The 72,089-nt window shown below is 35.5% G+C and overlaps 3 protein-coding genes and 3 long non-coding RNA genes across 10 annotated transcripts in view; 5 read left to right on the forward strand and 1 right to left on the reverse strand.

Moving 5' to 3' along the window:
• LOC114270685 (uncharacterized) overlaps nucleotides 1-6,044 on the forward strand; it is an 11,033-nt gene extending 4,989 nt beyond the window's left edge. Inside the window, exons 1-5 of one of the 2 annotated variants that reach the window (XR_014361787.1) lie at nucleotides 1-2,352; nucleotides 2,597-2,669; nucleotides 3,346-3,679; nucleotides 3,786-3,890; nucleotides 5,815-6,044. The exon at nucleotides 1-2,352 is cut by the window's left edge and continues 4,982 nt beyond it. This is a non-coding gene — a long non-coding RNA (uncharacterized LOC114270685). Of the gene's footprint in view, nucleotides 2,353-2,596; nucleotides 3,680-3,785; nucleotides 3,891-5,814 lie in introns of both variants that reach the window. The other variant, XR_014361786.1, reaches the window with a different exon arrangement.
• Nucleotides 6,045-10,821: 4,777 nt separating this feature from the next.
• LOC114292497 (putative disease resistance RPP13-like protein 1) lies at nucleotides 10,822-26,644 on the forward strand. Of its 2 annotated transcripts, none has more exons than XM_082915784.1 (3): nucleotides 10,822-11,356; nucleotides 19,589-23,770; nucleotides 26,124-26,644. In XM_082915784.1, the coding sequence occupies exon 2, from the start codon at nucleotides 19,596-19,598 to the stop codon at nucleotides 23,751-23,753; it is 4,158 nt and encodes a 1,385-aa protein (XP_082771910.1). In that variant the 5' UTR covers nucleotides 10,822-11,356; nucleotides 19,589-19,595; the 3' UTR covers nucleotides 23,754-23,770; nucleotides 26,124-26,644. The 2 variants fall into 2 exon arrangements, with proteins under 2 accessions (XP_082771910.1, XP_082771911.1); XM_082915785.1 differs by having other exon boundaries at nucleotides 11,173-11,356; nucleotides 19,635-23,770.
• Nucleotides 21,074-26,349, reverse strand: LOC145820379 (uncharacterized). Its single transcript, XR_014361789.1, has 2 exons — nucleotides 24,068-26,349; nucleotides 21,074-23,797 (listed from the first exon to the last, which is right to left on the reverse strand). It is a non-coding gene; the product is annotated as an uncharacterized LOC145820379 (long non-coding RNA).
• Nucleotides 26,645-27,709: 1,065 nt separating the features above from the next.
• Nucleotides 27,710-28,842, forward strand: LOC145820378 (uncharacterized). Its single transcript, XR_014361788.1, has 2 exons — nucleotides 27,710-28,258; nucleotides 28,351-28,842. It is a non-coding gene; the product is annotated as an uncharacterized LOC145820378 (long non-coding RNA).
• Nucleotides 28,843-62,927: 34,085 nt separating this feature from the next.
• On the forward strand, nucleotides 62,928-65,528 carry LOC114286815 (large ribosomal subunit protein uL1c-like). The gene is made up of 4 exons (XM_082915788.1): nucleotides 62,928-63,138; nucleotides 64,057-64,140; nucleotides 65,003-65,128; nucleotides 65,233-65,528. Exons 1-4 carry the CDS (start codon nucleotides 63,094-63,096, stop codon nucleotides 65,371-65,373), a joined length of 396 nt encoding a protein of 131 aa, XP_082771914.1. The 5' UTR covers nucleotides 62,928-63,093; the 3' UTR covers nucleotides 65,374-65,528.
• Nucleotides 65,529-65,675: 147 nt separating this feature from the next.
• The window catches only part of LOC145820380 (large ribosomal subunit protein uL1c-like), a 15,469-nt gene continuing 9,055 nt past the window's right edge, over nucleotides 65,676-72,089 (forward strand). For all 3 annotated transcript variants that reach the window (XR_014361790.1, XR_014361791.1, XM_082915789.1), the window contains exons 1-3: nucleotides 65,676-66,426; nucleotides 67,408-67,587; nucleotides 67,688-67,742. Coding sequence is in view for 1 of the 3 variants with exons in the window: in XM_082915789.1 (XP_082771915.1) it covers nucleotides 67,498-67,587; nucleotides 67,688-67,742 (145 nt within the window). In the remaining 2 variants the exon portion in view is untranslated. The remainder of the gene's footprint in view (nucleotides 66,427-67,407; nucleotides 67,588-67,687; nucleotides 67,743-72,089) is intronic.

Genomic DNA, 72,089 nt, shown 5'->3' on the forward strand with positions numbered 1-72,089 from the left:
TTTTCTGGATTCAACCCAGAGAAAATTCAAATTTCTCTGGTCCAGAATTTCTCTGGAACGATAAAACTCTGATTTGATCAATTTGTCATTGGTTTTGCTGCTGCTGATTCAATCACAATTTCCTGCACAAACAAATTAATAGTTCTCCTATGAGTTTGTGATAGATTTTCTTTAAACTTAATGGTATGAATTTCTCTGGGTTGAATCCAGAGAAAATTCAAATTTCTCTGGATCACTTTAAGCCTTCCTCTACTGCTACCTCTTCCTCAAGCTTCTTTTTCCAATATTCTTCAAGTAGGGGTCCAAATATTGTTTTTCCAGAAACAACTCCAATTCTACTAAACCCAAAAAATCAAAAGACGTTATATTCAACACTCAGAGAAATTTTGAACCTGAAGATGTTATATTCAACACTGGATATATATATATATATATATGTGCTGACATTGTATATATATATATATATGTGTATGTATCATATATATATATATATATATATATGTTTGCAACCATAGATAAGATAACTAAGAGTGACTGTTTGATTATGGTTGCAAATGGTCTTAATTGATTAATTATCATATATATACTAGTCAAGACAGTAAGCAACAGATTGTATATATATATATATATGTATGTATCATATATATATATATATATACATCTATCAACTCCACTCTACTCTGTTTGTTTACCCAGAAAATCAAATTTGCCAAACTTAATGCTTTTGTTTTACTGAATTTGTTTTCGTACTCGCCGGAAAATACCCAACACCAGTACCAGCATCACAAAGGAGAATATCCAGTAGACAGGTCAAAAAAATCAACTCATCTGAAGATGAACAGACGTAGGGTATTTTGGTCCAAGAAATTGATAAAATGCGCGGGTATTTTGGTTAGGGACCTGAGGCAGTATTACATTTTTTAATGTCTTTTATGCAGAAAATTGTTATTATTAGGGAGCTTAAAAAAAAAACCTCTAATTTAATCTGATTCAAATTACTTTGCGATTTTTTTATAAAAAAAAAAAATCAACCATAATTCTCTGCATCACTTTTTTTTTTAAATAGTGTATATTTACACTAAAAAAAAAAATACAAATTAGTGGTTTCTATACCAATTTTAATAATGAAAATTAGAGAAATACTCTGAAGTGCATTGCACATCGTATGCAACTTTAACACAATTATGTAAGTTTTTATGAGAATTTATGTTCAATTTACATATTTTTGTAATATTATTTATGTAATTTTATAAAAATTTATGTAATTTTGTGTTACAATTACATATGGTGTGCACGGGAGAGATTTTTTTTTTTTTTTTATCCAATTGGCAAGAGAAAATCGTGTGACACACAGTTACTGCCACTACTAGAAAATTGGCTTTTTGCGACTATTTTTTTGCGACTGCTTGTTTGACCGTCGCAAAAGAAAAAAAAGCTCCAATTTATATTTAACCTTTATTTTTCCTATTTTCTTTATTTATTTGCTTTTGCCCTAGCTTGGCTCGCTCAACCTCTCTCTCTCTCGCTCTCGCTCACCGGTATGAATCTCTCTATCTCTCTTGATCTCAATCGATTGATCTCTCAATCTCTCAATCTCGATCTCTCAATCTCTCACCCTCTCTCGATCTCTCAATCTCTCTTTGTATCTGCGTACACGTTGTCTACTCTCTCTCTGCAATTTGCGCGATTCATTGCAGAGAAACCCTATCTCTGCCATGGAAAAGTTCTCTCGAAGCACTCGAATGCAGCAGAGTAAGCTCACCTCTCATGCGTTTCATCTACCTCAAAATTTACCTACATTACGCGCGTGCACGCGCGCGCGCACACACACAAAGACTATCTTTGAGCTTCATTGTGTACATAGTGTCCTATCAATGCATAATTACATGAATGCTTATATACATATATATATGTATTCAGCATTGCAATGCAAATCTGTCCTCGGTTCTGTTTTTGCTTCTTTGTTTTTTACCTCTGTTTTGGTTCTTTGATCCATAAATTGCTCGATTTGTTCTAATTTTTTGTTCTTTTTTCAATGTTTTTCGTGTTTATTGGTTGATTAGTTGGTTTGAGAAAATCATCGTAAAACTTTGTGGCTATTGCTAGTGGTGATGCCTCTGAGGCCTTTATACAAGCATTACAAGAGAAGGTTTTTTTGTTGATATTCTCATCTCATTAGAAGCAATATTCAAAATGTAGCTCTTTAATTTTTATAAGTAATGGGCCTTACAGCTAATCTTTGTCACACTTTGTTGTTTAAAATTGTCCATGGACCAGAAAATACACAATTGGAATAGGTTGTCTGCCATGGCTGTTGAACAGATTGTAATGACAGAGTGATCCATTCTACAGGTTAGAATTTTTTTTGCTAGACTTTGTTAATATGTTTAGTAATTTTCATGTTTTTTTTTTTGGTTCTCTACTGACAGTTATACTTGTTAATGAGCTAAGAAATTTCAAAAATTATAAGGTAGCTCACATTTATATCCATAGACATAGGAATATTAATTTTTATTGAAACTTTCATCTTTGATGAATTTTATTTTATTTATTCTGTTTACGTAAACAACTTACATCTGTTGTCATTCTTTTGAAGGTATCATATGAGTGGGGCCGAAACTCATGGTGGAAGCCTTCCATGAACCAAAGAATAAAAAAAAGAGTTCAAGGTTTGTACATTTAGTCCCAGATTTCATCTTACCCTTCTGTATACGAAGGTGGCTTGGTTGGATTTTGAACATCTGAAGAACTAATAAGAGCCAAGATGAGAGTAATGAATATGGTGCTTAATACTTAGATGGTATGGAACCAAACAAGTCTCTATCAGTCTCAGTCTTATAAATTTTCATGATTATAAATTTTGTCTCCATTTCGAAAATTAGCATTAACATGTGTTTCTCTCTTTATATATATACGTCTATGTGTTTCCCTATGACTTATGCTCATTGATTAACATTGAAATGGTAACTGATAAAATTAATGGTAACTGATAATATTTATTCTACTTATAACATTGAAATGTTTTATTCCCATCATTTTCCTTTATTATCTTTTTAGTGTTCAGTTAATAATCTCTCTCCAATTGCTTCGATATTACGAAGCAAATCATGTGTTTAATTTATTCCTTGTAGCACTTTAAAATGTTACTAATTAATTTTATAAAGTATAGCAATCAAAAGTGGAAGCCACAATATTTGAAAATGATATACAAATTTTATTCCATAGAGAAATCTTTTCTGTTTGTGCTTTTCTTCCTTGAAATAATCCAAACTCTGTAACTCAAGTTCTGGTTCATATATTTGAATATTAGTCTTTGCGGTTTAACTCTTACTTTGACTCCTTCAGGCTCCACTACTTCCACCGAGTAAATGGAATTAGGACTCCCTACATTTGTCAATTGCCTTTTAATCACCTTCTCAACTTCCCGGGCTTGAACATTACTAAAATCGAAGGATAATTGAGGCTAAAACTCTTGTTCTCCAACAAAGTCTCATGCTGGTCATCTGTCACTTGAGAAGTGCCATCATGCTGGTCATCTGTCTCTAATTTCAATTGATGTATGTGCTAACATCTTTTTTGTGCTTTGGCCACATGTGATAGATTGTTGTTGTCAATCTTTTTTGAAACTGCTTATGTTATCAGACTGCACCGTGTTGCAAGGCTTACACCCTCCCAACCTGTGAGTTTTTCCTTTGATAACAATTTCATAGGGATTTTCAGATTTGTGGTTTGTGAACTTAAAATATTGGTTCCTGAAAATTACATCTTGTTTTGTACTGGTATAGGTCTTTACGTTTACTCATCCAGAGTCTTAATTACAAGAAGCAATCAGGGATATATGAAGCTTCAGTTTGAGATGCCCAATGACACTAGATCAGCCTTGGTTCATGGTATGTGGTTGCCTAAGACTTATCACTGTTTTAAACTAATCTGCATGTGAATAGTTTATTAAATCAAAATATCCATGTCACCTAGAGAATTGTGGGAAACTTGAATTAGTTTCATTCCTACATGTGTAGTGCTTGATTGAAATGTTAGAATACTTGAAATGTTGGAATACTGGAATTAGGAACATGGGATGACATTGGTGTTGTCAAAATTACCAGCAATGGCGAATTATAAGGCGAATGGTGAGTTTTTTTTCCAAGAATTTTGATTATTTTTCAGTTTGTTGGATTATATCACCCAAAAGGCATGCTCACTTTTGTTGTGATTTTCTTTCTTTTCTATTATATGGTTGCATTTGGATGAGTAGATTTGAAATGAAGGGATTTGAGATTGAATTTAATAAAATGAAGGAAGATTAACTATTAAAGGTAGATTGATAATTGCAAAGTGGGGAATTGTGTAGAGATTTGAGAGATGCCTTTTGTTAAGATTATTGTATAAGTAGAATTATTGATGAAAGGATTTCAAATAACTATGTTTAACCAGTTATTTCAAATTCATTTTTGAAATCTAGATCTAAAAGTATTACATTAGTTAAAGATTTTTTTTTCTTATGTCAAATCCATTTGTTTCAGAGAATTCATCATACCCCAAAATTTACAGTTATAAGTCATACAGAATGTGTTATTTGCTTTTATTTAGATCGGTGATCTAAATTTATGTATTATCACTACGCTAAGATTGACTGAGGGTTAAGTGAATTGTGGAAGATGGTTCACACCTTTAGTGCAAATGTGGAGTTGTTTTCTTCTTCTGGTTGAGTTGTTCACTTGTATGATTTTTCTTTCTTTCTTTCTTTTCTGTTTTTAATTTCCTATGTAGATTATCACTTAACCCTACAAAAAATTAATTACAGACGTTGAACTTTGTGATTGGATTTGGATTTATTCAGTCTCTGGTTAAAGCTAATCACATTTTTTGGTTTCACTGGATTGCTTAATACATGCTCACAGCCTCACATCCAAGACCATAATGGTTTTGATCGATTATCTTCATTTGATTGTGAAATGAAAAATGAGATCAACAATTAAATATTCAGATATTTATCTTCAATTACTTTTTACATATTCACCACATAAGATTGTTATAAATATATGATACATATTTATATGGTATTGATTTGAGCCAAAAGGCCAAGAAAAGTATATATATAGAACAGATTTCTTATTTAACCCAAAACATGTATAAAAGATGCGAGCTGAACCGTCTGCAAATGAAGTGAAGGCATGATTTTCTTCTTCTTCCTTTTTTTGTTTGATGATTGTTGTTGGACTAGCACAGTTGAATGCCAATGTTTGGTTACAAACTTATAAGATGGTGACCTTATGACTTGTTAATGGCCTAATTGATTCTTTCAGGTTCGGGATCTTGATTTTTCATTCCTACATGTGTAGTGCTTGATTGAAATGTTAGAATACTTGAAATGTTGGAATACTGGAATTAGGAACATGGGATGACATTGGTGTTGTAAAAAATAATGAATCAGATCTCACTGAGATGAATTTCTTGAGGAGTGGTGTGTGAGGATCAATTTAGCAGTTTAAGATGTTCATTATAATATGCTTAGCGTTTGGTGATTAAAAAATATACCGATGTTAATATTATTGCTGTAGAATAACATACACAAGAATCTTGCATTCAAGATAAAAATTGGTAGTCATTTTATAGGTATATATATAGTGTTTGAAATTGTAAAGTTGTGTTCTGGCTGTCTATTTTGATTTTCATAATTTCTTTGCAATGTTTTCATCATTTCTTTGCAATTGCTGCCTTTTCTTTGCTCTGCTAGGCTTTATCTAAAGAAATTTCTAGAAATTTGATACTCTGTGTTTTGATCTATTCCCCTTCATAATGTGTATTGATCAGGTGCAAGCTTGGATTTGAGGAACATATATCTCCATTGCAACAAATTGGAACTCGACCGATACCTTGTACAGTGGTGAACACCAACATTGTAGATTTTGTTTTACTAGCTTTCTATCTGGATTGTATTTTTTTCATAAAAGAACTTTTCCCAAGTTTTTAGTTGTAATAACTTTCATATATGGCTCCAATTTTAAGGCTCAAATGGAATGCCTGATTAAATTACAATATTATACTGTCTGAATTATTGTCATTGCTATTCCTAGAGTGCTTAAAGTTACACTTTTATGCTTATTTCTTTTCTTTTCTTTTTTTGCGACGGTAACAAGATGGTCGCCAAAAATCATGTTAGTGTTTTTCTTTGTTTTTTGCGACGGTAAAATAGCAGTCGCTATAAGTAGTTTAGGCAGTCGCGAATAATTTGCGACCGTTGCTTTGCCGTCGCAAAAAGTATTTGCCACCCCCACATTCGCGACCCCCATTTGCCGTCGCAAAAGGTTTTTTGCGACTGTTTTTTTATTATTTGCGACGGTTTATAGCGGTCGCAAAAAGTGTTTTTTTTAGTAGTGTGCACATAGCGTTTTGAACCTAATTATTTTTATTTTATTTTCTTAAGAAAAAATTACAATTCAATGTAAATTTAGGGAAATATATATATTAGTGATAGATTTTATAAAATATTAATAATTAAAATGTTAAATTTTTTACCTATATATAAATATTTTTTTAAAAGACCACTAAATCGTAATTCTCCCCTTTTTCAATTTCTCAGGCCACACATTTTTATTTTTTTATTTTTTTAGCCTAATCAATTTAGTTTTTTTTTTTTTTGAAAAATATCAGTTCAATGTGGATTTGTTAAAATATTTTTAAATTAATTATAAATTTTATATATACATTTAGAGTGTGTTTGTTTAGAGGGATTATTTCATGGGATTGGACTATTAGTCCATCCGAACTAATAGTCTATTATTTGGTTCAATTTTTTTGCTCCAGATTAATAGTTGCTTCGGACTATTAGTCCCTCATATAAGAGTTTATTGTATCCTAGGGGAAGGGGTGAGATTATTTCCATGGGATTGGTGTCCCATGAGACTAATGTGTGAAATGTCTATTTTACAATCATGCTATTACTTAATAAACAATTGAAAAATGGTAAAATAATCTTTTGAATATTGTTTAATTTTTTTTTTTAGTTTTGTTAACTTAAAATTATATATTAAATAAAAAATATAAATTATAAATTTAATTTAATTAAGAATAATAAATTAAAAATTATGGCCTTATAATTTTTTTAGTGTTGTTAAAAAATTAAATTTATATATTAAATAATTTTTTTAGTGTTGTTAATTTAAAATTATATATTAAATAAAAAATATAAATTATAAATTATAAATTAAATTTAATTAAAAATTATAAATTAAAAATTCTGACCTTATAAATTAAATTTTTTTAGTGTTGTTAAATTAAAATTATATATTAAATAAAAAATATAAATTATAAATTTAATTTAATTGAAAATAATAAATTAAAAATTATGGCCTTATAAATTAAAATTTTTTAGTATTGTTAAATTATAAATTATAGATTACAAATTTAAAATTATATATTAAATAAAAATTATAAATTATAAGGATAAAATAGTCTTTTGAATATTTATTCTTATCCAGTCCGTCTAACCAAACATTGAATACATTAAAAATAGTCCAATCTAGACATATAATCTCTTAACTAAACAAACATAGGATACAAATCTAGTTCAACAAAATAGTCTGGGAACAATGTATCTTAAAACTAACAGTCCGATGAATTACAATTCTTCATTATCCAGTCCGTCCAAACAAAAACACCCTAAATATAAAATCATAAAATTTTCTATTGATGGGTAATTATTTTTTGAATAATGTTTTAGAGCACTAAAGCTCTAGAGCATCACTAATGATGTGGCACAATAACTCCCGTCAAAGTGATGTTATGTTTTGGTTTAAATTTGTTTTTTTTTTTCTTTAAAACTCATTAAAATTATTAATGATTCAAAAATTAATGGGATGAATCACCGCTCTTATTTTTTAAAAGTATCAGTGATGTAATTGTCTTTTGTTTTTTCGTTCAGCCTAATCAATTGGAGTGGCCCACCCACGTGGGTAGATCGCCTGACCCAACACCACATATATATCTTCCCAAGGTCGACATTTCTGATCTTTGATACTCCTTCCGTCTTAAAATAATAGTTTCTTTTGAGAAATTCAATTTTTTTTGGTAGTATAATTATTATACTTTTAAAAAGTTAGTTTTTCAAAATTACCCTTTGATAGTACACTTTTTTGAGAATATCAATGTCATAATTGTACTTTTTATATTATTTATGAATTTAAAAGAAGGGCAAAATGAGAAATTTATACTCCATCCGTCCCAAAATATTGGTCCCTTTTGGGAAATTCAACTTTTTTTGGTAGTACACTTATTGCATTTGAAAAAAGTTGATTTTCCAAAATTACCCTTTTGATAGTACATTTTTTGGGAATATCAATGTCATAATTGTACTTTTTAAATTGTTTATTAATTTAAAAGAAGGACAAAATAGAAAATTTACATTATTTTTGTACTTGATTTATAAAGAGGGACTAATATTTTGGGACAATGAAAAATGGAATAAGGGACTAATATTTTGGGACGGAGGGAGTATTATTTTTGTACTTGATTTTTGAAGAGAGACTAATATTTTGGGACAATGAAAAATGGAATAAGGGACTAATATTATGGGACGGAGGGAGTAAAAAAAAGACATTTCTGATCTATGTCCATATATTTTGCGCGGAAAATGTTTGAGGGCCCGAAATGCCTGGCTCGAATGTGGCTCGAATTTTTTTTTTCTTTTTTTCTGCCATTTTCGACGCAGAGGAAGGTCGAAGTGGAGGAAGAGAGAGAGAAAGTGGGAGAGGGAGAGGGAGAGGGAGAGGGAGAGGGGTCGCCGCCGTCTCCGATCCGTCGCCGATCGCCGCACCTCTGCCTCCGTCGCCTCCGCCATGCCTCTGCTCACCATGCCTCTGCTCGTCGCCTCTGCTCGTCGCCTCTGCCGTCGCCGATCGCCGCGCCCCCGCCTCCGCCTCCAGCCCATTTTTTAGGTCCCCTCCAGTCCCCCTCCTCCCCCTCCCCCTCCCCCTCCCCCTCCTCCTTCTCCGTCTTCGTCTTCCTTCCCCCTCCCCCTCCTCCGTCTTCGTCTCTCTTCTTCTGCTGAAAAGAAAAAAAAAAAAAATTAAAACCACGAAACGACGTCGTTTCGTGGTTTAGGGGCATTCGGGGCGGAAGAATTCGGGCTCTCAATCACTACTGATTTTGCGCTCATTTGGTAATTGATTTTTTGAAGTAGTTTTAAATTTTTTTCTCTTTTTATAAGGTAAAAAAAAAATTAATGTACTTATCAATAATTCTTTTAATTGTATTGAAATCACTATGGTGTCTGACATTTATTTTTTCTTAATTATTATTATTTTTTTTACTCTTTTGAGTAATTTTTAATTTTTCTTGATTTTCTAATTTGTTAATCAAAATACTAAATTCCCAATACAGTCCAATGTCTGTAGCAAATTTAAATTAATGTTGGGGATGGTTTTTAGATTTTTTTTCATTTATAAAAAAGCATAATGTGATATCTATCCTATATATTAAGTAAAAGGGGGTTTCTAACCCCCAAGATTTGTGGGAGTTCTAATATGTCAATCCTAATTTTTTAATTTTTTATTTTTTTTAAAAAAAGTTAACCTCAGCATTTATTAACTTCTCTTAACCCACAAGACTTTTTGACTTCACTTATAATTGCTGTAGTACTTTTTCCAAAACAAATAATTTCTATATTAAAAAAAATTTAAAACAAATATAAATATAAATATCTATATCTATTTATTTATTTATATCTATCTCTAACCCACAAGTTTTGTGGGAGTTCTAATATTCCAATCTAAATTTCTTGATTTTTTTATTTGAAAAAAAAACTTAGCATTTATTAATTTCTCACAACCCCTCAAGCCTTACCCTTATAATAACACTTTAATACATTAAGAACAAGTATAAAAAAAAAATTCCTTAAACCTTAGATTGTTAAATTATTTTTATAAAAAATCTTAAAAAATATAATTTATATATTAAAAAAAATTTAAAACAAATATAAATATTTATAATTACCCCGTGCATAGCACGGGTGATAGACTAGTTATGTATTTTTTTTTTTTTTTTTTGTTACAGGGAAATCCTCCCACCCTCTCGCAGGTCCAAGGCAGCGCCCCATGAGGAGATCATCAGGGTGTCCTGTTGTCCGTTCCGAGTAAGAGACTATAACCTGAAAGCTTGTCCCGACCTCCCAAGGCAAGCTCCGATTAAGTCAGGACTCGCACAGCGGGGGAGTATTAAACCCACACCAAGTAGCTGATTAGGCATCCTTGAGATCCAACCTCCTAACTAACAGTGCTTCGCCCAGGAGATTGGCCCAAGGGGGAGAATTGAACTTGTGACCTTAGGACTTAAACCCCAAGACTTTACCATAATACCACAACTCCTTGGGTTAAAAAAGAAGGGGCAAAAGGGGTTCAACACGAGGACTAGTTATGTATTATTATGAATTGTGTTAAATTTTTGTTTTCCTTGGACTTCCGTTGTCCACGTCTGCATTTGACAACCACACAAAGAACACGCAACTTTTCAATATTTTTTTTTTATTTTTTGTTTTTTGTTTTTGTTTTAGTTTCCCATTGGCACAGGACACGGAACGTATTACAAGGAGCCTTGTTTTTTCGAACCAAAAAAACAAAAAAGAAAAGTCTTGTTTTTGTCTTTTTCTGTATCTGTAAAGAACATGAAAATACATAGAGTGAGGGCATTTTTGTCTTTTCATCATCGATAAATTCCAAAACCCGATTGGTCGAAATGGAAAATACTTGAAATCTTTATAAATCTTTTACAATTTCACTCACAAAGATATAATCTGATAAGTGTCATTGGCTAAAGACTCAATGATATGAGATTCACAATCGTTGCCACATTATCGTGGATACATTTATGAGTATAAAATGTGAATCTCTAATATTATTGAGCTGAAATTGTTATTTTTTATTTTTTAATTTTTTGACTTGTAAACCTAAAATGTGGTGTTGCTAAATGAGTGGTCCCAAGACTCTTAAATTTTAGAACCGGTTTTAGAAATGGCTTTTTTAGTGATTTCTTATTAAAATATAAGATAAAAAATTAATAAATTTGAATTTTTTTTAATTTTTTTACAAAAAAGAATATACAAAATGTTAAGTGAATAAAAAAGAATTTTTAACTTTTTTATATGAATTAATTTTTTTAATATTTTAACTAAAATCCTTAATTGCCAAACAACCCCTTAATTTGAGTCTCCCCTTATTGTCACTCTTTTCTCTGTGGTTGGAAGCGCACTTGGTTACTCTCCTCTATTATTTGTCAAGCAGGCTTCCTCCCTTTCCTTCTTTACAAGTCCCTCTCTCTCTCTCTCTCTCTCTCTCTCTGTTTCAAGTTAATTTGCTTCCAGGTACTTCTCGTTTTCCTTAATTTATCTCTTGTAATTTTTTCAACCTTTGTGTTTGAATTATAAATTTAGATAGGGATTTGAAAATAAAAAGAGAAATAAAGAAAATTTAACTTATATTTCATTCATATTTTTTTTAAATTTTTTTTCTTCTAAATTCTTACTTAAAATTATAATCCAAACACAATTTAAATATATATTTATCTAATGTTTGATTCATTTTAGAAAATTAATATACATGCATATAAATGCATAAGTTTTCGTGCCTTGAATTAGCTTATCTCTTCTATTTTATTATTATTATTATTATTATTATTATTATAATATATCGCAATATAAAGTGAGGTGTATATATTATACATATGCAGGTGTATAGTTTTATAGAGTGTCGTTGCAATTCTTTATGGGTTATCAATTTTCCGTACTTCATAATTTGTTGTTGTTGTTGAATGTTGTGTTTGTAATTTTTAGTTGGTTAGATATGTGTGTTCACTCTGTAGACACTAATTTGTAGTAGCACAGATATGAAAAAATAATTTTCCTAAAAATAATCATATATTTTTGTTTTGGAGATAGAAACCGGTAAGTTGGTACTGACAATTTGAGCAAGAATTTTTTAAAAAAAAATATGAAAAAAATGTGAACAAAATATAAATATAAATATAAATTGTTATTTTTTATTTTCTATTTTTTAATTTTTTTTAATCTTTTAATCATTTTTTTTTTTAATTTTTAGACCCATTTAAATTCATTGAATACAATATATATAATATTTTCATTTTTTTTTGTATTCAATAATTTTTTACAAATTTTTGTGCATTTTAAATGTATTTAGATTAAGTGGATCTAAAAATTTATAAAAAAATTTAAATGTTAAAAAAATTACTAAAAATAAAAAATACGAATTAAAATTTTCAAAAACTATTTTTAAAAATTTTAAACCAAACAGATGTTTTTCACAGTGAAAGGTTGATTATATTCCAAACACAGTGTTTAAAAATAAAACAAGTGTAAAAACTTGCACCTCTGTGTCACTCAACAAATGAAACCTTACACCGGGCGACTTCACATGGGAGGTGATAGGTTCCATCATCCATGGCCGATCAAGCTATCAAAATTCTTCATAAAATATGTGTTTATATTATCAATATTTTAGTTAATGTAGTTTAATCTCATTAAAAAACTATGAATCCCATCAAATAGAAACTCACGCCTATAAAGATCCACTGTAACTTCATTCTGTCTTTTTTTTTTTTTTTTTTTTGATCAGGTAAATTCATTCTTTTTTTTAAAGTTTTTTATTTTTCATATTTTTTTTTGTATTTAGTAAACTTTTTAAAATTTTAAAGTAATTTTTTTTTTTTAGTTTTTAGATTCACTTAATCTAAATACATTTAAATGTAAAATATTTGTAAAAAATTCACTAAATACAAAAAATTACAAAAATTTAATACTTTTCCATCTGTTTTTTGGTATTTATTGATTTTTTTAAAAAAAATTCACGAATATTTTACTTTATTTTTTAAGTGCAACTAAAAAAATTAACTAAAATATAAAAAAATTTAAAGGCAACAAAACATAAAAAAACAAAAAACTTGTGTAGTTTTTAAAATCTCAAAATCAAAAAGAGTGAATATTGTTTAGTTTATTTTTTTATTTTTTTTATAAAATTTGTGAAAATTAAGCTTATAGAGTGGCGCTATCTATGAAAATTTATGTTGTCACTACTGCCTTACACTATTTTTGTACACTTTGCTTTAGTTGTGTTTTCTCCTAAGCAAGAAAGAAATAGAAAAATGGCAAAAATTTGTTGCATTAGTTTCTGTGCGTTCTTAATTAATAGGAAACCAATCTACACGGACAAAATTAAAAGGGACAATTATTAAAAAAAAAAAAAAATTCAAAATTTAAGTTTGGTAATAAAAGAAATCATAAATTTTTGATTTTTTCAATTTAGACCTTAAACTTTTAATTTATTTTCAATCTAAACTATTTGTCTATTTTTATTAATTAAAATTGATAAAAAAAAAAAATATTTTAGTCATTAAACTGAATGGAAAATATACATTGAATAAAATGTTATGTTTCCGTCATTTTATGTGTGTATATATATATTGAGGTACCGTTATGACTAAAATGTTAGTATTTTTCCCCATAATAGAAAACTAAATTATATAAAATAAAATAGTGAAGATAAAATAATTTTATTTTTAATTCTTAAAGAAAACACAGGACTGAAAAATAAATTACAACATTAGAACATATTATAAGATGGATTCACATGGACATACAAAAATAATATACAAGAAATAGATTAAATCCAAAAATTTAAAGAACAAAAGGAAAGAGATGCTGTGATATATATAGTTTCCTTAAAATAGATTCGTTACCTCACCAATGAGTACTAAAGGAACGCCGGCATCTGTTTCTTAAAATACAATGATCGAAACTAGCTAATGTAGAAACATCTTCTGGATAGTTTCGGCGAATTTGACAATAACAATATTCTTTCATTAATAAGAACCAAAGAAGAGTCTAACAAAAAAGAGATAGAAAAATTTCTTTGAATTTTTCTTTGATGTTAGAAACATCTCCAATTTCATCTAAAAAATCACCATTCTCCATCAAAAATAAATAAATAAATAAAAACCATCTCTAAAAACATCTTACTAAGTTAGAGGGGAAATACATCTATTTATACAAGTAGGGGAGTCCTTAGCCATGAATGCTATCATCATGAGGGCCATCAAAATGTCATTAATCAAGGCCATCAACTCTAGCTATTAGAGTTGGAGTTACAAATGTTAAAAACTCATAGCGACTAATGTGGTTGTTAATTTCGTCATCAAAAGATGAGAGTTATAATAATCTAAATCTCTCATGCGCTTAATATATACAAATAAATATTTATATAATGATATTTGAATAAATCAACCAGAGGGGTTGCAAAACGGATATGGATGTTGGGTTACAATCCGATTCAAGCCCAATCTCAAACACATGCACAAGCTAAGTCCAACACAGCACAGCTCAACCCAAGCTCAAAACTAAGTCCAAGTCCAAGTCCAAGTCCAAGTCTAAAACCAAACCCAACACATGCCCAATCCTAGGTCCAGTCCAAACAAAGACTAAGTTTAAATCTGAACCCAACTTTTATTGATTCACACTTTATGAGATAATTCTCATTTATAATCCAATGGTTTCGGCTTATTATTTCCATATTGTAATCTTCTCATTTAAGATAATACAAACCCACTCGGACCCATCTCAACTGCCGGTTGAATCCCACTTTAATCTTGAATTAAAGTTGCCAAAAAATATTATTTTCCAACATAAAATACCATTTTTTTCCATCCATTTTATTTAATGAAAATATGTATGGTTTAAATCGACAAAAATAAAAAATATTCAGTGTTTAAATTGAGAAAATAAAAAATTTAGAGTTATTTTGTTGCAAAAGCCCAAACCTAAGTTTTTTTTTTTTTTTTTCCTGTAATTTAACCAAATTAAAAATTACATTGAATCTCACTTTGGTTTCTTATTTTTTTAAGAATAAAGATATACGCACCAATTGGCATACCAATTAGTGAATTAATGGATGATATAGCATAATTTTAGAGACCTTAGATCTTTGTAGTTTTTTAAGAATAAAGCTATATGTAGCAATTGGTATACCAATTAGTGAACTAATGGATGATGTAGTATAATTTTAGAGACCTTAGTTTGTATAATTGGTGGGGTCTATAGTTTTGAAGTAGTAATATCATAATATATGTTGGTACATTAATTAATATGCTAATTGGTATATGTAGCACCACTATTTTTTTTTTAAATTGCAACAAGCACTCTATTTATACTTTGGATAAAGCTTGGGAGCTCGAATGAGCTCAGCCCCGAATCCCCCGAAAATGGAAACAGAGAGAGAGAGAGAGGGAGAGAAGCCGTCGCAGCAGCTCGGCCGATCGTCGATCGTCGCAGCTGCTCAACCTCCGCCTCGCCTCCGCCCCTGGTTTATGCCCCCTCCTGTCCAGTTCTCCCTTCTCCCTTCCCTTCTTCTTCTTCTCCCTTCTCTTCTTCTTCTTCTTCTTCTTCTTCTTCTTCTTCGTTTCTGATTCAAAAAAAAAAAAAAAAGAAAGACAAAAACGATGTCGTTTTTGCCTTTAAGGGGATTCGGGGGGGCCATTTTCGAGCGACGTAGCATTACTCTTATACTTTCGGTCAAGTTTGAGTGTCATCTTATTTGAAGAGATAGAACAAAGGTGGAGAGTAGTAGGGAGGGGTGGTTAGTGGTGATGAGTTCTAAAAATATAGCAGAAAAAAGAAAATAATGTGAAAAATAGAGGAGTAGAAAAAGAAGGGGGGGGGGGGGAGAGGGAGGGAATTAAATTTTTATAATATGACAAAACATGTAAAGGGTTGATTGTTACAATTAAAAAAATAAAAATAAAGGTTAAAGTGAGATTTCTTGTAAATTGTAAGGATGCAAAGAATAATTTAGCCTAATTTATGTTATTGAATTTAATACCAAACAGAAGTACCGCATTGGAAGTTGAACGAAGGTATAAAAGGTTGGTGTAACAAAAAATGTCCTAACTAAACCACAAACTTTTGTCACATGAATCATAAAGTTTTATATATTTTATTGCATTAATTTGTGATGAGATTACGTATTTTATAGTTATTATTAAAAAAATTTAAAATAAAATTACATTAATTTATAATAATACATGTGATACACACCCTTAGAAGAGCGTCCGTAGGATTTTCCCTTTAAAACTCACTATTAAACTTAATAAACATAGTAGAATACACTCGAAGTCTTAGAATTTATGTTCTAAAGTGAACACAAGGATTTAAAGCTCACAAGGATGGACTTTTGGAAGCAAAAATCAAAGGGAAAGGATAGGGAATACCCACAGTAGCAACTGCAAAAATGTGTTTCGCAGTAATCCAACACCATGTATAAATAGATCCCTCAGTCATCCTAGTTTAATCCTTAAGTTGAACCTTCAATCAATGTTCCACATTCAACTTTAAATAAAACAGCAATCTCAACACACAAAAATTCATTTTGTTTAATATCAAATTATATAATTGTAAAAATAATTAGCACAATGTGCAGAGTAACTAACGTGGTTCACATGGCCAAAACATGTAATGCCCCCCTTCATTTTTGTATAAATTTCTACAGTTTTAGGAGTCCAAATATTATTTTAATCTCCAAAATAATTAAGTGATTGCACGACCCCACATCTATAACTATGGGGTTCAAAATATAAAATTTAACAATTTAGACAAAATATAACAAAATAATTTGTTTCTCACAATTAGTGTCAATAGATTGTCTCTAAATTGCTATATGTTTGTAACTTAACATGAATATAAGAAAATATATTTATTTATATATATATTTCATATTATTTTCCACCTTTCATGTCTATAGAAATTAATATTATAGTTCATATCTTCTTTTTAAAATTTTTGTTAATATGTGTATATATATACCTCTCTTATATTAGAATATTATCCTAGGTCTATCTTTGATTGGGCTTAACTTGATTCAATATCTTCACCATGAAACGAAACCACAGCTTCCAAACTCCCAAACTAGATCTCATTTAAATGTATCACTGTCAAAAACCATTATATTACATATAAACACAATATTCACAAGAAGATATATACACCTCAACGTACAAATAGGATAATAAAATTCAGATTCTCTTCCTCACATTAATAAAATGGAAATGTCTATTTCATTATTAATGGTTGTGAAAGAGTCATGTTAACATATTTTTTTCTTAAATTTAAGAATAGTTAAATTCAAATTAATTTAATGGTTACAGTTGGATTATTTTGAATTTTAACAGTATGTTACAAGTTTATGCATTAAAATGAAGATCTCAATTCCAAACATGTAATGTATAGGATCTAAATCCATATGTACATTGTACAAAAACATATATATATTCACACATATCATGTATAAATTCGTTCATTCATTATTATAGTGAAAAATAAATAAGAGGAGAGAGGTATTGCTTGCATTTTAGGATTAAATGTTAGACATAAGTAAACTTGGTTAATCGACTTATCATTAGCTAACATAGAGTGATTTATGTAATATAACTAAAAAAATTTAGAAGTGTAATTTACCCTTCAAAAAATCATATAATAATCTCCGCAATTTTACCAAACAAGTTTTTGATGAAGAAAGAGTTTCATTTTTTTTTTTCTTTTTTTAGCTTCAGATTCTATAACCAGTATAGCGGTCTCATTGAATTTTCCGCTCTTATAAGCAATAGTCTTAACTTATTATACTAGGCACATCATCTAAAAGTTCATTTATCACCTCTTGATAAAATTAGGATGATTAGCAAGTCTCGACACTGCATTTAATTTTTGATAATTACAAATGGTTATTTCAAATTTTCATCCAATGACATTAAACTAAATAAATAGGAATAAAGTAATGTTATGGCATGGGAGTATTGTCATTTTAGTTTCTCTATTGGATTTATTTATTTTTTTATAACTGTTGTCCGAGTTAAGTTGTTCGTATCTCAACTAATTCCACGGTCATGAAATTAATGACCAAGCAAACCTCCAGTGACCCCTTGGGTAACTCGAACTCAATGGTATTTTAAAGGACAATTTATCTGTTTTATTGAACTATTAATCTATCAAATACAGACTTCATTGCTTATAGTTAGTGAACATCTTGCAATTGATTGACCATGCATTATCTTTCAATAATTATTTTTGTTGGATTATAACATAATGACCTCATTAACTGCACATTACTTTTGTTTGGGAAGGAAGTTTCAATGGCAACGTATTTATGCTATTTGCATTGTCTTAGAGTATTTTCAATGGGTCCTTTAAAAGACACTTCTTTATTATTATAGTTAGGTCAAGTTTGGCATCTTCAAAAAAATTCAAAAGTCAAAAAGTCACTATCTTATTTAAATCACATCATCTTATTTAAGTCACATCACCTCTTTATTACATCACTTCAAACCCAACCCATACCCAACCCATATTTCCTAAAAAGTCAAAAAGTACACTTATTTAGGACACCCCAAAGTCTCATCCTATTTTACTTTCTCCAATGAGCTAGTTACTACACTATCCATTTTAACAATTTTTTTTTTACTTAGTTATATTTAGAGAGTCTTGAGTTGCTCTATAAATAGTTTGAATAAATAGATAAAATAAGAGTAGTGTTAGAGCATTCCTGTTATGTAACTAGTGAAAAATAAAGAATAGCATTTAATTTTCACTACAAAAAATTAAGATTTTTGAGACTAAAATTTAGAAACAATTATTTTTTAGGGACCAAATATTTTTATTGTGAAAAATATCGTTATTATATTTTTAGCAATGAAAATTAGACATTAATGATGAATTATTATCCTTTTGGGACTAAATTTTTTTCTCAAAAAATAAACCATTTTGAGACCAAATTATTTTGTCCCTAAAAGTCTATTTATTAGTGACATTTTCAAAATTTTATCACTAAAAGCTTTATTTTTGACTTTTCGAGATGATCTTTTAGCGACTATCCTCATGACGATAGAAATTGATCCCTAAATGTTTGGAGACCAAAACATTTGTTCTCTAAAACTCTTATATGTTGTACTGTTCATTATGTATTTTTCAAAGAGACACATTGTTTCCTATTATTTTAAAAAATAATTTTTTTTCCTATATTACATAAATTAATCTCCACTACACAATCACTCACTCAGAATTTTCTAGGTGAATAAGGGTGGATCTCTAGACTTTTCCTTAATATATATGTATGTGTATTAAGTAGTCTCAGAGTACCCTATGATATTATCAATACGGTGCCCCCGACAAATGTGAAACTACAAAATACACTTTGCGGATCACAACGTGAACAGTACTGAACTACTAAATAATTATCCATTCTTATATGGAATTTTATATGAAACTTTTGTTTGTGACTTTTTTTTTTCCAATAATTTTTCTCTTGGGTGTGTGGAATAGTCGCCAAAAAAACTTGAGCCATTGGTTTTGATCAGATAGAAAATATGCCTGATGTAGACACATAATAGCAGCTGCAATAATCATAACTATCCATTTTGTTACTCTCCATGAAGAATTCATTCTAAAACCAATCAAACTTTCAGTCTCATGCTTTTCTTGGTTTGTTTGTGTCTCTCTCTAAATCTGATATAATATTGTTTCTTACTTCTTTATTTTCACTAGGGAAACAATGCCTATAGGTGAAATCTTTCTCGCTGCTTTCATTCAGGTGTTGTTTGAGAAGTTGGCCTCAACTGAACTACTAAAGTTTGCTCGTCGGGAGCAAGTTCATTCTCACATCGAGAGATGCAGTGGAGAATTAGCTAAAATTCAAGCATTCTTGGCTGATGCGGAGGGGAAACAAATAGAAAATAGAGCTGTGAAAATGTGGCTGGAGGAACTCACAGACTTGGCTTATGATCTGGATGACATACTGGATGAATTTGCCACTGAAGCTTTGCAGCGTAAGTTAACATTAGAGTCTCAAGCAGCTAGCACCAGCAAGAGCAAGCTATGGGCCATGATACCTAGATGTTGTAAAGGACTCAATCCAACAACTCTTTTATCTGATTTTACGAGGAGTTCTATTTCCAAGATAGAGGAAATCACTTCCAGATTGCAAAAAATTCTTGAAAGCGGAAGTGGGTATGGTTTACAACAAATTGTTGCAGGAGAATCTGCTAAAGGTTGGCACAGACCACCCTCCACATCCTTGATACATGAACCTCGCATATGTGGCAGGGATAAGGAAAAAACGGAGATAATTGATTTTCTCCTAAGCAATGAGTCAAGTGATAGCAAAGTCAGCGTAATTCCCATTGTAGGTATGGGTGGGCTTGGCAAGACCACCCTTGCACAGATGGTATACAACGATGAAGTGGTGAACAAGAATTTTGATTTGAAAGCATGGGTCTGTGTTTCTGATGAGTTCGATATTTTGAAAATCTCAAAAGTAATTCTTGAGTCTATTACTTCCAAGTCTTGTGAATTTAAAGAATTGAATCAAGTTCAAGTTCAGCTAAAGCAAAATTTGGTTGGAAAAAAGATTTTAATTGTTTTAGATGACGTATGGGACAAGAAATACAATGATTGGAACGTTTTGAAGAGCCCCTTTAATGATGGAGCCCTAGGAAGTAAGATAATTGTAACAACCCGTGACAGAGATGTTGCATCGATTATGGGAACCGTTCAAAACCATTTGCTACAGCATCTATCAGATGATGATTGTTGGTCAGTGTTTGAACAACATGCCTTTGGGAATAGAAGCTTGGACGCTAATCCAAATTTGGTGTTTATTGGTAGGAAAATTGTGAGAAAATGTAAAGGTTTGCCTTTGGCTGCTAGGACACTCGGTGGCCTTTTACGGTGCAAAGAAAGAGGCGATGAGTGGGAAATTGTATTGAATAGTAAAATATGGGATTTAACAGAACAAGGCAATGAAATCCCCCCAGCTTTGAGATTAAGTTACCATCATCTCCCTTCACATTTGAAGCAGTGCTTTGCATATTGCTCTATACTGCCAAAGGACTATGAATTTGAGGAGATGGAGTTAGTGTTCTTGTGGATGGCAGAAGGCCTTCTTCAGCAACAAAATGGAGAGAAGCGAATGGAAGATTTAGGAGTTGAATACTTTCGTGAGTTACAGTCAAGGTCTTTTTTCCAACCATCAAGTAGTGGTGAAAGCTCGAAATTTGTGATGCATGACCTCATCAATGATTTAGCTCAGTCAGTTGCAGGATATACTTGTTTTAGATTGGAGGATAAATTGAAGGATCAGGAGCAACGTAGAAAATTGAAGAGTGCTCGACATTCATCTTACATGCAAAGCTACTTTGACGCAATCAAAAAGTTTGAAACTTTTTATGAAGCCGAGAATGTAAGGACCTTTTTACCATTGTCCTTACATAAAAATATAGATTGTTATTTGACAAGCAAGGTTCCCCTTGATGTGTTGCCAAAGATGAAACGCTTAAGGGTGTTGAGTTTGAATAGATATCACATTGGCGACGAACTTATTCCAAAATCAATTGGAGATTTGAAACATTTGCGATATCTTAACTTTTCCTACACTAGAATCAGAACAGTACCTGAATCATTAGGTACCCTATACAATCTACAAACTTTGATGCTAAGAGGTTGTCCAGAACTGAGGAAATTGCCTGTGGACATGGGAAGCCTTATCAACCTACGTCATCTCGATATGATTGATTCAAATTCCTTAGAAGAAATGCCACAAGGAATTGGTAAGTTGACAAGTCTCCAAACACTATCCAATTTTATTGTTATGAAAGACCATGGGTTTCGGATAAGGGAGTTGGGGAACTTGATTCATCTTGGAGGGAAACTTTGCATATCGGGAATAGAAAATGTGGTTGATCCTCTGGATGCAAGAGGGGTGTGTTTAAACGACAAGCAAGGTATAGATGTGCTAACAATGGTATGGAGTAGTGAGAGCTTGGATGGTTTACAAAATGAAATGGTTATAGAAGTGCTTGGCATATTAAAACCTCACAAGAAGCTGAAAGAGCTACACATTAGAGGCTACCATGGTATGAGTTTTCCAACTTGGATAGGAAATCCTTTGTTCTCCAATATGGTGTGCATGAAGTTACAAAATTGTAAAAATTGCACTTCCTTGCCGCCACTTGGACAACTACCCTCTTTGAAAGACCTTCACATTGAAGGAATGAGTGATGTAAAGCATGTGGATCGTGAGTTCTATGGGCAGCATTGCGCCAAACCTTTTCCATTACTCGAGACACTATGTTTTGAGAATATGTCAGAATGGGAGGATTGGTACATTTTTGGAATTGATAGGGAAGTTCAAACCTTCACTTGTGTTAGTAAGCTCTCCATCAAAGAATGTCCCAAACTTGTGGGAATGTTGCCGAGTAATCTTCCTTGCCTCAAAACTCTTGAGATTATAAATTGCCCGCAGCTGCTGGTTGAAGCTTCTAGCCTTGTTCTCCCGTCACTCACCTCCCTGTCCATGAGTGATGTTCGGCTTCCAAGCCTTCCAGTGCTCCTTGAGACATGTAACGTGCTTGAACCCAGTTCCCTTACTTGCTTAGATATTAGCAATGTTTCAATCCCTGAGTCCCTGTGCAATCCAAGCATAGATGATGAAGTGATGTTGGCAAATGCATTGTCTAAGCATCTGAGTTCAGTAACTTCCTTGAGCATTGGGAAGATTCAGAAACTTGCATTATTGCCAAAATGGCTTACCCAGGGGCTTGAAGGACTCAAAGAATTGAAGATTGATTGGTGTAAAGAACTCACAACACTGTGGCAGAATGAGGCGGGACTACAACACAGTCTCCTTGCCTTGCAACGTTTGGAAATTCGTTTTTGTCCGCAACTTGTTTCTTTGTTTGAAGAAGACGAGGATGTAGAAAATGAAGGGCAACATCAACTTGAGTATCTATCTATACGTGAATGTGAAAAGCTGGAGAAACTGCCACGGGGGCTACATACCTTCACTTCTCTTCGAGAGATGCATATCGGTGGGTGTCCAAGTCTGGTATCTTTTTCAGAGACAGGCTTTCCGCCTAGCCTAAGAGAACTTCGGATTTGGTCATGTAAGGCTCTGCGGTCCTTACCTGGGTGGACAGCGCACGATTCTAATCTGGAGGAGTTGGTGATAAATGGGTGTGATAATCTGGAGTCCCTTCGGGAAGAATGGGTCCACCACCCCCCAACAAAACTGTCATTATTGATTATCAACAATTGCAAAAAACTAGAATCGGTCAGTTTATGCAACAACAGCCTCCTTGCTTCCCTTAAACTTCTGTGGATAGATAATTGGCCTGCAGGAGGAGGAATCGTCTCCTCCTACATTCTAGAGAAAGGGAATTTCCTCACCAACCTCACTTCTCTTTCAATCGGGGATATGAAGATTGGTAAGCCCCTATCAGAGTGGGGTTTGCACAGATTCTCCTCTCTTAATACTCTCTTGCTTGGAGGCCCAAGTAACGTATTAGAAGAAGAAGAAGAAGAAGAAGAATATTATTCGGTGTCCAGCTTTCCAGTAGATGGGATGTTGCTGCCCACCTCTCTGACGACACTGTTGATTTGGAATTTCCCAAATCTGGAGAAGATATCTTCTTCCATGGAGACCATTCAAAACCTCACCCATCTTTATTTCACTAATTGCCCTAGGCTCGCATCTTTTCCCGAGCAAGGAGGGCTGCCTCCATCGCTTTTGAGACTTGAATTCAGAAATTGTCCAATAATGAAACGGCGGTGTGAAAAGGGGAAAGGCCAATATTGGCCCCTCATAGCTCCCATTCCTAGAGTCCTCATAGAAGGCAGATACATCTTTGAAGAGGAAGGGGAAAGGCCAATATGAGCAATCAAAACTACCAGGTACTCATTCCTCAAAAATCACCCAAACTAAGGACAAGTTTAGTTACTTCCAAAAAAATCAAAAAGTCAAAAAGTTACTCAAAAAGTTAAAAAGTTAACACTATTTACCAAAAGTCAACAATTACGGCTGCACAACTCTCAATTCAAATTTTTCCCTACAAATCAATTTTTACAATTTTTTATTACACATTTTTCAATAAAAAGTCAAAAAGTTAACCCAAACATCCATATTTTCAACCTCAATTTTTTAGTCCAAAAAGATAAAAAGTGCACTTTTTTAGTCTTCCCAAACTTGACTTAAATATATCAAAATTATTATTTTATTATTTTTATCAATGCTAACAGTGTCGCATCTCATCACAACAGAACCTGTTGTGTATTACTTATAATATATACATACATACATATATATATATATATATATATATAAAAGAGGCGGTTTGCTGCTTGTGGCTTGCAATTTTTTTTCTTATTTTTCCCTTAGTTTATTTTCAAATTGTTATTTTGTCCTTTAATTTGGTTGGTGAAACAATTTGAGTGTAATTATGCAAATATTATTGGTCAATTATGTAACATAAATTTTTTATTTCTTAACAAATTATAAATACATTCACCAAAAAAAAACAAATTATAATTACATCCATAAAGTTTGTTTAAAATATGAATCAGTCCTATAATTTTAGAAATTATAACTATCGTTTATTATAAATTTTAATTTAACACAATATTCAAGAAAAAAATATTCTTCAATGCAATAATAAATTATCAAAATTGTTTATAATTTTTTTTTCTCATATCATTAAAAACTATTAATTGTTTTAATAATTTATTTATTAACAAAATGGCTAACTAAAATATTTTTCATATCATTAAAAATTATTAATTTACTTGATGATATACTTATTAATAAAATTGGTTATTGGTTATTTGTTATGCAAGTATGATTTATGTATTAATAAAATTAGTCATTTGTATGTACATATATTTTCTTTTGCTTCTTTATTAGTTCAATGAATTATCTTAGTAGTTTTGTTTAGATGAGAGAATTATCTTAATATTTGTTTTATATTTATGTGTTGAGAAAAGTTACACACGTAATTTTTTTTTTTTTTTTTACAAATTCGGAAGAAATGTTAAAGTCTTATAAATTCACTCAAAATAATATAGTAATAGAATTGGGGTCTATATCATTAGATGTATAATAAATCAAAAAATAATACATATCATACCACATAATTCTATCATATATATAAATATGATTTATTCTGTTCAATTCCATAGAATAATATTTTAATTTTTAAAAAAAATTATCAAAATACAAAGTTTAAATAGACTTAAATTATCAAAACTTATACATAGAAGGGGAGGTTGGGCTATGTTTTTTTTATTTTATTTTATTTTTATTTTTATTTTTTATCATTACAGTTTTCCCTTCTAAATGTAAAAAATCACAAGCATTGAATTTGAAAGGTTCAAATTGAAAAAAAGAAGTATTTGAGATGATTTTTTTTTTCCCAATCAAATTTGATAAAAAGAAAAAAATTGGGATAAGAAAGGAATTTTTTAAAAGATTTTGATGTAAGGATTGGCGTATTTCATATTAAATCAAAAGAGCCGGTTTTATTCAAATTTGGAATCAAAGTAGATGAAAAAATTGGTAAAGGATTGGAGATGCTCTAACTTGATGAAAGTTGAAGATGAAGAGGCCAAATTAATTTCTTATATATATATATATATATATATTATTGAAAAACAAGGGAATTCCATTTCAAGTGTTCTCACCGTTGGTCTCTTGCCAACCAACCACTGCATTCTTCTTCATAGAGGGGTTTTGGGTCTATTTATTTTTAGTTCGGAATTTAAGGTGGTTTTGTATGCTGTCTATTTTTTTCTGTTCTTTATTATCTTTTCCCCTTGTTTATTTATTGATTGAAATAATTCACATTATTATTCATAAATTCTTTTGTTTTTTGATAAAAAATAAAAATCATATTGCAGAATGGTAATTTGTTTTCTCACTTTAACACCCCAGACATAATCAGGATCACATGCCCAATCACAATAATCAACCATATCTTTCTTTTTCTTTCTTAATTTTTGGGTTGGAGCATCGATTACTTACCTAGAATTTATGTATTTTCACCATGAATAATTGGTGTCTTTTTGCTTCATCTACATATGTTGTTTGATCTCCATTTTGTGGTAGTCACTAACCCAATTACTTTTCAATTTTCAGCAATTTTTATTATTATTATTTTCCCTGTGGTGTTTTAAGGTTTTAGTAAAAGTTGTTCAAGGTGTAAGCTCGGTAGATGCTTGTCAAATGTTTATTTGTTATTGTTTTCATTTCCAGGTTCAATACATTCATTTATCTGCTTTGCCCCAGCTACCGCTATTCTTGGGAAACCAAAAGAGCTACCAAAGGATGGTATCAACTCTTTCAATCATTTTCTGCTGCGTCCGGTGAAGTAAATGTTGCATCTGATTTAAAGAAATGTTGCATCTTGTTGAAGACCTAAAGAATGCAGTGGCTTGATGATTTTGTATTGTTGTTGTTGTTTCCTTGCTTCTGGTCGTGTTGCTTTTTCTTTTTCTTTTTTTGCTTTTTTGGTAAACCAGGTTAATTCTTTTATCATACTATATTTTCTACTACTGCTTTTGTACGTGTCATATATAAAAGCTCAGTGGTAAATTAACTGGTTTATGCTGACGCTACTGTTGTTGCTTCTTTGGCTTTCTAGACTTCCTGTGCAGCTATTGCTATCTTCTCATGATCTTTATGTTGTATCTGTTGTGCATATGTTCATGTCAGATGTAAACAAGGCCTAGATTGGCTAAATGGTATTGTCCTCATCTTTTGCTTGCTTTAGACAATTCCCATCCTTGTTTGTATTGCCCTTGTATGCTCCTTGTACTATGTATTTACTTTTGATCTTTGGTTTATATTGACTTCCCCAAAAAAATGAAGTTTTGTTCATCAAATAATCAGAGTGTTGAAATTTGATTCGTTTTGGTTGGCTTCAGTTACACTCAGCTGCTTTTCACATTTTGCAGCAATGATTAATAGATGTCCTTTTTAGGTTATTCAACTGAGTTTTTCCAAGAGAGAGAGAGAGTGAGTGAAGGAGCAAACTAAAGATTGAAGTATCTAAGACTTACAGGTTCTACTGAGGTGATGTTCACCTGGAGAATTTTTTTTCTAAAAGAGATGGGTGAGAAGATTTCACCTTCTAAACTCAATCATATGAACAAAGTTACTGCATAAATTAGTAGTCTTGTGCCTGAAATGGCAAAGGAAAGTAGAGAATACTTTATAATCTTTCAACAACCTCCTCAGCCCTGCCTACCATAAGTTTAATGCGAACCTTTTTGTCAAAAACAAATCAAACCAATAAACATTGAATATTAACCCTGTGACTATAATTACAGTGTGCATAATCTCATATGATGAACAATTCATTACATAGATTTATGGTTCTGGGTAGTTCTAATCTAAAACTTAAGAATGAAGCTCTCTTGATTAAGTGGTGGTGGAGGTTTGCATCTGAGCCAAATACCCTTTGGAAAAGAGTGATTTTTGAAAAGTATAATTGGTACAACAAGAGATGGGATATTTCATAATTTCATTGCTTAAAAGGATAATGCAGTTTTTTTTTTTTTTTTTTTTTTTTCTTCTAAACATGTCCCCATTAATGTGCTACTGAAATTTGGGAAATGGAATGAGATTTCTCTTTTTGTTTGATAAATGGGTGTCTGATGTAACAAAGATGGTCTCATTAATGATTTCATAACATGTGTACGTCACATAGGAAGACTTTGTTTGTATGTTACGAGGAGGAGGAATGCCATCATAGGTTATTGAAAATGCTGCCACAGATTGATCAGCTTAATGCCAATCAATGGATCAATTAATTTGGAAGGGTGATGCATCAGGTAACTTCTCAGTAAATTCTTTACATAACCTGTTTGCCTCATCTGGAGGTTGTATTATTCCTACAATAGAGTTTATGTGGCAAAGCATTGCCCCCTTTAGAATTGTTGTTTTTTGGTTAAAATAAATGCTCTAGATGAATCATGTTCTGGGCTCTGATATATTTGTCGGAATGAGTCAAAGTCAATTTGATCATCTCTTGTTACTTTGTAGGAGATCTAGGAAATTTGGGGTGATTGTTTGTCTTGGTGGGTAATGAAATGGTTGTTCCTTATCGGTTAATGCCTTAATTTGTGGTTTGGATTCAAATTCAAGAATGTCAAAAAGCTCTTATGGGAGGCTAAACCCATCCATGGCAATTTTTTGGACTATCTGGAAAACCAGAAATAATAACCTTGTCTTTAATAATGGTGAAGCTTCTTGGGAAAATGTCTTGGAGTTAATTAAAGAGAAAGTTGCAACTCGGCTAAAAGCACATTGAATTATCCCTTGCTATACAGTTGCTGATTTAATCTTAAAGATGAAAGAAGTTAAAGACCTACACTTCCCTTTAAAAGGTGAGGGACTTTTGTGCTTTGCTAGGTTAGGCAACTGTGGATTTTCAAGTAGTCTTTTGACATGGCTCTGCTCTCTTCCTCTTTGTTCTTAGTGGTGTAAATGGTGATTCAGCTTTGGATGATGAAAGAGACTGATTCAACTTGGAAGATGGATGAGTTCATATGGCTGGATTTCATTCTTGGTCATTGTTCTGCCTCAGTTTGGCTAGTGTAGGCAGTTGAATACTCATTGTTTTTGTTTTTCAGCTTTGTTATCCTAGTTGGTGTCTTGCTGTCTTTTTTTTTTTTTTTTTTTGGAGTGGATCCTAACATTATGAAAAGTTGTCTAGTTGCTGCTACAATCTTGGTCATTGTTCTGCATCGGTCTTAGTAGGTGTTTTAGGGGTTGTTGGCCTTTGGCTTAAGCATATGATTGGCTTAGTAGCATGAGTCACCTAGTTGGGATTTTTATTTATTTATTTATTTTTGTAATGATGCTCTCTTAAAAAAAGAAAAAGAAAAGGGCATTACCCTAGTGTCATTAGACATCAAGAATTCTGAAATTTGAGTTTCAATAAATTTCATCGTGTTTCAATTTTGTGAAATGGTTGTTTAATTGGACTTAAATTTGTCAAATGATGGACACATTGATGTTTTGAACATGTTAACTAATGAGTAGTGGTAGAAACATGTACATAAAATTCTTGAAAAACTTTCACCTTTGAGCAGTTTTCACCCATAAATTGGTAAATTATCACAAAACATCCAGGAATTGGTAAATTGCTGTTCTTCAATTAATGGAAAGGAATTTGTTAATTTCTATATATTTTAATGAGAATACTTTGTGTTGAGAGATCCAAGGGGTCACCTCTCCTACCATCATCCATTTCTATACCTTTGAACACTCAGCAAGTTAGTTTAAAACCACTCTAAAAACTTTTACTTTTATACCTTTTTGCATATTTTCCTACATTCTAGGTTGCATTCCTTTCTGTTAGTAGGTAGAAAAGACAGATGGATAGACAGGTGGAGTCTAATAACTTTTGAAGCATTTTTCACCCCCAAACTATACCACACAACAGCCTGCACAAACATAAGCACAGAAGCAAGATTTAAACAAGAAGATATGAAGACTAATTTCTGTTCAGGATCTAAAAGGTCTTCTCATATCTAAAAGGTCTAGTAACATGAGGTAGGTTTAGTCCATTAAAATTAAAGTGGACCAGAATAGTTATTCTATAAAAATGTTCATCATCATATTTAGTTCACTAAAGAAATGTTAAAAAATATATTGTAAATGAAATGAGGAATGAACATTTCATTCTATTCACTTTCATTCTAATGAACCAAACATAGAAAGAAATGTTACATTAGACTCTCTTAAGGTTCATATTCACATGACACTACTGCATTTTTATCAAAAATTATTAATCATATGAATAAAAAATGATATTGCCATCACTACAACAAAAATGCAGCGTCCGTCATATTATGACCAGTCATGGAAAGTCATTCACTTTCAACAACATGCTTTGTACACCGTTAAAAACTATTTTAACGGCAAATTTTGTGCTTCGTTGTTACTTTTTCTACGACATGCTATAGCATACCGTTAAAAACTATTTAACGACAGATTTTATGCGTTATTGTTACTTTTTCTACGGCTATTTTTGCACGCCGTTAATTGGTGAGACAAATAACGACGCTGATTGTGCGCTGTAAAATATGTAATACGATTTATTATGTCTGCCGTAGAATATGCAATTTTTTAAAAAAAATTCAGTAAGTTCTATTTGACCAATTGTGTACAATCTAACAAATATTACAAACAAGCATTACAAAACATCAATCAACCAACAAAATATTGTTTGAAACATCAAAAAGAAACTATATCCATAAATTATGAACATTCAACAATTGTCTATACATTCTAAGCATTCGAAAACTATATTCTTAAGTTCTAAACTGTACAAAAAGTTTAAATCATTCAAAACTATGGCCCTATTTGGTAGAGCTATGGGAAAGTGCTTACAGCTTATGCTAAAACAGCTTATAGCTTATAACTATAAACATAAGCTGATTTCTAACTTATAAATTAAGCATCTCCTGCCCCACACAAAGAATAAGCTGATTTCTGACTTTCAAAAAGCTATAAGCTATAAGCTATAAGCTATAAGCTATAAGCTAAACCAAACACATCAAAATAGCTTAAATTACGCTGAAAGCTGAAATAAGCAGCTTTTAAGCTGCACCAAACAGGTACTATGCATATCTAACTTTCTAAACATATCGACAACTATTAAGAGACTATCTAAAACTACCGACAACAGTTCCTATAGCAGTTGCAGTTACAGTTGCAGCTGTAGCAAATCCACTTACTCCTATCATAGGGACAAGGCTACCCAATGTATGTATTAAGGCACCTAAACCCGCGGCAATAGCTAGAAGAAATCCCTATGGTGAAGCTTGTACAGTGAGAAATCCCTATGGTGTGTGCCCCTGTCAACCAAAAGAAACACTTAAAGCTAAATCTTGATGTTTTGACATAAATTTTATACAGAATTTACAACCTCAATAATGTTTCTCTGGAAATCTTAAAAATTCAATAGTCTTTTGTTGTAATGATAAGCTGAGTAGTTGCCACCTGATTACATGTGTATTGATTTTCTATGTAGTTTTATTTGTATAACAGTACTTTTTTTTCATCAAATGTCAAGTAAATTTATATACAAAATTGATCATTCTAGCATTACTCAGTAAAATTTTCATATAGAAAATTAATACACAATGATATGATAGATCTTTTGATCGTATCACTTCAAAACAAAAATTCCATCATCGTGGTTTAAAATTTTCGAAAAATACACTACTGTATTATTTTGGTCTTCATTTGTGTATCAACATTATGTAAGAACAGAGTTTTTCTCAAATATTTTCAATGTCAATTTTGAAAATTTAATTCTACCTAAAAAACAACAAGGACTTTAACACTCAGTCCCTGGGATACAAAAATTGTTTTGAGGAGAGTGATGTTGCCAAAGTTATATGATGAACTTGTGTTGTAATGTATGACCACATTATTGGAATATATATTCTAACTAACAACATCAAATTTCCAAGAGCCTTTCAAAATATGCTCTGCTAGTGCACATAAAACATGAAATTTTAGAACTAATGGAATCAAGCCATATTTTACTTCAAACTATAACATTCAAAATAAGATAATTTTCTTTTATGTACCTGCGAATCTCCATAGCATAAACAGTTACCCCATCATGAAATTATGTTTGAATTCATCATTATGCATAGAGGGGGAAAATATGGAACTTGGAACTTACGCACGAGTGACAGGCATTTTCCTGCTCTATCTCCAACCAAACCAATTTCTAAGGTCCGTTTTTCGTTCCTAATCTGGGATTCAGAAAAGATATATATATATATATAATAAAAAAAAGAACACTTTTATCATTTAGTAAGGTCAGATGCATTATGTTAAAAGCATCCAGATTTAGGGCTAAATTTTCAACCCAAAAAGTAAACCAATCAACTTAGACATTCATACATCAAAAACTAAAGAAAAATCATCAGCTGAGGGAAAACCAATCCTTTCTTTATGGTCTCATGTATGAATGTCTAAGTGATCCCGGGTTTACCCTTGTTGTACAGTGATCCGGACATGTGTCCGTGGATGTTGGTTGTTGTTTATTATCATGTTTGCATCCTCTTTACTTTGTATATTGAGTTATAAGATGTGTTGGGCAGGTTTGCTACAGGTTGGTTGTGTTTGGGAGCCTAGTGTTGCTGCCTTCGCTCGAGCCAGGAGTTTGTCGCTCGAGCGAGAGTGAGGTTCGTGTCTGGTGGGTCGAGCCAGGGTGGCTTCGCTCGAGCGAGTGTTGCGTCTGGTTCTGGACCTGAGAGTTGCCTTTCTTGGCTCGAGCGAGCTTCCTTCGCTCGAGCGGTCTGGGTTTTTCTTCGCTCGACCGAGAACTTCTTGGCTCGAGCGAGAGTTTTCTGTATCTGGTCGCTCGAGCGACCAATTCTTCGCTCGAGCGAGCGTGTTTTATATCAGCGGACAGTAGCGATTTTGAACTTCAGTTTTTCATTTCTTTTTTTGATCAAACCCTAAATCCGAGACCCTCTCTCTCTCTAAACTTACACCCTCTCTAAGATTTGATCTCCCTAGAGTGTGAATCTAGCCTAGAGCCTTTGTTAAAAAGATAGAGGGCGTTGAGAGCTTTGATTTAATCTGAAAAAGTTTGGATTTGGAGCAAGTTGATCTTCGAGTCTTCATCTCCTTTTTGGCTTAAACTTCGAGGTAGGGATACCCTACTCCTCTCTATGGATTTTGTCTTTAAATTTTGGTATTTTGAGATGTTGGGCTTGGCTTGGTAATTTTGTGAAAGTTTGGGGCTTTTGTGCAATTTTACAAAAGTTGGGGTTTTATTCATAATAAACCTAGATGCATGTTTGGCATAGAGAAATGGAATAAATGTTGAATCATTGATGAAAATGGGACCTAAGGGTTGAAATGGTAATTATGGATAACGACCTAATTACATTGTTTAATTAATTGGGATAATTAATTGTGAGAAATGAGGAAATGAAATGTTGATTGAATATCCATTGTGCATTTATTTTCTGTTTAGAAATAACTGCTTTGGGCTATCGGTGGAGGATAGTCGTGATTGTTGTAGACAATGCATGATGATTAGGCAAACTGAAACTAATCAATGAAATGTGTCATGGAACTTGACGGTTGATAGAATACATTAACTGTATGTATTGGGTAATTGTATATAGAACCAATGTGTTTATATACGTTATGTGTAGAGGAGGAGATGGGGGATGTACTCCGCGGTTTAGGGGAAGATAGGGGATGTACCTCTAAACCGGATAGTGTTGGGAGAAGATAGGGTATGAACTCCGTAGATATAGCTCATATGCTTGTCTAGAGAAGTGAAGATAGAGATTATATGCTTATCTTGGTAAAGTGTGGATACAGCTTATATGCTTATCTGTGAATGTGGGATATTGTTGTTATACATATCTGTTGAGAATGTGGATATAGCTTATATGCTTATCTGTGAATGTGGGATATTGTTGTTATACATATCTGTTGAGAATGTGGATATAGCTTATATGCTTATCTGAATGTGGGATATAGTTTTTATACATATCTATGGAAATGATGATAGAGCTAGCATGCTTATCTGTTGAAAAAGGGAAAATGAAAGGTAACTTAGACTCGTAAGTTGTATGACATAAATGTGTAATTTATGTGAATGTATCTGTTTTAGCCATCTATCAATTGCTAATCTTTTAGTCATTGTTCATGGTTGGTTTAGTATATTTCTACTGGGCTGTGGCTCACCCTATATGGGAATATCATTTTCAGGTGCAGGAAGCATGCCACCTCCAAGGACATAGCTGGGAGGCTAGAGGCGGACATACTTTTGTCGCCTAACTTTCGATGTATTACATGTAACTTCAAGCCAAGGGCTTAATGTGTAAACGAGTTAGTACTCTTTTGTTGTAACCAAGTGTTAACTTGGAAAGCTGTAAGCCCGTAGGGCATTTTGTTTTGATGTTAACATGTAATACTTATGTAATGAAACTTTAATGAATAAAAGAATGTGGTTAGCTTCTATGTAAATGCATGTCTTATCTGATGGGTTTAATGTTGCTATTTTGAGGACGTTACAACTTGGTATCAGAGCGTACCGGGTTCGAATACTTTGGGTACGTGGGAAGTGATTAGTATCACAATGGGTTTGTCTCGCTTGATAGAGACTTAGATGTAATACCATATGCTATGTGCTTAATTGATAACATGCTTATGTGACTATGTGGGTATGGGATTTAATTTCTAGGATGTTGATTGGATCCTTGAGTTTCTGGGAGTCTTGTTGGAAAAACACTTGATCAATGCTGTTTCTAACCGGAACTCTAGTAACGCCTCGGGACTATCATTATCCGGAAATGAAATTCGTAAGTGCATATGTGTTTGTGTGCTTACGTGGAGTGAATTACAGTTGTCCATGTATTAGGACGTGAGTGTTTAGTTTCGGCACATTTATGAATGTGCTAATGTTCTGTGTTACCTTTATTAGGATGTCAGGACGAGGAAGAGGTGCTAGGCGTGGTAGACCTGCGAGGCAGGAAGCACCGTTACCGGGTGAGATTCCGGCAGTGCAGGAGGGAGTTGGTCAGGCCAATGTGGCCGAGCCAGTGGGTCAGCAGGCTATGGGTGCCTTGGCCAGAGAGATAGCAGGAGCTTTGGGTATTCTTAGAGCTGGGAATCAGGCAGCTGAGGCAGGGCCTTCTTTCTTGAAGAGGGAGTTCTTCCGGTCTAATCCGGATGAGTTTATCGGGGATCCGAAGGAGCCACTGAAGGCTGATGAGTGGCTAAAGCAAATGAGTAAGACGTTCGAGATGCTTGGCATCGAGGACGGAGCACTGAAAGTGACCTTGGCATCCTTCCAACTGAAGGGAGATGCGGGTCAATGGTGGAAGTACGAGAAGGCTCGTGTTGGTGGTACTTGGGAGGCGTTTATAAATGCTTTTCAGGAGAGGTTTTTGTCTGCAGCAGCTAGGGAGAAGCTGAGGGATCAGTTTAGCCGGCTTAATCAGCAGGGCTTGTCAGTGGCCGAGTTTGAGGCTACTTTTACCAGTCTGTCCAGGTTTGCACCGGAACTGGTGGCGTCTGAGGAACGCCGTTGCTATGAGTTTGAGCGGAAGTTGAGGCGGGGCCTCAAGTTGAGGGTTGGTGGGTCTTACATCCGAGAGTATAGACACCTGGTAGATGCTGCAGCTCATATGGAGCTTATGATGCAGGAGGAGGATGAGGGGCAGAGAGGCTCCAAGAGGAGCCAGGACAGTCAGGGTGATGGCAAGAGGCAGAGGGGTTCTAACCCTCAGCAGTCGCAGGGCGGTGTTGCTAGATCGACCTTCCCAGTGCCGAGTGCAGGCTCCGGGAGAGGTGGTCAGGGGGATTTCACCTGTTGCAAGTGTGGCCAGCTGGGTCACAAGGTTTCTGTTTGCCCGCTGAAGAGTGGAGGTCAGAAAGCTTCTTCTTCTTCAGCTAGACCGCAGAGTCAGAGTTTGGGCATGGGGCAGCCCTTGTCTTGTTATCAGTGTGGACAGCCTGGGCACCTGAAGAGGTTTTGCCCACGGTTGAGTGCCACTTCGGGAGCGTCTGGTTCTAGGCAGACGCAGGGTTTTCAGCCAGCTCAGTCTGTGCAGGCCTCGAGGGCCAATCCGGGAGCTTCGTCATCCCAGTCTGTGCAGCAGTCTTTTGCTCCGAGAGGTGAGCAGGTAGACCAGGGGCCTACGGGGCGCGTGTATGCTGTTATCGCGCAGGATTTAGTACCGGCTCCATCAGTAGTGAGAGGTACTTTTCTGTTTTGCAACTCGGTTGCTAGTGTGTTGATAGACACGGGTGCATCTCATTCTTTTGTATCTGCTGCATTTGCATCGGTTTTGGAATTGGAGTTAGCACAGTTAGCATCTCCTATTTGTGTGGTATCGCCTTTGGGTGGTGAGTTGATCCTGAAACAGGGTGTTAGAGGATGTGATATAGAGGTCGCCGACTATAGGCTTCCTTTTCCGTTTGTTGTCATGCCCATGAAGGGATTTGATGTTATTTTGGGTATGGACTGGTTATCGTCATACCGGGCTGTTATTGATTGCTACCGCCAGAGGGTCACGTTATGTACCTTGAGCGGGGAGTGGTTCCATTTCTTGGGAGACCGGGTTGGTAGTGTTTTGCCACCGGGGTATGATTCGCGAGGGCGAAGTGAACTTAGTGGTCTACTTGCTAGCTTTGAGAGTGGTGAGAGTGGTGAGACCCAGCATGTATTGCCGAGGGTGGTTTGTGAGTATTTGGATGTTTTTCCCGAAGATCTTGTTAGTTTGCCACCTCACCGAGAGATAGAGTTCTCTATTGATTTAGTGCCTGGTACGGCGCCGATTTCTATGGCACCTTACCGTTTTGCTCCAGCAGAGTTGGTTGAGTTGAAAGTTCAGCTCCAGGAATTGCTCGATAAGGGCTTTGTTCGCCCTAGTGTTTCGCCGTGGGGAGCACCGGCCCTCTTTGTTAAAAAGAAAGATGGTGCCTTGAGATTGTGTATTGACTACCGAAAGTTGAATCGGGCTACGGTTAAGAATAAGTATCCTATGCCCCGCATAGATGATTTGTTCGACCAGTTGAAGGGTTCCCGTTGTTTCTCTAAGATAGACTTGAGGTCGGGTTACCACCAGTTGAGGGTCAGGGAAGAGGATATTCCGAAAACGGCATTCCGTACGCGGTATGGCCATTATGAGTTTCTGGTGATGCCATTTGGGCTCACCAATGCACCGGCAGTCTTTATGGACTTGATGAACCGGGTTTTCCGGGAGTTCTTAGACCGATTTGTGGTCGTCTTCGTGGACGACATCCTTATCTATTCGCCTTCAGAGGAGGAGCACGAGGAACACTTGAGAGTGGTGCTTGAGTTGCTTAGAGCCCATAGGCTGTACGCCAAGTTTGGGAAGTGTGAGTTCTGGCTGAGGGAAGTCAAATTCTTAGGCCACGTGGTATCCGGGGAAGGGGTGTCTGTTGATACATCCAAGGTTGAGGCAGTGCAGGTTTGGGCACAGCCTAAGAGTGTGTTTGAAATCCGCAGTTTTCTGGGATTAGCTGGGTATTACCGTCGGTTTGTGAAAGATTTCTCCAGGCTAGCGTCACCGTTGACTAGGCTGACTCGGAAGGGAGTCAAGTTTGTGTGGAGTGAGACTTGTGAAAAGTCGTTCCAAGAGTTGAAAGTTAGATTGACCACCGCTCCGGTGTTGATTATTCCGGAGAGAGGGTTGGGTTATACGGTTTATTGTGATGCCTCACGAGAGGGTTTGGGATGTGTGTTGATGCAAGAGGGGAAAGTGGTAGCTTATGGCTCACGTCAGTTAAAAAATACACGAGAAGAATTACCCCACACACGATCCAGAGTTAGCAGCAGTGATCTTTGCCTTGAAAATCTGGAGGCACTACCTTTATGGTGAGAGGTTCGAGGTGTTCTCGGACCACAAGAGTTTGAAGTATCTGTTTACACAGAGAGACTTGAATCTGAGGCAGAGAAGATGGATGGAGTTCATCGAGGATTATGATTTTGAGTTGCACTATCGTCCGGGAAAGGCCAATGTTGTGGCCGATGCCCTTAGTAGGAAGACCATTAGTGATGTTGCTAGTATAGCCATCCGGGAATGGGAGATGTTGGGAGCACTTGGCGAGTTTGATTTGCTACTGGGCGAATCTATTGAGGCTGCGGCCTTGTTTTCTGTTGTTGCGCAGCCCACACTTGTGGTTAGAGTGTTAGAGGCACAGAGAGGTGACCTTGAGGTAGAATCCCTCCGAGAGAAGATCTCCAGTGGGAAAGTTAAGAAGGGTTTGACGGTGTATCCCGACCTGAGTGTGAGATACCGAGACCGTTTGTTTGTACCGGAGTCTTGCCGTGAGGAAGTACTCCGAGAGTTTCATCATTCGCGCCTTGCGGTGCATCCGGGAGGTACTAAGATGTATCAGGATCTGGGTCGCCAGTTTTGGTGGCGGGGTATGAAGAGAGATGTGGCTGTTTTCGTATCGAAGTGCCTTACTTGCCAGCAAGTGAAGGCCGAGCATCAGAGGCCAGCGGGTTTGTTGCAACCCTTGCCTATTGCCGAGTGGAAGTGGGAGCATGTCACTATGGACTTCGTTGTAGGTCTTCCGAGGACTCAGCGGGGTAGTGATGCTATTTGGGTGGTTGTAGACCGGTTGACTAAGTCGGCGCACTTTATTCCTATGCGCGTGAGAGATTCGGTAGATCATCTTGCCGATTTGTATATTCGGGATGTAGTGAGATTGCACGGGGTCCCAGTGACGATCGTCTCAGATAGAGATCCTCGTTTTACTGCTAGGTTGTGGCAGAGTTTGCAGAGTGCTTTGGGCACTAAGTTGACCTTTAGTACGGCTTATCATCCTCAGACTGACGGGCAGTCCGAGCGTACTATTCAGATCCTCGAGGATATGCTTCGGGGTTGTGTCCTGGACTTCAGTGGGACGTGGGAGAGGCACTTGCCATTGGTAGAGTTTGTCTACAACAACAGTTTTCAGTCTAGCATCGGTATGGCACCGTTTGAGGCCTTGTATGGCCGACCGTGTAGGTCTCCAGTTTGTTGGGCCGAGGTGGGTGATGCACCTTTGTTGGGTCCGGAGTTGGTTAGGGAGACGACGGAGAAAGTTGAGCTTATCCGTAGGAGGCTTGTTACAGCCCAGAGTCGGCAGAAATCTTATGCTGACCGTAGGAGGAGGCCTTTGGCGTTTGAGGTAGGTGATCATGTCTTTCTGAAGATATCACCTAGGCGAGGTTTGATGAGGTTTGGGAAGAGTGGGAAGTTATCCCCTCGGTTTATTGGTCCTTTTGAGATCCTTGAGAGGATTGGTGAGGTTGCTTATCGGTTAGCCTTACCGCCGCAGTTGTTTGGAGTGCATGACGTGTTTCATGTGAGTATGCTTCGGAAGTATGAACCAGATCCATCACATGTTTTGGATTGGACTGATTTAGAGGTAGATGAGGATGCCTCGTATGAGGAGAGACCGTTTCGGGTCTTGGATAGGCGGGATCAGGTCCTGCGTGGCAAGACCATTCCTTTGGTGAAAGTCTTGTGGAAACATCACGGAGTGGAGGAAGCCACTTGGGAACGTGAGTTGGAAGTCCGTGAGAAATATCCGGACTTGTTTGTTGATATGTAACCTTGTGTTTAAATTTTGAGCTATTGTTGAACTTAAGAGCTTTTATATATGTCTTAAGTTGTGAAACATTGAAAATGTTTTGTTTATTGGAAGTATGTTTTGGGAACTTGCCTCATATGGAAGTTGAATGTAACATTATATATGTTGATTGTATTGTTGAAATTGGAAAGATAGTGCATAATGTTGATGCATGTTGAAAATACATATGTTGTTTACATATTGTGATATGTCTCTTATTAAAGGGATGGGATGGCCGGTAATGGGTCGAAATGTTGAATGTTAAAGTGTAACATTGTTTAAAATGGAGAAAAACTTGTTTTGAAAACTTGTGCTTAATTTCGGGGACGAAATTCTTTAAGGGGGGAAGGTTATAGCGATCCCGGGTTTACCCTTGTTGTACAGTGATCCGGACATGTGTCTGTGGATGTTGGTTGTTGTTTATTATCTTGTTTGCATCCTCTTTACTTTGTATATTGAGTTATAAGATGTGTTGGGCAGGTTTGTTACAGGTTGGTTGTGTTTGGGAGCCTAGTGTTGCTGTCCAGATTTTTGGCCCTTCGCTCGAGCCAGGAGTTTGTCGCTCGAGCGAGAGTGAGGTTTGTGTCTGGTGGGTCGAGCCAGGATGGCTTCGCTCGAGCGAGTGTTGCGTCTGGTTCTGGACCTGAGAGTTGCCTTTCTTGGCTCGAGCGAGCTTCCTTCGCTCGAGCGGTCTGGGTTTTTCTTCGCTCGACCGAGAACTTCTTGGCTCGAGCGAGAGTTTTCTGTGTCTGGTCGCTCGAGCGACCAATTCTTCGCTCGAGCGAGCGTGTTTTATATCAGCGGACAGTAGCGATTTTGAACTTCAGTTTTTCATTTCTTTTTTTGATCAAACCCTAAATCCGAGACCCTCTCTCTCTCTAAACTTACACCCTCTCTAAGATTTGATCTCCCTAGAGTGTGAATCTAGCCTAGAGCCTTTGTTAAAAAGATAGAGGGCGTTGAGAGCTTTGATTTAATCTGAAAAAGTTTGGATTTGGAGCAAGTTGATCTTCGAGTCTTCATCTCCTTTTTGGCTTAAACTTCGAGGTAGGGATACCCTACTCCTCTCTATGGATTTTGTCTTTAAATTTTGGTATTTTGAGATGTTGGGCTTGGCTTGGTAATTTTGTGAAAGTTTGGGGCTTTTGTGCAATTTTACAAAAGTTGGGGTTTTATTCATAATAAACCTAGATGCATGTTTGGCATAGAGAAATGGAATAAATGTTGAATCATTGATGAAAATGGGACCTAAGGGTTGAAATGGTAATTATGGATAACGACCTAATTACATTGTTTAATTAATTGGGATAATTAATTGTGAGAAATGAGGAAATGAAATGTTGATTGAATATCCATTGTGCATTTATTTTCTGTTTAGAAATAACTGCTTTGGGCTATCGGTGGAGGATAGTCGTGATTATTGTAGACAATGCATGATGATTAGGCAAACTGAAACTAATCAATGAAATGTGTCATGGAACTTGACGGTTGATAGAATACATTAACTGTATGTATTGGGTAATTGTATATAGAACCAATGTGTTTATATACGTTATGTGTAGAGGAGGAGATGGGGGATGTACTCCGCGGTTTAGGGGAAGATAGGGGATGTACCTCTAAACCGGATAGTGTTGGGAGAAGATAGGGGATGAACTCCGTAGATATAGCTCATATGCTTGTCTAGAGAAGTGAAGATAGAGATTATATGCTTATCTTGGTAAAGTGTGGATACAGCTTATATGCTTATCTGTGAATGTGGGATATTGTTGTTATACATATCTGTTGAGAATGTGGATATAGCTTATATGCTTATCTGTGAATGTGGGATATTGTTGTTATACATATCTGTTGAGAATGTGGATATAGCTTATATGCTTATCTGAATGTGGGATATAGTTTTTATACATATCTATGGAAATGATGATAGAGCTAGCATGCTTATCTGTTGAAAAAGGGAAAATGAAAGGTAACTTAGACTCGTAAGTTGTATGACATAAATGTGTAATTTATGTGAATGTATCTGTGTTAGCCATCTATCAATTGCTAATCTTTTAGTCATTGTTCATGGTTGGTTTAGTATATTTCTACTGGGCTGTGGCTCACCCTATATGGGAATATCATTTTCAGGTGTAGGAAGCATGCCACCTCCAAGGACATAGCTGGGAGGCTAGAGGCGGGCATACTTTTGTCGCCTAACTTTTGATGTATTACATGTAACTTCAAGCCAAGGGCTTAATGTGTAAACGAGTTAGTACTCTTTTGTTGTAACCAAGTGTTAACTTGGAAAGCTGTAAGCCCGTAGGGCATTTTGTTTTGATGTTAACATGTAATACTTATGTAATGAAACTTTAATGAATAAAAGAATGTGGTTAGCTTCTATGTAAATGCATGTCTTATCTGATGGGTTTAATGTTGCTATTTTGAGGACGTTACATCAACTAAAGGCATCCACCATATTACCCCTGGATAAATTATTAGAGTCAATAAACAAAAAATAAAAATAAAAATTACACAAAATTAAGCCATAAAGTGAAATTCTTTGTCATATAATAAACAGCTATTATAGTATCAAGACAATAGAATTAATGAAATTAAGTTCAGAATATCATAAGGAAAATGACCATTGACATTTATGCACACAATGAAACAAAAGATACAATTCTAATCTAATGTTTTATAAACATAAAGAATAACTTGATGCTTGAAAAAAAAATGGAAGCACACCTTCCACAGGCACCGGAGGGGGGAGGGAGAATAAGTTTCTTTAAAGTAATAACCTGACAATTGTAAACCAACTAAAAGCGTGCCTTCCACAAATAGTAAAAGTCTCTAATTAAGTTTCTTTGGAGCAACAACACAACAATCTAGGGTTTAAGAAACCACATGTCCTTCTTCCCGAAATAGTCACAGCTAAACATACATAGATGATAGAACAGAAGCTGCTACCCATTATAAACCCACACTTTTTTCTTAAATGATAGCGATGTTAAGGATCTCTATTAATAAATATGTATGTCAATCCACATCAAGGAAGTCAAATATATACTCAATGCAAGTTATTCTTCATATGTAATTCATACATTTCAAGCATATAAATCTATAATTGAATAAACATACATATAAATATATATATAGAGAGAGAGAGAGAGAGAGGAGCTGACCCAACGTCGTCGCAGTAGAGACGATTGATGAGGACATCGCCGTGGAGATTCAAGAAGCATATGGCGGAAGCAGCCACTGGCATGGTCTCCGATCCAATGGATCCAATATTCAGAATGCTGAGGCCGATCGAAAACAGATCAACTCAGATCTAGGGTTTTGCCTTGCAGATTCGACGGCCAATGGAGACCTGTCTTCGTTCGATTTTGTGGTCTCGCGATTCAGAGCTTCGCAAAAAATACGAAGAAAATACTACTTACTCTGTTTCTTTGTGAAATGAGAGAGAGAGAGACAGAACTTTCAAGTCAAATTTTTTTTATCTGCTTCATGGTTTTGAATTAGATTCGAAACAATGGAACTCATATCCCCTGTTACAAATTTGGGGAATATCTGAAAAAATCAAAATTAAATAATTTTCATATAAAACAATGTAGGGAGAGGAAGAAGCAATCTACGAATCTACACAAATATGAGGGGGAAAAAAACCAAAACCAAAGATGAAGATGAAAATGAAGATGAAGATGACCAACTTACCATTGCTTTCAAGGACTCCTTACAGGAAGAACACCGTGAAGAAGAGATGGATGACTCTGATTTCAGATAGACAAGAGAGATCGATTCGGTCTTACGGAGATTGAAACCCTTCCCCTGTACGGTTCCTTTCTAAATTAGAACCAATTAGAAGCCAAAGAGTTATTCTTGGGGTGGGGGGAAGAAGAGATGGATAACTCTGATTTCATAAACACAAAAGAGATCGATTCGGCCTTACAGAGATTGAAACCAACCCTCCCCCTGTACCTTTCTAAATTAGAACCAACTAGCCGTTGCCACACGTGATGCGGGTGCAATTTAAATAAATAAAAATAAAATAAAATATTTATCATATATTATGTGTTAGTTAAGTGGTAAAAGTCTTATTAACTTGACATAAGTCTAAGGTTTAAACCTCCTCTCATCTATCTAATTATTTGTTTTTTATTTTAAATAAAAAAGCAGACACATGGAAACATAAGAAACAAAGGTTTCAAGACAGCATAAGAGATGTTCACTTTATAATAGTATAGATAGATAGATTAGAAGCCAAAGCTAAATTAGAATCAATTAGAAGCCACAGAGTTATTCTTTTTTTTTTGGCGGGGGTTACTTAAATAAGTGTATTTTTTTTGTCTTTTTATAAAAAAATGTGCAGTCATTTTGTCCTTTTTCTTGGGGGAAAAAATTTATATTTTTGGGCTTATTTTTTTTATCTTATTATTAACAACTTAGATTAACGGCGTATGTGCATCATGTTTAATTGATGTATTAACGGCATACCATATTGTTGGCTTTTTGGCTTTTCGAAGGGTATTTTTGTGAATGTGAGCGTGCCAGCAAGGATCTATCAGTCCTTACAGAAATTGTGATTGCCAACCAATTATTAGACGATTGTGTTTTAGTTCTTTTCAGCCTCAATGAAGAGGACTTTTACTGGTGGCTTGACTTAGGAGAAGTTAATAGAAATAACAATAATATGAAGAACAATTGAAGTATTTCATAAAACTGAACACTTACAATGACCCGAACTCAGCCTCAGAGAGGTTTACAACAGCAATCTACTTGAATCTACTTGAAGCTACTCCTATGAATCGAAGTGCAGTGCGGGTATTTAAAGTGCAGGTATTTAAAGACTGGAAATGTAAAGACTGGAAAAGAAAATATATGAAGTAAATGACTGGTTTGTATGATCTGAGTCCGTCCTTTTTTCTGGGGGCTGCCCTGCTATTTATACTCGTCAGTGATGACCTTCGAACTGCACTTCGAACCGTCGAACTGCTCCTCCATGATCGCTGATCATGCTTCCTTAAAAGTAGCTTCATTACGCCATTACTGGCAGTTGAGCTTCCCTCTTGTACTGGAATTTGAATATGAGTAACCGTTTGAAGATATGTCATCTTGCATCCCGTTATTGATCTAGTGTTACTCAGATCATGTGAGGACCAATATTTATTGCCACGTGTACGATCAGGATTAAAGGCTTGAATAACCTTCCTTTATTACCCTTACTCTGCCACGTGTCGAACTGTAACTGGCTTTTACAAAATATGTAGCCAACATTACCCCCCGCACTAATATACCCAATACTTGGTGATATTAGTGGATTACAGTTTTCCCGCGCCTCTAGATCGTGTATGAAGTCCAAATTCTGGAAATACAACCGTCATCCATTTGGTGATCATTTGCATTAACTCGTTGAACATCCCAATACCTTAGTATTCGAACAGGCTATGGCTGCATCAACTGATCAAGCATATGAAGAGCCTTTGAGTGATGTTATTCCTCCTCGAAAGAATCTCCACGCATTCATTAGCCACCTTTACCCGCCCTTCTCTATTCAGGTAATGGAGGCTTTTGCAGATTATAAACCTTTGGACTATGAACACATTGCCTTTAATCCCTTGGTTTATAAACTTACAGATACAAGGAGTTCTTCCCCTGAGCTCCCTTTGTATTCTGACCGAACTACCCTCAAGCCTTTGCTTCGACAAGTTGCAAATATGGATCTAGGAAACTCTTCTTCACAGACCTCTGCATGGGATGAAACTGTGACCTCTTCATCCTCTGGGGCTTCTGGCTGGACAAGCTGGTCAATTCCTGAGACTTATGATTTAAGGGAGCGAATCAATCACCATTTTGTTGAGTTTGCTGACCCCTTGGAGTTTCCCTCCTACGCTCGAAGCTCAGTGGTCTACCCTTACGTACCTATTGACCTTCGACGTAGCTTGGAGGAGAATCTGCTCGTGGCTTGGTATATTTCTTCCATGCCTACAAAGATAATACACCCTGCCCAGCGCCCAGAGGAAGCACAAGGGTACACCCCTTCATTCTTAGCCAAGAAGGCGAAGATTTGTTCTTCTGATTGGCTTGATTATATTAATACCTTTGTTCCTCCTGCTCTCGTGCCATCTCCCATGATAGAAGCATCCACACCTTCTTCTGCATCTTCTGAGACAGAAACACCTGTTCCTTCCCCTTTGTCTTCTGCAGCAGAACCATCTTCTCCTTCTCCTTCTCCTTCTCCCATCCTTTCCTGGACAGAGAAACTAAGACTTTCCCTTCCAATGGACAAAGTCTTTCCACCTTACCAACCTCCGTCACCCCCTTCTCCAGCCGAGTGAAAGCAAGCTCAACTTTTGCTCGCGGCTTTCTCTCACCTGCCCTTCAATGTTCTTGAGGATGACATTCCTCTTAAGAACTTTCAATGGGCTTGTGATATCCTGACTAGGGGTTATGTCCTCAAACCTCTTGCTCAAGCAGAGCTCCATTTGTTTTTGGACCAACTCCCAGTGCTCCTCTACTGGCATCAGAATTCTAAGATCACTATCCAAAATCTGGATCAACTTTTATCTCTTCGAATTCATGCCCAGTATGAAGCAGAGAATTTCATCGAAGAGTTCGATGACTTCAGGAATAAAGATTCTGTGTACTGGGATGATTTGGTTATAGATGAATTGGAACAAAAATCGAGGGAAGAGGCTTTCGAAGCAAAGGCTGAAGAACTCTATTATGAAGTGAGAGCTCATCAGCTTATGCAATCAACTTTAGAAGAGATAGAAGAAATAATAAAGAAAGAACAGAAATTTATTGACCATTGCTGGACAAAATTTCATGACCTTGTTATTTATTCTATTCCTTATTTTTATGAGCTTGAATTTGTACCCAGATAGGGTTACTTAATGTAATCATCTTGGCTTTAATATAAACAAAGTCTTTCTGTACTTAACACTGTTTGACTCTGTTTCCTTTCATCTCTAAAAGCTAACTCATAACTTCGAATTGAACAATTTCATTCTTCGAATCAACTGTTTAATGAAGTACTAAAAGAACCAATCATGTCTTTTTCCAATTCATGGAGTAAAACTGGCAATTCTGGCAGATATTATTTTAGTCCTTCGATTTCAATGACTTTATTTCTTCAACACTAACTGTAACCAATATATGGTCATGGTTGATAAAGCCAATCAATTTTAAACTGATCTCTTTTGGCTTCGAAGGGCAACCTATGGCAATTCCCTCTTGCTCATACAGAAACCAGTGATTGGTCTTGGATGTTTCGAACAGTGCCCCTCTTTCTTAAAGAGTCCTATGGTTTGCTTCGAATGTTGTCATTTTGACTAATAACCTTCAAACAGGTCTTTAGATTTTTGAAGTAGACCAATACTTTGAGCATTCAGGCATTTTTAAGCATGTAGTATGCTCTGAACAGCATTTCTCATACTCAGAGAATACTAGGGTTTGCTCCGAAGGTCGTTACTTTGATTTATAACCCCTAAACAGACCCATAATCAAGCAATTTAGCACCTTTAAGCATATACTAGGCTTCGAAGCCGACTTATGTATTTCGAAGCCGTTGTTATTTGATTTTTTGACGCCAAGATCTTGTTTTCGAAGCCAAATATTTCATTTCGAAGCTGGCCCCAATCCCCGGAATAAACTTTTCCCTCCAAAATTATCAATATTGGAAGAAATTCCTCGCATTCGTACTTTTAGTACTTAACGACTTATGGGGTATAATTTCGGATGGGGTATAATTTCGGACACAAAGGTTTTAAAACCCTCTCGTTTCGTGTTCCGAAATCTCTTGCCTTTTACAAACCCTTCTCTCTACTGGTTTTTCTGATCTTCTTTGCTCTTCTTTTGCTTACTACCAATGGATCCCTCCTCTCTAAAAGTACTTGCTGGCGACCAAATCAGTCCTACCATGGCTCTGAAACGTTGTATCGATGAAGAAATCAGCAAGCTGACATCTGGTGAGTCAAGTAACATCGATGGTCGTCTTTTCGTTCCTCGCCATAGCAACAAACAGGAGTACGTCCTAGGTCCTATCTTCTGAGAGGTTCCTGCTCAACTCCCAGCTCTGTACCCTCGTTTGGAGGACCATTTCCTTCTTTACGAAGGAAGGCTTGATTGGGGAACTTGGAGGGTAAACCGTCCTCATCGTTGCTGGCCGACATTGAGGACTGAATGGGAGGAATGGTATGACAGAGTGGTGCCTGCGAGAGAAGATGACCTACAAGAGCTTTATATCCTCGATGCCCTTCGACTTTCCAGGTTCATTATTCCTGAAGACCCCTTTTTGATTCCTGCTGCCTTATGTTTTTGGAATATGGCTTTGAATTTCTTCCAGTTTCGGTGCGGTATGATGGCCCCCACCGTTCTTGATATTTGCCATCTCCTAGGGCTTTCACCCCATGGTTCTCCTTTTACTCCCAACTATCCAGACCTTCCTGTCAAATTTTCTCTCCCAGCCCTAAACTCTTCTTATAGTGACTTCGTAAAGGCTGAAAATAAGAGAGAAGGTCCTGTGCGGGACAGAGAATTCTTCTCCTTCATATTATACTGGTTATGCAAATTCCTCTTTTGCACCTCATCTCAGAGGATTATGCCTGAGTTTGCTCCACTTGCGAAGGCACTCGTCTTGAAGAAACATATCGCTCTTGCTCCTTATCTTCTAGGTCATGTCTATAGAACCTGCTCCCAATTTTGCGAAAAACCCCTCGATGCTAACCAAGGAGGTCCCCTCTGGGTGCTCCAACTCTGGCTCTTTGCTTATTTCACTGACCTACATCCCAAGTGTTTAGGATTCCTTGTTCAGGATCCTAGTACTTACGGGGAAAAATATGCTAGGATTGCCCTTTACCCTGCTTCCTTTGCTTATTACTTCACCTTCTTTTATCAACTTCCTATCTCTCCATCTGCTTCCTTCTTTTGTCCTTTCGAAGCCAATAGAGGGCCAACCTGGCTACAATCTTTTCTGGCTGATAAGGAATGTTCCACTTCTCCCCATAAAGATATGTGGGCCTCTATATTATTACCAAGGGAGCTGTTCATTGGCACTCTGAACCCTCGAGCCTATAAATGCATATCTGAGGTATACTGCCCTTCTCAATTTGCAAGGCAATTTGGGCTCTCTCAAGGGATACCTGTTCCTCTTTGCAGTCTTTCAAATGTCCATCTCACTGCCAGAGATTTGAGAATACCCAAATCCAAACCAGAGGCAGCAGTACTCAGACTGCTGAAGGAATTGAGTGAATTCCAATTTATCCCCTTTCGCCCTTTTGGCTCAGTCTTAAAAAGGTTTAAGAACTGGTGGACAGCCAATATGGAAGTGCGCCTCTCTGCACACCCTCATGACTTATTGGTGGGGTTGGGATTGCCTTCAAAGGATAAGTCAACAACAGCCCAGAGCACTTCTCCCCCTCCTGAAGTTGTCACCACTACTCCTGCCACTTTACCCCTTCCAGCCAGGGTTACTAGAGCTGCTTCGAAGAAGGGTGAGTATCTTCAAGTTCTTCTCCTCCCCTTTTATTTCTGAATTTTTTGTTGGTTTTCTTATACTCATGCTTTTGGTGTAGGGTCTCCACAAGAAGAGTCTCCCAAGAGAGCCGAGACTTTAGCTATTCTCAAGAAGAAACAACAACAAAAAACAAAAAGGAGACTAGTCCTTCCTCCTGAAGTACCTGAATCTCTTGAAGAAGAAAGAGAGGTTGAGTCAGAGAAGGAAGTGCCCTTACAAAGTACAAAGAGACAAAAGGTAGCTGTGTCTTCATCTGATGCCATTGAAAATCCTGTTAGCGAGGCAATCATCATAATAGCGGAGAAAGAACTTATCTCTGGAGAGTCTGAACCCCGATCTGAAGAAGGGGAGGTTGGAAAAGAATTGGTTGTATCTCTGCCGAGGGAGAAGAGAAAAAGAATGACTGTTCCTGTCATTGACCACGTTGAGGATTCTACTCATAAGGCAGTCGAACAAGAACATTCCAAGGCAATCGTTGTATTTGAGAGGGCCAAGAAAAGATGGCAAGAACAAAGAGAGGAAGCTGCTGCTGCCGATGCAGCACAAGGGGAAATGGTAAGAAGGCAGCAGATTGCTGGACATTACTCTCGCCGCAGTTCTCCCATTAGTACTAGCGCCTCTGGAACAAGTAATTTCTTTCATACCTCTGCTGTTTTTTACTTTGTCAGCTTGTGGTATTGAAGTTTAACATTGTTCTGTATTTTTTCCTTTTGCAGCGACAACTACTGCACTCACCTTTCCAATGAGACCTTCCTCAATTTCGGTTGAGGTTGACCAAATGCAGAATGTCAGGGTTGTTCGAGTCGTGCTTCCACTTCAAAAGCCTATATTTGTCATATCTTCTTTAGACTCCAGTATTCCTGCATCTCCTTTTCTTGGATTAAGGCCATACCTCCCTTTTTTGGCTCGTAACCTACCTCAATCTATTTTTCCTTCGAGCCTTGCTCTTTCTCCATCCTTTATAAAAACTCCAACTGCTACTCCATTCCCAATGGCAGTTGATTCTTCCACAGAAGACACTGGCAGCCCCTCAATTCATGGTTCATCACCAATGCCCACTTCCAGTCCCTCTTCTCTTGATTTGCTGGTGGCCAAGACCATAGAGGCTGCCAAAGATGCTCCATCCGTTTCTCCCATCCCTATGCAGCCCTTTGCGTCTTCCACCACAACACTCTCTATGCCCTTAATGTCAAGGGATGAGGTAGACATTTTTGAAGGAAGACTAGCTAGTCTCTTTGACATACCTTCTACCTCTCCCACCTCTACTGCTGAAACTGAGCCATTAGCCTTGGCTGACTCCCTATTGGAAATCTTCGAGAGTTCTCCTTCCTCCAGCAACAAGCCTTTTGTACCTTCAGTAGACTTGGACACATGCTTGCAACTGTTGACTTCCTTTTCAAGGATCCCCTTCGAGGCTCTACAAAGGCCTATCATCAGGAATGGGTTCCTTCAATGCTGTAACATTGCTGAGCAGTTTGCCATGAGTGTCTCAAGTCATCTATCTCAGGCTGCAGCTACTATTGATTTTTATCTCAACATTTGCCATGCTGCTAAGGCTGCGGATGATAAGCTGGCTAAGGACCAGAGTTTTGTTTCTCAAGTGCATACCGAGGTATCAACTTTGAAAGAACAACACTCTTCTGCCTCCCACTTTCGAGTCCAACTTCTGGAGAAGAAAGCTCAGCTCGAAGAGGAGTTAGCCGCAGTAAACCAAGCCTTGGTTCGAACTGATAAGAAACTGCACATCACCAATCAAGGGCTGGCCAATCGAAAAGAAGACATGGCTGTGGCTATCCAATTATTTCCTTCTCTTAGCAATAGGAAAGCTATTGTACAAAAACAACTAAAGCATTGTAATGATTTTTGGGCCAATCTGTGGCACAATGTACTTAATTCTTTATGAAAGCACAATATTTTGAATATCATTTGAACAAGCTTGTGTTTTTGCATATGGTGTTCACTCTATCCCTTGTATTTCCCAAATGGTTGGAAAATAAGGTTTTAAATACCTGCCATTAATCTTTTTGGGATGTACATAACCATTCAAATTTCTTAAATGGTATGCTCCAAAAGGCAGAACCCTATGAATTTGATATGGTCCTTCCCAGTTAGGTGACCATTTGCCAAACTTATGGCTTTTGATCCCAATTGGGAGTATTGTCTTCCATACCAAATCACCTTCATCAAAGCCAATGTGTTTGACTTTCTTATTATAATTCTTGGCTGCTTTCTTCTTTTGGAAAAGAATGCTATTTAATGCCAAAATTCTGGCTTCATCTATGCCTTCTAATTCTAAGCACATACTTTGATGGTATTGTTCAGGATTCAATTGATCTTGACATCTTACTCTCAAAGATTTAACATTAATCTCTACTGGTAAGACTGCATCATGTCCATACACCAAGGCATAGGGGGTGACTCCTGTACTTGACCTCGGTGAGGTTCTATATGCCCACAGAACATCCAATAATAGGTTATGCCAATCCCTAGGATTGTCATCCACAACCTTTTGTATTCCTTTTTTCAAGGACTTATTGGATGACTCAGCTTGACCATTAGCTTGTGCATAATAGGGTGTGGAATTAACAAGACTAATTCCAAATTCTGCCACAAAAGACTTCACCATCTTCCCATCAAACACAGTTCCATTATCAACTGTTATGGTTTGCAGGATTCCAAATCTATGGATCAAATCTTTAATAAAACCAATAACCTTTGTTTGGTCTATAGCCTTGTATGGCTTAGCTTCGACCCATTTAGTGAAGTAGTCAGTAGCCACTAGAATGAAACAATGATGTTTCGAAGAAGGTGGGTGTATTTTTCCCATCATATCCATGGCCCACCCTCTGAATGGCCAAGGCTTCACTACTGCATGTAGGTCAGTTATGGGCACATGCCTTATTGTGCCATGCTTTTGACATGCCTGACACCCCTTTGCATATTCTATACAGTCTTTAAGGATGGTTGGCCAATAATAGGAATGCCTTCGAAGCAACCATCTCATTTTTACACCAGGTTGATGAGCACCACAGATGCCTTCATGAACCTCAGCCATGGCTGTTAATGCTTCTTTCGGGCCTAGACATTCTAACAATAAGCCATCTCCCCCCCTTTTGTAGAGAGCATTACCATATATCATATATTGCATAGACTGCAACTTAACTTTTCTACTGGCCTTCGAAGATGGACCAGCCAAGTACTGCATTATTGGATGCCTCCAATCTTGTTCTTGTAGGTCATTATGATTGACTTCCAAGATCACATTCCTTTTATTCAAAGGTTGTATTAATCTCTGATATGTTGTTTGGCTTATGTCCCTTTGGGTATTATCCCTTCTCTTGAAATTCGAAGCCTTTTGAGCCACATCATTGGCTCTATTGTTCAAGAATCTGGGAACATAGGTTACATTTGCTATTTGAAACTGAGAAAGCAAATGTAATGCAACAACATAATATGGCAGGATACTTATGCTTTGACACTTGAAAATTCCTTTCACTTGGTTAACCACCAATTGAGAATCTCCAAATATGTCAACTGCATGTACTTGTAATCCAATAAGAATCTCTAGTCCCACAATTAAGGCTTCATATTCAGCCTGGTTATTGGAACAGGTAGCTTCGTCCACTCTAAAACCATGGGTAGTTTCTGTCCCCTGTGGAGACTTGATTACAATACCAATTCCAATTAACCCATTTGCTTTCGACCCATCGAACCACATTTTCCATGGCTTAACACTGGCCATACCAAGTTCCATTACCTCCTGGCTCTCTGTTTGAGATGGATGATCTGCCAAGAAATTGGCTAAAACCTGCCCTTTTACTGCCCTTTGAGGGACATATTCTAGATGGAATTCTGATAAGGCAAGCATCCATTTGCCAATTCTTCCCCTCAACATTGGTCTAGATAACATATATTTAACCAAATCTGTGGTTGCAATTACCAAGACAGTTGTAGGTAAAAGATAGTATCTCAATTTCATTGCAGCAAAATACAAAGCAAGGCACAGCTTTTCAACAGCTGAGTATTTACATTCACAAGAATTTAAAAACCTACTAAGGTAATAAACAGCTTGCTCCTTGCCTTCTACATTGTCTTGGGCCAAGAAAGCTCCCAATGAATCTTCTGCTGCGGCTATGTACAACTTCAAGGGCTTGTTCCCCTTTGGTGGCATCAGCACTGGAGGGTTAGCCAAGTAGGCCTTGATACCTTCGAAAGCAATTTGATGCTCTGCCGTCCACACAAATTCCTCTTCATCTTTCAGCCTTAACAAGGAAGAAAATACTTTAGTTTTCCCTGCAGTGTTAGAAATGAACCTTCGAAGAAAGTTAACCTGCCCAAGGAACCTTTGTAATTCTTTCTTACTTGATGGGGGTTTGGCTTCAATGATTGCTTTGGCTTTATTCTGATCAATCTGTATTCCTTTCTTGTGAACAACATAGCCCAAGAAATTTCCAGATGATACACCAAAAGCACATTTAAGAGGATTGAGCTTTAATTTGAACTTCCTCATCCTTTCAAAAGCTGCTTCTAAGTGAAACAGGTGCTCTTCCATGGATTGGGACTTAACCACAATGTCATCAATATAACATTCCAAATATCCTCCAATAAGATCATGAAAGATAGTGTTCATGGCTCTTTGATATGTAGCTCCAGCATTCTTTAGACCAAATGGCATTTTAACCCATTCAAAGGTGCCAATATTCCCAGGACATCTGAATGCTGTCTTGTGGACATCTTCCTCTGCAATGCAGATTTGTTTATAGCCGGAATGCCCATCCATCATTGACAAGACTTGGTGACCTGCTGAACTGTCCACCAGCAAGTCCACTATAGGCATAGGGTACTCATCTTTGGGAGTTGCCAGATTTAAATTTCTGAAATCGATACATACCCTCATTTTGCCATTCTTCTTGACTACAGGCACAATATTAGATAGCCACTCGACATACCTGGCTGTTCTAATAAAACCTGCCTTGAGGAGTCTAAGGATCTCTTCCTTGACCTTCTGAATTACTTCTGGACTCATCCTCCTTGGTTTCTGCTTGTAAGGCTTGAAATTAGGCTTCATGGGGATCCTATGTTCCACTAATGACCTATCCAATCCTGGTAGTTCATTATAAGACCATGCAAAGCAATCTTTGTATTTCTTCAGAACAACCAATAGCTGGTTTCTGTCCAGAGCATTCAAACAAGCATTTATGTAAGTGGGCTGTTGTACAGAACCTTCCCCTAGATTTACTTCTTCTAAAGGATCTTGTGCATGAGAACTCCCTCTGGTTTCTTCTACCTTTGAAGTGATCTTCAAGCTTGGTTCTGCCCCCAGGTTCTTCAATTCAATATCTCTGTCCTCCTCCTCATAGACAAAATCTGTCCACAAGGCTTCCTCTTCCTGTATCTCCTGGACTTTTGTTTCAATGTCCAAGGCACAGTACTTACCAAGAGTCAAGACTCTAGCCTGTTGCTGCTGCCGTTTGCAGCCAATTATCATGGCCTCTCTCTCTTGCTCCTGAACTTTCTGGACTATTGCTTTTATGTCCAATGCTGAAAATTTAATCAAAGCCGAGGACTTGGCTTCTTGTAGTTCCTCTCTTTGCCTATAACCAGGCATCATTGTCATCTCTAAGGACAACCTTTTCATCAGCACCTTTTTGGACTAAGTGCTTCAGGTGTGTCACCTCCGCATCAGCCGTCACTTCGGCTGAGCTGTCATCTTTCATCAGTATACTGAGAGGTGTCACTCCCTCAATATACAATTTAGCCTCCGCAAAGTCTGCACAGGCTATGAAAGGTTGAGGATCTGCATCGATTTCCTCTGTCTCTCCATTGCCTAAAGCCATCATGATTTTCTGATGTAAAGAAGAAGGCACACATTTGTTAGTGTGGATCCAATCCCTTCCAAGCAAAGCATTGTATTTAGCATTACTGTCGATTACGAAGAATGCTGTCATACAATCCCTGGTTCCCACACTTAAATTAATGGGTAGAATCCCTTGAGCCATTTGCTTATCTCCAGCAAAACCAGCAATGGTTGTGCTGGTTGGTATCAACCTGGGATTCTTTTTCCCTAGTTTCTTCAAAGAAGATTTCGGGAGTAGGTTTACTTCTGCCCCATTGTCTATCAGGACTCGGTTCAGCTGTATCCCATCAAAGAAAGCCTTGATGTACAAAGGCCTGACGTGCTGCGTCATCGAATCTGAGGGGTATTCGAATGGATACGATAGATTGATGCTTACCACTTCCTCACTTTCATATTCATCTTCCATCGGGGTAACCATTTCGAAGTTATCTTGCACCATGCTTGCTTGCGAGTCCTCACTAGAGATCTGAACTGGATCAGCTTCCTGCCCTTCTTGATTTTCATCTCCAGCTTGGAATTCCTGCGGTAGTACGTGTACCATGTTCACTGATACTGGGGGAAACGAGCCAAACTGGATGGCTGGCTGTACTTGCTCCCCCTCTTGGTTACTTTGGTTGACTCCCTCAGAAACATCCTGCATGATGCATTCTGGTATTTCATTGCTAACTGATCCCTTCGAAGGATCTTTCTCAACTGGCTCTTCAGTCAGAAACGTTTGCTCAGCCATGAAGGCTTCGAACATCTCTTCCTCCACGACCTCTTTCTTCTGGCTTATGCTAATCTCTTCTTCGGTCTCGCTATCTGTCTCCATCAGAGCTTTCTCCAACCCTACCAAACTAGCCTTCTCTCTGGTTTTCAGTTCAGAATGAACCTTGGCCAATTGTTCTCGGCTGCAGACCACTTTGCTCTGTGGAACTGGCTTTGGAGCATAGTCTGACTTTGGGTTCTTCCTTCCTTCCGTTTTGACTGGTGAAGAATTTTCTCCACTTTCCTTCAGATCTTTCTGATACTGGGTATACCTGCGCTGAATTTTTCTTCTCTGTGATCTTGAGATGACTGGGACCATGTCTGGTTCCCTTGTCTTTGGGTGTTTAAGCAGCACCCAGTTATTCGGAGCCACCATAGGAGGCCTGATCATCCTGCCTTGGTTTACAACATCTCCTCGAACAGGCAATTCTCTAGGTTTGTTTTGCATTACAAACCAGTCTGGGACTCCAGGTACCCATGAACTTGCTGATTCAGACGCTGAACTGCCCTTTTCCACCTTCGAAGCCATCTTCGAAACTGGCCGAGAAGGTAAGTGCTTGGTTTTGTCCTCATGTTTTGAATCTGATTCAGACCTTCGATAAGGGTGACCACTTTCTGTCCTGCGTGAAACTGGTCTAGGGAGCCAATCTCTGGCTCTGATTCCATGAACTGAACCTCTCTCCAGTTTTCTTTCAGAATGGCTACTCTCCATTTTATAATAGTCACGTGGCCTAGATTCATGCAAGAGCTTCTTGCCTTTGTCATGCATTCTGTTCACCACAGGCTCAACCACTGGTGGTCTCTGCCTATCACTAGCCGGATACGGCCTTTTGTTGTAAGCATTGGTTGACTTAGGACGTCTCTGAACATCCCTGTAGTATTGCTTCCCATCAGTTGGAAACCCCTTCAGCCACTTGTAACTGAGTCTGCACCTGGGGCACATTCTCTGCACCACCGCTGCTTCTAAAGAATCATCATCCAGTGATTCTTCATCAGAATGTTCCTTCTGGTGCGAGAAACCTTGTTCAATAACTGGTAGGCTTCTAGCATTCTTCTTGATGTTGGTTTGATTAGCAACATGCATCTGCACATTGACTTCCTCCAATTCTGTCAAGGACAAATTCTGAAAGTCTGATGTAATGACATTGGCTGCTGCCTCTCCAACTTCTGGAAAGGGATCACTGTCAATTCCCATGGCTTTTTCTGTTTTAGCTGAGAACTTCAAACTTCCTTTTCGAATTTGTTCTTGGATCCTGTCTCGAAAAACAATGCAGTTTTTAGTCGAGTGAGACCAAGAATTATGCCATTTACAGTATACTTTTCCTTTCAGTTCATCTGGAGATGGTAGTTTTACTCCTTTAGGTAACTTAAGGAAATTAGCTGCGAGCAAATGATCAAAGATGTCATCTGCTTTTGTTAAATCGAAAGAGTATTTTCTGTGAAAGTCTTTCTTTTTAAATTGCTGGTTTATAGTTGTATCCTTATGAATTAATGCTTCACAGATTACAGGTTCTTCGCCTACAATCTCTGCTGCATCTATTTCATAATTAGGATCTCTATAATATGTCTTATATGATGCATTATTTCGATCTTGTTCCTCTTCTAATAATGCTTCATATCGAGACACCTTATAGGTTAGTTCGACCAAATCTCTGAATTCAGTTGAATCAAACTTTTTTCGAAGCCTGAATTCTAAACCATTTTGAGCCAATCTGACGAATTCTGGCTCTGGCAGGATGACTCTACATTTATTTCGAGCCCTTTTAAACCTGACAATAAACTGAGTAGCCTTTTCTTCAGGCCTTTGACTCAATCTAGCCAAGTCTGCCATAGATACTTCTGGCTCTGATTGGAAGAATTGGGCATGAAACGCCTCTTCCATTTGTTGCCAATTTTGAATGGAGCAAGGTGTAAGGTTGATGTACCATACAAATGCTCCCCCTGTTAGGGAATTTGGAAATAATCTCAGTTTCATATAGTCATGGTTAGTAAATTCACCGCATTGAGCAGCAAACCTGGCAATATGTTCTATCGTTGATTGATTTCCAGTCCCATAAAAAAGGGTAAAATCTGGTATCCTGAATCCCCTTGGGTACTCATGTACCCTATCCACCCATTCTGGGTATGGTTTTCTGTATATAGGAGTCTGGACCCCCCGAGCCATTGGTCCACATATCTCCCTAACAATATCAGCAATCTGGTCTCTAGGGACCATATTTTGTGCCTGCTGAACCACTACTGGAGGGGCAAACACAGGATTTGGTGGACAAATTTGTGCTTGTGGTCCTCTTGGTCCATAAGGTGGTAAATTTGGGGCTGGTTGCCCTTGCGGTGCAGGTTGCTGTTGAGGGTATGGGTAACCCCTTTGAGCATGACCTGCGAAAGGACCTGCAAAAGGTGCTGGAACAGGTGTTGTGTCTCTGCCATTTGTAGGAAAACCCTCCAACCCCCCGGGTGTAAATTCGAATAAGGGATTAGTGTACCCCCTTGTGCCAGGTATGGCTTCGAACATGGGATTTGTAACCATTCTTATGCCAGTTTCTTGTATTTGGCCAGATCCACCAACTTGTGTGGCTTCATTATTAAGTACTGAGGCATTTTGGCCTGCTATAGGCCTTGAAATGGGTTCATACCAAGACTGAGGTGATGGTCTTTCATGGTTCTGATTACTATTTTGACCATTATACTGTCCATTAACTTGCATAGGCTATTTTTCTCTAGCCAATCTTTGTTGGGGGACATTTACGACTTCCTCCGTGTGTCTTGTGTTTGTTGGTTGGTGGTTATTCATTCGATCCAAAAAGGATGTTGCCCACCTTTCCATTGTGTTCATTAATTGTTGTCCCATGGCATTTACTAAACCATCCCATGGATTTGTTGGTTGAATAAATGGCACAGTGGATGGTCCAATTCCTTGGTTTTGTCCAATAATATGAACGTATGGTTCTTGTCCAGAAGTACTGGTCTGTTCGACCATAGGTTCTGACAATATAGGAGTTTCCACAGGATGTGTTACCACATTATCCTCTGGATTTGGTATTTCTACCTCTCCTTCCACGCCTTCTTCGAAGCGTTCATTTTCTCCTTGTCGTCTTCTTCTAGCCATTTTTAATTAAGTCCCACCGGGCGTGTCAAAAATATATGTTGGCTTTTTGGCTTTTTGAAGGGTATTTTTGTGAATGTGAGCGTGCCAGCAAGGATCTATCAGTCCTTACAGAAATTGTGATTGCCAACCAATTATCGGACGATTGTGTTTTAGTTCTTTTCAGCCTTAATGAAGAGGACTTTTACTGGTGGCTTGACTTAGGAGAAGTTAATAGAAATAACAATAATATGAAGAACAATTGAAGTATTTCATAAAACTGAACACTTACAATGACCCGAACTCAGCCTCAGAGAGGTTTACAACAGCAATCTACTTGAATCTACTTGAAGCTACTCCTATGAATCGAAGTGCAGTGCGGGTATTTAAAGTGCAGGTATTTAAAGACTGGAAATGTAAAGACTGGAAAAGAAAATATATGAAGTAAATGACTGGTTTGTATGATCTGAGTCCGTCCTTTTTTCTGGGGGCTGCCCTGTTATTTATACTCGTCAGTGATGACCTTCGAACTGCACTTCGAACCGTCGAACTGCTCCTCCATGATCGCTGATCATGCTTCCTTAAAAGTAGCTTCATTACGCCATTACTGGCAGTTGAGCTTCCCTCTTGTACTGGAATTTGAATATGAGTAACCGTTTGAAGATATGTCATCTTGCATCCCGTTATTGATTTAGTGTTACTCAGATCATGTGAGGACCAATATTTATTGCCACGTGTACGATCAGGATTAAAGGCTTGAATAACCTTCCTTTATTACCCTTACTCTGCCACGTGTCGAACTGTAACTGGCTTTTACAAAATATGTAGCCAACACATATGCACGTCGTAGAAACTTTTATTATTTACGACGTGCATTGCAAGCTGTAAAAAAGTCATCATTATTACCATTCACGGCCTACACAATACATACGCCGTTGTTGGAAAAGTATTTACGACGTGCAAAAAAAGCAAGTTGTAAAAGTGAGAAATTACGGCGTGCATTTATTATATGTCGTTGATATGGTGTCGTAAAAAGTCAGTTTTGTTATAGTGCATGTACGCTAATCAAGATCGCTTTAGCTTTGCTAAAATAAAGGTGGATGTAATTATGTCAAAAACGTAGGTCTTATTATATTTTTTTCAAAACCTTAGGCAAGGATAATGTAATTTTCCTAATCATATAATTTTCATTATTGGATTAATTCAGTTTTTTCATAGATATTCTACACATATGGGCCTAAAAAATAAATGATAATCAAAATGAAACCAATGATGGGCCCAAAAGTTCGGACCGGACCGATCGAGTCCAAATCTTGGACTGCAAGCAATCTAATGGATAATTTGGTGAAAAGTATCACACAAAATTGAAATGACTCTGTTACAAAATTTAGTGGCTAAGATCCCTTGGTTTAGATTTTTTGAGAGTTAAAAGGACACATTGTAAATTAATCAAAGGTGTTATTTGGTGCAATTGTAAGTTTAAAAATTGATCATGCAAAAGTAGAAATTGAAAGCACTCTTCACTTGACGTTTAAAAATTAATTTTTTTTAATTTTATAATAAATTATCAACAGAAATTATACCAAATAATCTCACATATTTGGAAGTTGTGGATTGTTTTATCCTTCCATTTGAGGATAAAGTGTCGAGAACCATAAAATACACAAGCATTAATGAGGTCAAAACCTCCATGGCAGATCACCATCAACATCAATTAGCTGGGCATATACTCTTGTTACCAATTGTTACAATTCCTATATGACAGATGCTTTCTTACCGATTTAGACAGTTTAAAAAAGGATAAATTACACTATTAGTTCATATACTTTGGCTATTATATTATTTTGATCCTTATAATTTTAATTGGATCAATTTTTATTTCAATTTTTTTTTATTTTGTCTTAAATTGGTCCAATTATTTACAATTAGTAGCATTTTTTTATATTATAAATGTGCATATGAGCAGCATGTATTATACTTTTAGAAGTAAAACTAGAAACTTAATCAATTCAGTAACTTAACTTCAACCAATTAAATGATTTGTTTTTTTGTCAAAAAACCCTAACGTTATCAATTAAACTAAATTGATGCAAAATTTAAAATGAAGGGTTAAAATTGAGCTAATTAAAGTTGTAAGGACTAAAATGACACAAGTAACAAAGTATATGGACTACCAGTGTAATTTGTCATTTAAAAAAATGTGTGTGATGGTTTTGTAATGCTGGCGGTGAAATTTTAATGCCATTAACACACTAAAATTAACTCCAATAGATTGGCATGGTGGTCAAAGCATGGGTTCTGGGGTGTAATCATTTCATGGTCTCAGATTCAAAATTTGCTTAGTATAAATATTTTTTTGTGGTCAGTTCATATGGGCCTTTGCCTCAATTTTAATTGGAGTCCCGACCAGTGAACGGTGGAATTGATCTCTTGGATTAGTCAGTCCATTAGGCCGAAAATCGAATAATCAAAAAAACTAACACACTAAAATTTTATTTTTTTAATATTGTTATTTTATTATTTTGATAAAAAAAAATTAATATATCCACTGATAATAGGTAATTTTCATAAAAATTATTTTGTATAATAATGAGTATAAAAATTTCCATCAATGATGCTGGACGGAAGTTGTTTTGCTACTGTTTAGGTAAGGTTAACACTCTAAAATTTTACACAATCTTATTATTTTACTGTTTTGATAATGATAAATTTATTTTTAAATATAATTATTGGTGATAGTAATAATGGCAATGAGTGTGGTGAATTGTGATAGTCGTTGTGGAATTTTACTATTCAATCTAAGATTAACGTAATAAAATTTTACTTTGCTAATATCATCATTTTCATTGTTTTGATAAATTATTTCTTTAATATTTTCACTAGAGATGTAATAGTATGTGTGATGGTTTGAGATTGTGGATGTAGTAGAATTTTATAATTTAAATGTTAAACTTACAACAATATAATTTTGGAAAAAATATTTTTTAAAAAAATGATAAGTTTGACCTTGTAACAAATTACACTTTGATTTTTTAATTTTATCAATTTGAATCATAATATTTTTAAATGGGATTTAAATTGACAAAATTAAAAAATTAGGATTTATTTTGTTATAATGTAAAATTTCATTTTTTTAAAAAAGAATTTCATACTCAATATGAATATTATTTGACAGAATTCAACAAAAAAATTTCAAAAATATTTATTTTATTAAAAAAAATCTCTGTCAAAAGTTACAAATAAATTTAAATTTAGAAAGTGGAACAGGAATATTTTACTAAATAGACTAATTAAAATAAATATTTGTGATCATTCGCGGAAAATGTTGGTAAAGATTTTTGGACCTCACATGAAAATTTGAAACTTTTAATAAATGTGGTGCGAGTATATCCACTTTTTGAGAAAATTTGAGAAGATTACTTTGGTAAATGAAGAAAGAATTTTCAAGGGAAATGAGAAATATATATATATATATATATTCTTTTTTTTACAATACAAGGTGGGTTAGCCAATTGTTTAACCTTACATAAAGATGCTGTGTAATGAGTTCCGCTTGAATTACTAGCTTGTAGTTGTGCACTTTGTTTTTAGTTGAGTAATGGTGTAAATATAGAATTACTAGTGTGTATTTGTGTATCTAGTTCTTGGATAAACTTATCATGGCACGAATTCGCCTCTAGATGTTTGGATCATAACCGACCAGTAATCATGAGATCACTTATTGTCACGACCCCAAACCGCCCCAATAATTTGGTGCCGTGATGGCCAGTAATCCGTAATTACCGAAGGCCAACTTTCAAAAGTTTAACACAATCAGAGTATAATAAACGGGGCTCACAAATGCGGAAGTAATAAATCAAAATACAAGTGGTCCATAAGAGCTGTGCATAGATCAAATGTATTGTCAAACATCTCTAAATAACTTTACAAACTTGAATACAACAAGGTAAAATACGTATTACATCTTGATCAAAAGGCTTCTCAGCCGACATATACAAAATACAGTGAATACAAGCCAAGAAGCATAATTTTCAAGAATTGCCGACATAAAAGAAATGGCATTGCCGACGTGAATACAAAGCAAAGCCGAAGGCGGAATATGAGGTTGTGGTAGTTAGCTCCTTCATGTCTCATGGGGTGCTTGTGGAGTGAGAGACAATAGAATTTTGAGGGAGATGAGGCATTGTTTCATGAGAGTAATTTGGACAGTTTTATTATCTTTTGGTCCAAAGAGTTCTTTCCCTTTGTTGGATTCTTGTCTTGAATTTTTGGGCAAATGTGTCTATTTGTAAATTATATTGGTTTTATATCTTTTGGATTCTTGTAGATTTATTTTTTGGTGCTTTTATATACCTCATTTGCACATGGGATGTCCTCCACTTTTTTGTTTCTATTTTGTTAATCTTTGCTTTTTTAAAAAGTAGTCTTAACTATTCTTTTTATGTGTTGATAAAACAGAAATTATGAACCAGTTTGATTTTAAGCTGATCATTCTGTTACTTTTTAAGTGGTAATCATATTCCTTTTCTATTTGTAATTGAGCCCCTTTTATCTGTTACAAATATTTTGCACTTGTGTCCTTGCTATGCTCCAACATTGATTAAATGTTTACCATTGTGTTATGCCATGTTTCCCACACGTGTCAAAATGCAGCCACACAGCCTGTAGCTTCTCTAAGGGTGCTACATACAAGCAGATTATCATAGCCTCGTGAATTTGAGAATGAGATAATGTTACACTCATTTTTTATTTTTCATTCCTTCTTAAAGTCTGTTGTATTACTTGGCTCAATATCCATAGCTGAATATCTTCAGGTGAGAAGCTCGATGAAGCTAAAAATGCAGGAGCTGATCTGGTTGGTGGAGAGGAGTTGATAGGCCAGATAAAAGGAGGATTCATGGAATTTGATAAATTAATTGCTACTCCAGATATGATGCCCAAGGTCTGTTTTGTTTGATCAATATAGACTGCGTCTGGTTTATTTTTTTTTATGTGGATGCCAATAGAATCTCTGTTCTCCTGTTTAGACAAAGTGTTTAGGATAAATTCTGAGCAGAAAATTCAAATTTAAGTTTGGAGATTTCTCATTAGATGAAAAATCATCATCAACTTGGTTATAACATGTCCAGCAAAAGTATTCATATAGATTGCGAGATTTGTGCATTACCTATGATCAAAGTTTTGTATTTATTCTATTTTCTTCCTTTTTTTCCTCTCTTTCTGCAGCTGTGCTTTCAGATACCAAATTTAGGATACGATTTGAGATCATTGTCATGAAAAGGTTTAGGCAATCTTAAAATAGTAATGCTGGGGATACCAAAATTTCTACCAAATGTCTCACATGGGTATGGGTCCCCCCATGAGTGTGGGGTCCACATGCATGTGAGTAAAACATTTGATAGAAATTTTGGGGCCTCTAGCAATTTTCATCTTAAAAACTTATGCAAAATCACTATTTGTTAGCTGATTTTTCGTTTCAAAGGACAAAAATGTAATTGAGGTGTGTCATAAACCTTTTCATATTAAAATTCAATCCAAACAGAAACTATGTGGATGTGTTGAAGGTTCTTATGCCTTAATGAAAAGGACTTAAACAGTCAACAGGTGCCAACTTAAAGGAAATTGAAATTAAAGGTAGAGCGAGAGAGAAAGTTGTAATTACTGAAGGAAAGAATTGCAAAGAAGTTGGATCAAAAGAGGAATATTGGATTTGGCTTAACTTAGAATAGTAGGATTTATTCTTAATTAATTTGGTTCTTTCCTCTAGGTAAAAATACATATGCATAAATTAATGTGTTTGTATTGTCTGGAGATCATATTTCATATGCCGGACTTTATTTACATTTTCCTGTCCCATCAGTTTGCCCAACTAGGAAAGATTTTGGGTCCTCGTGGACTCATGCCAAATCCAAAAGCTGGTACTGTTACAACTAATTTACCTCAGGTACGATCTTTTTGTTTCATATATACAAATTTGGTATGTATGCATGTATGTCTACATTTACGTTCTAGTGGATATGTTTCCTGATGCCAGAATTCTGAGGTGAGATATTTTGTGTTAGATTTTCATTCATTAATGGTATAGCTTCTGTAAGTTGTGTTTCACCTACAATTACAAATGAGACTGAGGAAAAGCGATTTGTGAGAGAAGAAAAAAAAAATGTAGAAATGACTAAAAATTATTATGATCTTTGTATCATTGAAATTATTTTAGCCACTGCCAAGCTTCTCTACAAAGGTGGGTTTTTTGTGAGTGGTTAGTTACCCATTGGAGTTTTCGTAGTTGACAGCCTTAGGAGGAGAGCAAACATGACTACAAATTGGACTTGTCAGTGGACCACCTTGCCCTTTTTTAGGGCTGCAGTGGAAGTTCAGTTCTTGCTATTGGCATTACTTGGCATGGCATAGGTGTGTAATTTGAAGGAAGGGTATTCCTTCTAGAAGGCAAGAGAAGACTCTCAGTTCTTGCTATACCTTGTTTGGAGGTCTTGTTTGGTTGGCTGAGTAAAAGGGAGAACTGTTTAACACTATCAGTTTTATTTTTTGTTCTGGTCTGTGTGTTTTCTTGTTGTTGTTGATACTGGAGACACTTTGCCTTCGTGTAAATGATTGTACACATATTTTACACAGTGAATGCAAGATTTATGTCCCTTAGGGGCCAACTAATACGATTTACTTATCATTATAAAAAAAATAAAAATAAAGGTCATCATCACGCTGCGCTATCAACAATATATGAGTTCTCTGATGGCCTACACCCTTAAAATTTGCTGAAATGAAATGAATTCAGGTTGCGTTTGTCTCAGGCCATAGAGGAATTCAAGATGGGCAAAGTTGAATACAGAGCAGATAAAACTGGGATCGTTCACTTACCCTTTGGAAAGTCAGATTTTTCTGAGGAAGATCTTCTTGTGAACTTGCTTGCTGCAGCAGTATGCTCTCTCTCTCTCTCTCTCTCATGTTTTGCGCTGTCTGAATTATATGTACTCAATTTCTGAACTGTATTTCCTTTTTATTTCTTTAATTAACATGACAGAAATCAGTAGAAACAAACAAGCCATCTGGTGCAAAAGGAGTATACTGGAAAAGTGCACATATATGCTCATCAATGGGGCCTTCCATTCGGTTAAATATAAGGGGAATGCTTGATTTCAAGCCTGCGACTTTGAATGTTTAAGGAAATCTAAATACACATGTAAATTATATCTTCTAAACTATTCAGGTAGCTTCTTGGTTTCCTCCACAGTGACTTGTGAATGTTTGAAAAGGGTAGGACACAGGCTGAGTTGAATATGATAGGGAGGTATTCAGATTCATGTTTGCATTTACAAAGAGCATTGCATTGGCTTCTTTATGCCAGTTGTATAAAATCTTGTATTGGTATCATGATTTTTTTTTGTGCACACAATAGGATGTTAGTAGGTTAGTAATAAGTTAGATTACAACAAAAGAGCTATGGTCGCTCGATCAACTTGGACCTTCAAACTCTAACCTTCTCACTATCCCAATGGACAGTTACATGGACTACTGAGCCAACTGTCTTATTCATGTTGGTATCATGATCAATTTTAGTAGATTTTGGCAACCCAATCATTGAAATTTTCACCTCAAGTTTAAGCTGCCTTTAAAAATTACAAACAGGAAAACATGTTTTAAAACTATGTAGCTATATTATCTATAGTATTGTATAATGCATACACTTGAGTTGGTGTAGTTTTGTCACGTTTTATGATGTTTTTCAAAATATCCCACAACATGATGACTTCCATGAGATCTAGACTGCTTCAATTTTCTCAGATGTAAATTGCTTTAGATAATTGTCATAGTTATTTTAAATTTTACATGTGTGTTTACATGTAGTGTTAGGTACAAATGTGATGCATTTGTAATTTTATATTTAAATTTGTGGATGATTTGATGATAAATGAGTGGTTTGATAAATGAGAACACTGTTTAGTGACAGTTTGATAGATGAGAAAAATCATTTAGCAAGTTATTAGAAGGGTAATTCTAGTTGCATAACAATTTTATTTCATTACACAATTATTCTGAGGGTAAAATTCATTTTATTCACCCAATTCCCCAGTTGCTGTGGCCACTTTGGCTGCTGAAGCAGAGGTAGCAAAAGAAACTGAACAACTCCAAGAGGGTGTTGTGGAAAAGTGGTGTTGTTGTTACCCCAACTAAGCCCAAGAAAGGCAAATCTGCATTGCCTCTCAAGAGTGACAGAGTATGTGTAATCTCATTCCTTATTTCCCTCTCTCTTGAATTGTGGACACATTAGTGATTTAATTTATTGGGTTTCTTTGATTTTCACATTTAATTTAACTGTGATTGTAAAATTTTTAGTTTCAAGAATCTTATACTTGAGTTGGGAATAGATTGTGCTAGTTAAGATCTACTTTAATTGGTATTTATTTTGTTTTTCTTGGATTGTGGATGTGTGTAGTGAATTACATATATAAGTTTGTTTGATTTCTGTTTATTTTGCAGTTTTAGTTATAGGAAACCAATATGAGAGATTGAAACCATGTATTGTGGGTGTATTATAGTAATTTATTTACTTGTTTTTGCTTGAGTTTTATCTTAATGATGACTTAAGCACTTCAATCCCTTAGAATCCTCCATTGTAGCGTCTGAAAAAGACTGTATGTCATATTTTTGTTTCTTCGTTTCTTCATCTTTTGATTATCTACAAACTCTGGCTATATCTAGTGGTTTTGCCCTTTATTTATTTATTTAAGTTTGGCTATACAGGTTGTGGTTGCAGTAGAGTATTAGTTCATTCTCAAGTTTTGAGAACACCTTTTTTTGTCATAGTTCATGATCATTTGAGAAGAATGCCTTTTATATAATCAGGTCTTAAATATTAACAATAATTCTGCAATTTTATCTGAATTCTCAAATTATTCAACATGATTAAAAGTCCTTGTGTTTTAAATTATTATAAATTGTAAATTGTTAGAGAAAAAGGGTTAGAAGACCTCACATTTAAAAAATTCTTGACATATATTGCCTTTTTAAATCAGAAATTTGCTTTGCATGAATCCCGAACGTGATATTTATCACTGTTGTTGCTGGTCTTGTCTCCTCTTTGGTTTGTTTAAGTTGTCTACCCTCATACTTTCACATTCCTGTCTCCTAGTTTCACATTCATGTTGTTACTGCATTTTTAACTTACTCCTTATCCTCCTTTTGTTGGGATTATTAGAGAAGGTCTAAGAGATTCTTGGAAATTCAAAAATTGAGGGAAAACAAGAAAGAGTATCACTTAAAAACAGCAATATCATTGCTCAAGCAAATGGCAAGCACAAAGTTTGTCGAAACAGCTGAAGCTCATTTCCGTCTCAACATTGACCCAAAATACAATGATCAACAGCTGAGGGCAACAGTGAGTTTTCCCTGCATTTGATTAATTGTAATGAGAAATATGGTAGCAATCTCATGGACTACAATTAGTTTCTGCTGTTGTTCTAATTCTTTCATGATAGGTGAATTTACCCAAGGGAACTGGACTGACGGTTAGAGTGGCTGTTCTCACACAAGGTAGCTACTATTTCTTTTTCTTGACTTCTTTAATAAGTAATGTTCTGTCAGGAAAATGCATCAAATGGGTGCAACCATGTACACAGGATAGGATGTAGATGTATATTAGCAAGCAAAACAAGCCTGTAGGCTGTAGACTCATTCCACCCAAATTCTAAACAGAAAAATCAATATGGAAGGAGGATTTTCCCTAATCCCTGCTAACCAAATATGGGGATCTCACATCAGCATGTTTTAATGCCAGATCAGGTAATTCCAGTCCTTCAAAAGATTGCCTATGTCACTCCATCCAAATACAAGCATGGAGGAGCTGTTGGAAATTGCGTACCTAGGCTAGGCGTAAAGGAATTTAAAATTTATTTTGATTCTCAATCCCCATGATTATATTTGTGATATATATGAAACATAGATACAAACATCCATAGAAATAGTTTGAACAACACCTCGAACACAAAATTCAATTCCTTGCTTGATTTTTGAGTTCACTCCAATTCAAAAGTAGTTCAAGCATCCGACCTCTAAAAGTCTTATAACAAAGGCATTGTCAAGCTCACAAGTATTATAGAGAGACAATGAGAGGCAGATGTCAATCTCTGGAGTGCTAGCTCTTATAAGGACCAAGTCTATCTTGTCCCACAAGGATTGAGGATCTTCCTGATCTTATAACAAAGATGTTTTTTCTTGTTTTTTGATAAGTATGTTACAATGAACAAGTTTTATCACAATTAACTCTTAATTGCAATAATCTCAGTAATTAGCTCATGTTTTCAAAAAGCGGTGTTACGTAACGATTGCAGCCATTATGTAATGGTTGCGGTGGTAAGCGCTACCTGTTACACCCGCTTTTGCGGTGTGACGGAAATTCACGTGTAACCAAGGTTTTGAAAAGCGATTGCGGTCGCCGTAACGGTGGCGGTGGCGCGGTTGCGGTTGCAGAGTGTAAAGGCCGTAGTATAACGGTTGCAGTAACCGGAATCGTGAATTTTTTTATTTTTTACACAATTTGAAAAAAACTTACTGCTACACATATTTTTTTCCATGATCATATTTATTGGGTTTAAAATAAATATTGATCAATTTTTGTAAATTTTTAAGTATGATCTAATATATTTCATATTTTTAAATCACTATAAACTGAGTTTTTTACATTTTATTTTAATAATTGATGACTTTATATTATACAAAAAATCAATTACTAACTATTATATATAAGATAAATAATGACAAAAGTAAGAGAATAAATAAGAGTCTAAATATATATATATTTTAACCAAGCCAAATAGATAATGACCACACTTATTATTATTATTATTATTATTATTATTATTATTATTATTATTATTATTATTATTATTATTATTATTATTTTCAAACAATATATAGATAAATATATATATATTTTAACCAAGCCAAATAGATAATGACCACACTTATTATTATTATTATTATTATTATTATTATTATTATTATTATTATTATTATTATTATTATTATTATTTTCAAACAATATATAGATAGACACACAAACAAAATGGTTGAGTAATAGCAGCTGAATAGAATAGCATAGGTCTTACAGTTTCAACAAATCAATAACATGTTCTTCATCCTTCCTCTTCTCTCACTCTATCTCTTACTTCTCCATCTTCTCTCTTTATCTTCCCTCTTCTCTCTATCCCTCTTCCCTCATTTTTAGCTCTTTTTTTTTGTGTTTTTTCAAAAGATGCAGTTTGGAACCGTTACGTAACGGTGCGTAACAGACCATTACGATATCGTTACGACTGCCATGGCAGCCGCTACAGCCGACACAACTGTGAATCTCAATCACACTACAAAAACGGTCGTAATGGGTGGCGGTAACCACCACAACCGTTACCGTAACGATTGCGGCCGCTTTTTAAAACCTTATGTGTAACTGTTGTTTCGGTGGTACCGTAATGGCTTGTTGCACACTGTTACAATATTCTGAATAGTTTCTTTTCCAAAAAAAAAAAAAAAAAAATCTTACAAAAAAAGAATGAATACTCAAGTGATTCAAGTCCAAAGAAAAAATCTTGTATGAATTTTTTTTTCTTTATAATTTATTTTTTATTTTTTATTTTTTATTTCATTATATTAGCATGTAAAATAAAAATATATAAACAGTGGTTGTATTTATTTTTATAATCATTTTATTTAATATTTAATTGTAAATATTTTTTATTTTGTTACTATAATGTGTTGTCTAAAAAATGTCTTTAAAAAAAATCTCAAAAATAATTTTTGCTTATGGCACAATTTTTATTTTTATAATCATTTCATTTAATACTTAATTGTAAATAATTTTATTTAGTTAGCTATAAAGTGTTGTCTAAAAAAAATATCTTTAAAAACAAAATATTAGCTCAAAAATAATTTTTGTTTATGGCACAATTTTTATTTTTATAATCATTTCATTTAATTAATACTTAATTGTAAATAGTTTTTTTTAGTTAGCTGTAAAGTGTTGTCTAAAAAAATATCTTTTAAAAAAAAATCATTAACTCAAAAATAATTTTTGTTTATGGCACAATTTTATTTATTTATTTATTATAATCATTTCATTTAATAATTGTAAATATTTTTTATTTATTTAATTCAGGTATTCATCAAAAATAATTTTATAGACATTTAAAATCAATTATTCTTAAAGTCATTAACTATTGAAATAAAATGTAAAAGGCTCTTTTTATAGTGATTTAAAAATATGAAATATATTGGATTATACTTAAAAACTAACAAAAATTGATCAAAATCTATTTTAAACCCTAATAAATTTTATTTTGAAAAAAAAATATCCGTATCGGTAAGTTTTTTTCAAATTGTGTGAAAAATTAAAAAATTCATGATTCTGGTTACCGCAACTGTTACTCTACGGCCTTTACACTCCGCAATTGCAACTGTTACGGTGACTGCGACCGCTTTTCAAAACTCTTAATTATTTTAAATCCCTGATTAACACTTAATTTGGATTAACTCTTTTCATTCCATTATATTACATGTTGTCCTTATTGTGTGTAAAATTTTAGGTTCAAACTTATCTGTGTAGTAGAAATAATATAAATTCTTGATATTTATTATGAACAAGGTTTGGAAAAGCGGTTGCGGTTGCGGGGTGTAAAAGGCGTAGCGTAACGGTTGCAATAACCGGAACCGTGAATTTTTTTATTTTTTACACAATTTGAAAAAAACTTATCGGTACGTATATTTTTTTCCATGATCATATTTATTGGGTTTAAAATAAATATTGATCAATTTTTGTAAATTTTTAAGTATGATCCAATATATTTCATATTTTTAAATCACTATAAAATAACCTGAGTTTTTTACATTTTATTTTAATAATTAATGACTTTATATTATACAAAAAATCAATCACTAACTATTATATATAAGATAAATAATGACAAAAGTAAGAGAGTAAATAAGAGCCTAAATATATATATATATATATATACATATTTTAACCAAGCCAAATAGATAATGACCACACTTATTATTATTATTATTATTATTATTATTATTATTATTATTATTATTATTATTATTATTATTATTATTATTATTATTTTCAAACAATATATAGATAGACACACACAAACAAAATAGTTGAGTGATAGCAGCTGAATAGAATAGCATAGGTTTTATAGTTTTAATAAATCAATAACATGTTCTTCATCTTTCCTCTTCTCTCTCTCTATCTCTTGCTCCTCCATATTCTCTCTTTATCTTCCCTCTTCTCTCTATCCCTCTTCCCTCATTTTTAGCTTCTTTTTTTTTTGTGTTTTTTTCGAAAGATGCAGTTCGAAACCGTTACGTAACGGTGCGTAACAAGCCGTTACGGTTGTTACGGTACCGTTACAACTGCTACGGCAGCCGCTACGGCCGATACACCTGTGAATCTCAATCACACTACAAAAGCGGCCGTAATGGGTGACGGTAGCTACCACAACCATTACGTAACGGTTGCGGCCGCTTTTTAAAACCTTGATTATGAATTTTAAATGTCCCATGGAACATTTCCTTGGGCTTCCACAAATTGTGAGTGACACCAAGCAACATATTATGAACATACCAGATATTATGAATATACAAAATGAGCCCTTCTAACAGTTAACATACATTCAATCCTTTCATCGTATAATGTCTCAAAAGGTCATTAGGACATTGAGGTTTGTCAAACCCCTAACTCCAGTGGCGGAGGGAAGTGAGGACCAAGGGGGTCACGTGCCCCCCTGGATTTTGGGTTTTTTTTTTTTTTTTTTGCAAATATATAGAAAATATTTTAAATAAAAAAAATTACAAAAATATTATTAGAGTGAAATGTCAATG

This window comes from Camellia sinensis, chromosome 2, assembly GCF_055761805.1.
Source record: "Camellia sinensis isolate YWXY chromosome 2, ASM5576180v1, whole genome shotgun sequence".
Classification (NCBI taxonomy): Eukaryota; Viridiplantae; Streptophyta; class Magnoliopsida; order Ericales; family Theaceae; genus Camellia; species Camellia sinensis.

What these genes read in the sequence shown, in the direction of transcription:
- LOC114292497 (XM_082915784.1), top strand. Translation starts at nt 19,596, where the DNA reads ATGCCTATAGGTGAAATCTTTCTCGCTGCTTTCATTCAGGTGTTGTTT.
- LOC114286815 (XM_082915788.1), top strand. Translation starts at nt 63,094, where the DNA reads ATGGAATTTGATAAATTAATTGCTACTCCAGATATGATGCCCAAG. An exon ending in TTACAACTAATTTACCTCAG is followed by an intron (nt 64,141 to 65,002) that starts GTACGATCTTTT and finishes CGTTTGTCTCAG; the next exon opens with GCCATAGAGGAATTCAAGAT. An exon ending in TGAACTTGCTTGCTGCAGCA is followed by an intron (nt 65,129 to 65,232) that starts GTATGCTCTCTC and finishes TTAACATGACAG; the next exon opens with AAATCAGTAGAAACAAACAA.